Raw genomic sequence first — 71,091 nt, 5'->3', positions numbered from 1 at the left:
TTCTCAGCACCTTCTTCATCCATCCAGATCTGATGATATCCAACGAAGCAATCTACAAATGATTGCAACTCATGCTTGGCGCAATTATCGATCAGGATGTGTATGTTCGGCAAGGGGAAATCGTCCGGACTGGCCCGATTGATATCCCGGTAGTTGACCCAGACTCTGACTTTCCCGTCCTTCTTCGGCACCGGCACAATATTGGCTAACCACGTCGGATATTCTACTACCCTGAGGACCTTAGCTTTAACCTGTTTAGTGATTTCTTCCTTGATTTTCAGACTCATGTCGGGTTTAAACTTTCTAAGCTTCTGTTTTACCGGTGGACATGTCGGATCAGTTGGCAGTTTGTGGGCCACAATAGATGTGCTCAAACCAGTCATGTCATCATATGACCAGGCGAATATGTCCTCATAGTCCTTCAGAAATTCTGTGTATTCTTTCTTTTCTGACGGTGACAAATGAACGTTGATCCGAGTTTCTTTGATATTTTCTACATCTCCCAAGTTAACAATCTCGGTCTCGTCTAGGTTGGACTTAGGTCTGTTGTCAAAATTTTCAACCTCTTTAACAATCTCTTCTGGTATATCATCTGAATCTGAATCTATGTCCGTTTGTTGCGTTATCTCGTTGTATGTCATAGCCATTGGTTCATCAAGATAGGTAATAGTAATGTTGTATAAGTAAAGTAATGAGAGAAAATAATAAGAGTAAGATTTGTAAGGAAACTGAAATGCTTTGATAAACTTCATAACTGTTTTGAACTTGGAAGATCTTATTGCGAAAATTCAAAAATACGAAAGGAAAATAAACTAGTAAAAAATAAAAGGTAGTGCATGATGCTTTGTTCAGCCTTGCTACCCCGAGGCTTTTTAAGCTCTGGTGGTTCGGATGGTCCAATTGTTGAGGCGTGCTCCTCGGCTTACGGCCTACATGGAAGGGCCTTCCTCCCCCTCCTCCTCGAAAATGATACAACAATCCATGTCATCTTCTTCTAGGAATAAATTCCTCACTGCTGCCAGTGCTTCCTCTTCTTTCGACCCATAGATAACATCGGTCAGCTGGAAAGTCTGCTCCAAATGTGGTATTGGCTGCTCCAGTGCATAGTATGGGCCGCGGCATGGTGGCGACCAGTTGTTGAATTCCTTCTAAGTATACTCGTATCCCAGACCGAAAGTGGTGCCATGTTTCTTCAGTTTGATCGGCTTGGTGAATCCTTGGAGGTTCTTGCCAAGTCCCTTGCCAGGCTCATATCCGCTTCAGTTCAATATGCTTTCAATTTTGTTATCCCACCATTTGTCTTGTCAACAGTATTGACTCGCTCGATGTGGTGATAGGTTTCCCCCCATATCTCTATCCTTCCTCCAATTGCTGGGATGGTTTGGCGACTGTATATATGATTTCTACCGTCGCCGTGAATGATCACCTCTTGGTGGTTCCACTAAAATTTCACCGCCTGATGCAGTGTTGATGCTACGGCCCCAGAGACATGAATCCATGGTCGTCCCAACAACAATTTGTAAGATGTCGGCACGTCTATAACCTGAAAATCAACGTCGAACCAAGTAGGACCCATTTGCAAACACAAGCTGATTTCCCCAATGGTGGATCTTTGGGAACCATCAAAAGCTTTGACATTGATGGACCCATCCTTGATCTCATGCAGACCCTTTACCAATGTTTTGAGTGTTACAAACGGACAAATATTGAGGCTGGACCCTCCATCAATCAGGACTCTAGTGATAAAATGATCTTCGCATTGCACGGTGATGTGCAACGCTTTGTTGTGACTCAATCCTTCTGGTGGCAGCTCATCTTCATGAAAAGTGATCTTGTGACTTTTCAATACCTACCCTACCATGTTTACCATTTCTCCTCCGGTGATGTTGCTTGGTACATATGCCTTACTCAGCACCTTCAACAAGGCATTTTTATGTACGTCGGAACTTTGTAGCAAAGCTAGGATAGAAATCTATGCTGGTGTTTTGTTCAGCTGATCAATGACTGAGTATTCCTTGGCTTGTATATTTCTCCAGAAATCATCGGGCCCGGTTTCAGTTATGGTCGGCCGACCAGAGGCTTGCTTACTCGACTCAACTAAATGCTCCGGAGTATAAACCCTGCTGGTTCTTGTCATACTCTGTGCTGTAACTGTTTCCCCGAACTTATCTTTCCCTTTTCTTCTCGCCTCGGCTGTGTAATCCCAAGGTATGACATTTGTATGGAATGGTGTTACAGCCGACACTATTACTGGGATGGGCACCTTTACTCCGAACGGAGCATGTATTTTGAAGGGTAAAACCGCAACTTCAAACGGTGCGGGTGCATTTGCTAGAGACCCAAACTCGACCTCAATTGGTGTTGGCATCTTTGTGGGGCGTGATGCTTCAAACTCAAATGGTACAGACATGTTTACCTTGGCATCCCCAGAAAGCTAAGTCTGGACTACAATGGGATTGAGGGTGACTGTTGGCTTCTTTGGTTCGTCACCCTCTGTGATTAAACCGATCGATCCTTTGGGATCCCAATCATCCTCTATTTCAATCATGTGAACACCCCTACCCTTATGGTCCGGCAAAGGTCTATTGCGAACGTTCGGAATAGGCTCCTTTGCTACAATGATCTTGTTATCAATCAAAGTCTAGATCTTGTCTTTAAGAGAACGGCATTCACTAATGGTATGCCCTTTCATGCCGGAATGGTATGCACAGGATTTATTTGGATTGACCCATTCAGAAGGGATTTTAGGGGTTATAGCATGGATAAGGGTGACATAACCAGCAGCTTTGAGCCTTTCATATAACTGGTCAATTGGTTCAGCAATGGCGATATATTGTTTGGGGGGTCTGCGGTCAAAATTTGGTCGAGGTCTAGGAAAGTTTTAGCGTGTAGGAGGTGATTGATAGTGGGATGGCTGAGCATTGCAGGCTTGGTAGACATGTGCGGTTGGGAATATCTGGGTGAAGTAGGTTAATATGTGGGAGGTGGGGGTGATTGGTAAGTAGGTGGTGGAGTTTGGTAAAAGGGTGAGGGTGCTTGGTAATTCGGGGTAGACTGATATGTGAGTGGAGGTAGAGGATAGGCATGGTATTTGATAGGGGATTTGGCTCTTTGTGCAACCATCACGGCACCTGGGTCCCTTTTCTTGGACGTACCACCAGACTGTAAAGCCTTATTGGTAGCTTGCAAAGCTTCAAAGTTTGTAACCATACCACTTTTGATGTCTTCCTCGATCCTTTCCCTTAGCTTGATGATGTAGGAAAATTTCTGGCCCTCAATCAACATCATCCTTTCATAGTAATGCGGGTCTTGAGCCCAGACCAAAAACTTGTTCATTTGTTCTTCTTCTAAAGCAGGTCTGACCTTAGCAGCTTCTGATCTCCAGGGAGTGGCATACTCGTAGAATGCTTCCGTGGGCTTCTTCTTTAAGTTCTAAATGTAGAACACATATGGTGCATTTTCTGTGTTAAACCTAATCCTGTCCATAAGTCATATGCCATACTCACCCAGTTCGGCCATTTCTTAGGGTCTTGGCTAATGTACCAAGACAGAGCATCTCCCTTCAGACTCCTCATAAAAAGCTTCATGCAAATCCTTTTGTCCTTCCCTACTCCAACCAACTTGTCGCAGTATGTTCTCAAGTGGACTCTTGGATCCCCTGTACCATCAAACATCTCGAACTTAGGAGTTTTGTACCCCTCGGGAAGTTCGACATCCGGTTGTATGCAAAATCTTCGTAGTTCAACCCTTCAATCCCCTTACTTCCTTCGACACCCTGAATTCGACTAGTCAATTTCTTGAGTTCTGCAGCCAGGTTCCTAATGAGTGAGTCTTTATCATCAGACTCGGGTGTGCTTGAGACAGGTTGGGTGGAGTGTGTCATGGTTTCCACATATATGGGGGTGTTATGGTGGAAATGGTCATTTGTGGAATTTCGAGATTCTGGGATGAGCAGTGGAGTATTGCTGGATGTGTGGCATGCATTGCAGTGGTGGTGAGGAGCGGGATGGTTTTGTGGTTTTGGGATATTTTGTGGAGGCGTGGGGTTCTGAGCGTTTGGAAAATTGATAACCGGAGTGGTGAGGGAAAATGACAAGTTTGCTAGATTCCGGACCTGATCAAGTTCCTCCTGAAATTTCAATAGTTTCTGCTCGAGTTGGGACGTACTTTCTTTGGAGACCTGAGCACCATGAGTGACCTCTACCCGTTCAGTTGAGTTTTCCTTTCTGGTGTTATTCAAATCTTCCATCTTTTCTTTGTTCCTGCTTCTGATAGGACTAGGAGGAGGAGTGGGTGGAGGGCCCTTTGATCTTGTGGAATATGATGACGATGCTAGAGTGCACGAACTAACCTTTGGGGAGGGGAGTAAATAAAAAAAAAGGTAACAAGTCAGTGGGGATTATAAGAAATTATTGTGATATTTAAACACATAGTGCAAGAATGTAAATCGCGTCCTAATTTGGGAGCCTAGTTGTGCCCGAGGTAGGCCTAGCAACAAATTGATTTGGAGAACTTGGAATGCTAAATGCCTCATTTTATTGATAAAAAGTAGACGAATCCCAAAATGACACTAAATAACAAGGAATAAAATATCACTAGTGGCCATTGGCCTTATTACATTTCATAAAGTAAAAGAAAACTCCTATCTATTTGGTCCCAGAAGGACCTTCCCCAGACTCGGCATCTTTGGCTCCATCGAACAGCTTCACCAGCTCGCAAAGTACCAGCAGCAGGTAGGCTTTGGCCAGGCGTCCACCCTCGTTTCCTTCAACATTCTGGCAGTCCTCGATCCTCTTCAGAAACTTCCTTTCCAGCTCTACTAAACCTCGTTCCAGGTATCCTAATCGCTTGTTGGCACTGACAGCCATGTTTTTCCACTCTTCAATCAGTTTTTGGTGGGCTTATTGAATCTCACGGTGCTTGCTTTCACATTCCCGAATCCTCTTGCGCAGTTGGTTGTATTTGACATGTGCTTCATCCCTTTCATCGATAATTCTGTGACCTCGAACAAACCCGAGTTGGCCCAGACCATTGTGATTATCATCCAGCCAGCCTGAATAGTATGGGGTGTAGCCAGCATGGTATCTCTATGGTTCGATAGTATCTCTTCCCATGATGATCTTGCAATGCCACATATGCTGAGCTTGGCACTTATAAGGACTGTCATCAGCTTGGAAGTCAGCTCGGAAGTGACTCATCTTGTCGACCCTTGGTATAACCTGCTTCCTACCAGCCTGTCTCATAACTCGGAGAGGGACATAAGGGTAGGTTCCTTTCAAACCGATCAATATCAGAAATGGAGAGTCGTCCCTGGATCGAGCGATGAACTCTTCAGTAGGGAACCACTCGAACATCCATTGTATTTGATCCTCAGTTAGATTTCCAAATAGTTCCACCTACCCATTGGTATCTTTTGGCTGAGCAAACATGTTAGGCATGTAGTTCATTCGCCTTGGTTGATGGAAGGCTATATGATCGTCCCAGTCTCTATGCTGAATCTCTTGCTGATATTCACCCCTTTGAAGATGCTCCATAAGCTAGAGATGGAGTAGCAAGTTGCAACCCTCGAAGTGTTGGGCTCCTTGTTGACACTTTTCCAAGGCTCGGTATATCTCTGCGATGATCATGGGCACTATGCTAATGGTTGTCCACCAATTCCCTCCATCAAAGTTTTGGTGACCATGGCTAGCCTGGTGTGGATCCTTGCTTTCTTCATTGGAAACACTATCATCCCCAAGAAGAAGAACATGAAGACAAAGACCCTTCGGTGAATATGCTCCAACGATGTAAGGGCGAACTCATCCGGATAAGTATGGTAGGATTTGATGTGACCATACCTCTCGTACAAATAAGGGAATGTAGGACTCCTTCAAACATGTCAAGTCTAGTTTCTTCTTTAGGCCCATCATTTTGAGAAAACCTCTGCCCTTGCGATTTTTCGGCATTAACAAACCTGGGGTCTCCCATGGTATACCATCCAATCCTCCTATTTCCTCTAGCAGGGGTGTCATCTCAACCTTTCCGAAGCGAAACATAGACCTATCACAATCCCAGAATAGAGTAGCATCTTCTATGATTTTGTTGTTGGGTTGGACCTCCTGGAAGGAAGGTAGATTTCCTAGGTATTTCCGGACAAGAGTCTGATCACTGGAATGAAGATCCTCCCACCAACTTAGCAACCTTAGGTGGATGTTTGTGACCATGCCGAATTTGGGGACTTCGTGCCTCATGTTTCTGCAAGACAAAAGGGTTAGGCCCTTACCCCCACCAGACTCAACTATTAAATACCAATAATTGGTATAAAAGCATTTAGTTCTCCAAATAAATGCACAAAATGTGATAGTGTCCATTTGGGTTTTGGGAAACCCAATGGACTTTGGACAAGGCTATCTTAAAGAGTCATTATGCGGACAACATAACTGACTCGGCTAGGTTTGACCATGGTGCATACACAATTAAACAGAGTAAAGTTTCTATGGGGGTTTTAGACGGGTACCCTTGAGTGGACAACTCAAGAGGGAAAGGCACGGAATCGTTGACTACACCGTTGATCGACTGGTTTTACCGCAAATACGCCTTTGCCGGATTTAAAGGGTGATAATATCGGAAGAGCACAACCACTCATTATAAGCGTTGCTATGGTATTTGTTTAGCACGAGTGGAATATGATGTTGAAAACATGCTTATGCAATAATTAAAACAAGTTGTCACGTATTTGCACGTTCATAAAGTAATAATTACAATAATTTAAAATGGTAATAAAGGAGTGCAGTAAAGAAATAAGGGAAAGAAACAAGAGACAAGTCAGTTTTTGCAGTAGGAGAGGGAATTAAATTCTTAAAGGTGTTAAACAAATAAAGGCATATAAGAAATGTAAAGTCACAATAATAGCTTGAAATGGTAAAAGCCTAAAAAAAGTCCCCAGCAGAGTCGCCACGCTGTCGTGCCCCCTTTTTCTCGCGAAAATCGGGTTTGTGACATTTGGGAGGACAACTCGTTCCCTTTCGGAAATTGGGTTTGAATTGAAGAGTCGCCACCTAATGATTAAAGTGCATTAGGACACTAGGAGAGGTTTGTTTTGAGTAACCAGAGATTGTGTAAGGGCTTGAAATTATCCCAAGGGGAAAGTGTTAGGCACCCCTCAGGATCCACTAGTGTGGTTCCCGGTCAAACTATTGTTGTGACTTAAGTGCAAATAACACATAGGCAAATAAAGGCTTCAAATAAGAGGGAATTTTCACGTAATGGTTACAAATGAACAAAAGTAAGAAAAAGGAACTAAAAGAGTTGAATTTCTTAAAAGAAATGGTTAAAAAACTTAAAAAGAAACAAAGAAAACAGAGGAAAGGGGGTCCTAGGTTTATTAATAATATGGATCACCCCACACAACATCCGATAATCACTCCTCAGTGAGGGGCTACACGTGATGTTATTGTGTGGTCATCATATCCATATCTACCTTTCCCACCCCGTTAAGGTATTAAAGCGCAGATCGGTCTCGTTTACTTATTGCAGCTATTACCCGCCCCAATCCTATCAGCCCCGGAGGTACTTGGGACTACTATTCCTAAAAAGGAGGAGAAGTCGAGTTTATTTGTGGTTTCAAAGGTAAAAATACTAAGGTGACAAGCAAAAACATATATATAGCAAGTATGGGGAAACACATAAACAAATAAGGCTCAAAAAGACCTCCTTGAATCAAAGAAAATCATATAGTTTAGCATGTCTTACACGTACTGATTAGGGTCTGATTAAACTTAAAAGTTGTGGCAGACTGATTTATTGCATATTTCAGATAAGAAGCCCGAATTAGGCCTGCCTACTGGTTGTAGTTAATAAAATCTGATTCAATTCATAAATTTTCCTATGTCTTGCCTAAGTGATAGATGAAACCTATAGGCATGATATCTACTGATTTCAGAAAAAAAGAGGTATACTGATTTTAGAAAAGGTTGTCAGTTATTCAAGAAAGACGAGTTTTGACAAAAGATCATAAATTCTGCATACATTAGACATTGTTGTTACTGGTTTTAGACTTATAACCGAGTGAAACGTTTCAGACTTGGTTGATAGTTCCTATAGGCATGCTTTCTATGTGTTGCTGATTTAAAAAAAATCTTTTGGACATAATAAGAATGCAAAAATCCTATAGTCATGACATCTAATTGTAGTTGAGTTTCAGAACCTATAGACATATTCTTTACATGCATATGCAAAAGTCACGATATCTACATGAAAGTTCAGGGTCCCTATAGTTATGGTATCTAAATGAGAATGCTGAAGTTCCTATAGACGTGGTAACTAAATGAGAATGTAGAAAATCTTATAGACGTGGCGACTAAATGCAGAAATCTTATAGGCATGGTAGCTATATGAAAAATGCAGAAATCTTATAGGCATGGTAGCTATATGAAAAAATGCAAAAATCTTATAGGCATGGTAGCTATATGAAAAAATGCAGAATCTTATAGGCAAGTTATCTACCCCATTTTACATTCATGGTTACCCTTCTATTTTCACTAACCATCCACAAAAGTTATTACAAGTTATTACAGTCTAAATAAAATAAAGAAAAATACATTAGAAATTGAAAATTACAACTAAGGAGAGCCTGATTCAGACTTCTTGTCTGAAGTATGAAGTAAACCAACTCCAAAGATCATGTTTCAAAGCCTTTCTCCTACTTGGGTGTGTCAGAGTTCCCTAAGAGTTTCATAAGAACTCGGGCAGTGCTTACAACCAAATGTATTACCATATTAAACCAAAGTGCAGTGTGGAAGGGCCAGCCCTCAGGTGTCCAAGTTCAAAGGGAACTCAAGGTCCCAAAGCAAGGCTCACAAGAGGGGGGCAGAACTTAGGAACTAAGAGAGAGTGTAAGTGCAGAATTCTGAAAGGAGGAAAGGGAAAAGGAAACAACACACATGGGGATATAGGGAATGGGGAGTTGTAAAAGGTAAAAGGCAGGCTAGTGGGCATAACCCAACAATAGGAGATGATGACACACCCATAAGCCTACTGAAACACATTGTTTAGAGGTTAGGATCCCCTAAGGGATCAAGTTCGATCCATAGACAATAACTTGTATATTGCCATGTTTTAAACTGTAACTCAAAGCACATAAAGGGAAATAGGGAATAGGGATTTATAGCAGAAACAAGCAAAAGGGAATCAACATGCTAGTTTAAGTATTTAACTCTACATAAGTAGTAAAGTAGGCATAGATGCAGAAAGCTGTAAGTAAACACATTGTTGGGATGCTGAAATTTGAAATTAGGACATACCAGTTTCAAAGAAACAAGTAGAGAAAAATGCAGTAGTCTGGTAAAAACCTCAGTGCAGACAAGAAGAGAGAGTTCTATTATGTGAGTAAAAGTTCAGAAGAGATTGTGAATTGTGTCGTCTGCCGTGTGTGTTTGTGAAAAGGGTCGTGCCCTTTATAGTGTAAAACCCAAGTAAAAATATGGTAAGAAATAATTGAAGAGCTGATTGTCAATCAATTACACAAGACTCCCTTTAGTTAAGGGATTCAGATTCAAACGGGTATAAACCAATTAATGAAAGAAATTAATCAAACACTTTGTGCAAAGTAGGCAATTAGGGGTGAGTACATGAAAGTTATTTAAGGACATGGTTTTTGAAATACACGGTTTGTGCAAATAAGGTAAGCAAATTAATTAACAAACAGCAAATCAAAAGAGTCTGAGATTTTGCATGAATGAACCGAGTCAGAAGATGGGAAAGATTTTTAACTTAAGGGAAATCAACAAACAATGGAAAGGGAATCAATTAGACCCATATTCAGAGGGAAGTAGGAACTAATCACAAATTCAAAAGCTACTTTAAAGGGAAGTCTATCATATATAAGGAGCATAATAAAATGTTATGCATGAAGGAAGACTGTAGTGTCATTGTAAAGTCAGTAGAAAATCCAGTATAGAAAAGTTTAGCAAAAGATCAGAGTCATATGAAAGCAAGGAATGAGTTTGAAAGAGTTAGGAGTTTTGAAATAAACCCTAAGTTCAATCAAATCACATAATCATCTTGGCGGAACCCCCAAAATCTAGGGTTTCCACATTGAATCAAGTACATTGATGAAAAGGCAAGTAGTTGAAACAGACTTAGAGATTTCAGAGTTGAAAGCTCTTGCATGCTTCTTTCATCAACAGAAACTCATGAGAAAAACACGATAGCAAAGTAACATGTGGAACACAGTAGAAGCACTCAAAAGAAAAACACTGATAGGAACAGTAAAAGAAACATGCTTAAGACATTTTTCAAAAGAAACTTAAACAGGGCTTAATAGAAGGAAAATAAGGAAACTTAAGAACTTAGCAGGAAAATACAGTAGGAGAAACATGCTAGAACATAGTAGAAGACAAAAAATATAAGAACACGGTAGAAAACATATGAGAGCATAGTATGGAAAACATGGTAGAAGAACATACAAGCATGGAGTATATAAAACTCAGTAAAAGAACATACAAGAACGGAGTGTAAAAACTCAATAGAAGAACATACAAGAACGGAGTGTAAAAACTTAGTAGAAGAACATACAAGGTAAAAGAAAACATAAGAACACAGTAGAGGCAAATAAACACAAAAGACAAAGGAGAGAAAGTCAGAGAAACACTTAAACATTTTCAGAAAACCCTAGATCGGAAACGAAGCAGTTTTGAAAGTAACTTTTGAAGGAAAAGTTAGGGAAATCATTTGAAAACTCAAGGAGAGCACAGGTACACAACGGATCTAGGGAAATCGGAGAAAACCTTGAAAGGTTAGGATTTCAAAAGAACCCTAGAAGTGAGATAGGCTTTGAAAGGTCACCGATCTGAGTCGGAGAGGACAGAATCAAGCTCAAACCACCATGGTACGCCGGATTAAAGCCGGAGATGGCCATGGAACCTTGGATCGACAGAGGTCTGGGTGCAAACCTTCAAGGTCAAGCCTTGAATATTCATGTATCAGGCGCGTGGGAGCAAGAGAAGGTGAGTATAAGACTCCCATAGCCTGAGAAGCCATGGATTCTGGTGGGTTTCAAGGTGGAGGTGGTGGTAAGAGGCGGTTAGGGTTTGGGAATGTTCGAGAGAGTTTGAGAGAGTTTGAGAGTTCAGAGGCGGATGGTAGGTGAGAAATGAGAAGGTTAGGGTGGTCGTTTGGGTTAAAAAGGGTAAGAGTGAATAGGGGTCGTTGATCTCAGAGATCAACGGCCAGGATGAGAGGGGTCTGGGTCGGGTAGGATTTAATCGGGTCAGGGGCGGGTTTAAATTAAAATTGGGTTGAGGAATTGAGATTGGGAATTGGGTTCATTTGGGGCTCAAATAAGGCTAAAATTGAAATAAACGGGGCTAACATTTAAATAGCCATTTTTCCCTTATTTATTTTATAAAAATAGTAAAATAATTTTTGGAAATAAATTAAAGGTACTAAATTGATTAATAATATGTAAATATTAAATTAAAAATACTATAATCAAATTTGTAATTATAAACATAATTAAATCTTAAAATAGGCTAATATTGCAATATATGTAATTTAACTTTAAAATACTAAATAAATCTGTAAAAAATGTGCAAAAATTAAATTAGCTATATTTTGGTATAAATATGATAATTCAATAAAGTAGTTACCAAAAATGATAATTTGGTAAATAATTATTGGTTTGTTTCTGATAAAATAAGGCGATAAATTGATTTAAAAATCTTTTAAAAATTAGAAAAATAATAAAACACTTGGACATGCTTATATATGCATACATATGCTATTTTGAAAGTATTTTGCATATGAAAAATATATAGGGAAAAAACTGGGTATCAACAATCATCGCTCTTGAATTAGGAATTCGTAGCCTCAAAACTGCCTGATGTTTTCGCTTCTTGTGAGTGACTAGAATCCAACCCTCATCGTCTTTGTATTTGGAGTTATTGTCTAGCTCTAGTGAACCTTCAAGAGTTTTCCTTGGAAGATCAACTTCAACAGGCTCGAAACTTCCAAATTGTAAAAAGGCAGTGCTTGACACGTTATGCAACTTTGAACATTTCTTTTCCTTGAGCGCAATACTTGCATGATTTGCTTCTGATGTTTCATCCATGTCTATGATGAATTTTTCCTTCACTTACAAGAGCCATAATTTTCTCCTTCAAGATGAAGCATTTCTCTGTAGGGTGGCTAATGACGCGATGAAACTTGAAATATTTTGGATCGCCAACTTTGCTAATTTCCTATGGCCTTTTTGATTCAGGGAGATCGATGACTTTCTCATCCAACAGTTCATCAAGGATTGTGGGTACATCTGAATCTGGAAATGGATAAACCTTCGCCTCTAATTCCTTTAAGGTGGGACGACGCTTCTCCTCTTTGGGATATTGACTCGGGGTCTTATCCACCTTAACTTTTTGCTTAGTAGTGACCTTCACAGAAGTTACTTTCACCACCATTGATTCTTTGGTTTGGTTCTTTGATGCAACATTTTTCTTGAACTCCTTTTGATCAGCAAATGGAGATGTCTTTCCATGACTTGCGATGCTTAACTCCATGTCGTGCGCTCGTGTTGCAAGTTCTTCAAAAGTTCGCGGTTTGATCCCTTGTAGGATGTACAGAAGGCCCCAGTGCATTCCTTGAATGCAAATCTCCACAGCAGATATTTCTGAAAGGCGATCTTTGCAGTCCAAACTTAACTCCCTCCAACGATTAATGTAATCCACCATGGGCTCGTCCTTCCTTTGCTTGGTGCCTATCAACTCTATCATGCTTACAGTTCTTCGGGTACTGTAAAAACGGTTGAGGAATTCCTTCTCAAGTTGCTCTCAACTATCAATAGACTCGGGCTCCAAGTCAATATACCGATCAAATGTGTTTCCTTTCAGAGAACGAACAAATTATTTTACCAAAAGGTCACCATGCGTTCCTGCATTGCTACAAGTCTCGACAAAGTGGGCAATATGTTGCCTTGGGTTCCCTTTGCCATCAAATTGATGTAGCTTTGGTGGTTGATAATTGGTTGGCATGGTTAAACAATCAATTCTCTTAGTATAAGGCTTAGAGTAGTACAACGAACTTTGCGATGGTCCGCCATATTGAGCTCTGATGGTGCTTGTTATCATGTCTTGCAATTGTTGGACAGATAACGCCGCAACTAAAGCAGATTGCTTTTCCTTTTGAATGTTTAACTTTGCAAATGATTCCTCAACAACAGTTTTCTGGGAGGTGAAGACAGGTGAACGATAAGGGACATGGCTCGACTCTCCAAGTGCATAGGCCTCCAATTTGTTCATGAGTTGAGCGATTTGAAGGTCTTTATCTTCAACAGATTTCTTCAAGACCTCTATAGTCTGTTCCATCATGGCAAACTTTTCGTCCACGTGAGTTGCGCCAGTCATCAAGGCGTTGACTTTTGTTGAAATTGAAGAATCCACCAAATGCTCAAATCCGCCAAGGTTTGAGGCTGTTTGAGAAAGTTGATCAAACATCGAGAATGGGGTGTTGCCCCCAGAGATTGCGGTTGCGAACGTCATATGAGATCTACTTTTCTTTGCCATCTCCAAGGAGGCAAAGTATTCGGATCCATCCAAGCCGCTAGTTTTGAACTTGCTTCGAGTGATTGGGCCAACATGACCGAGCTCAGCGGATGCGGCAACAGTAGCATCTTTGCATGAAACATCGCACTTGCGGAAGGCCATTGTAGCATTAGATATGAAGCTTGTAGTTTTCAACTTGCAAGAATGAGAGATGAAGGGCAGAATTGGCCCCACCGGGTGTACCAAAATTTGTTCGGAACAAATTTTTGTAATACGAAAAATAAACTGCAACAAAAATAATATGAAGAAAAAGTGATTTTATTGATAAATATTTGTGAGTACAATTCTATGTATCCCTTGATTCTCCTCTCTAATTCTCCGTAATTCGAGGGCTTGAGAAGCGTCTTTCTTGAATGTAGGATGATGTGGACCTCCTTGTGATGTATTTAATCGCCAAGAACGACGAGCAGCACTTTATTGTTACGGGTTGATCTCTGGGAAGAACTCCGTTGATCACTCCTTTGTTGAAGAACTAAGCACTTGATGATTGATCTATCTGTTTGTGGATGCATTCACCAATTGCGGAGTGTTCTTCTCCAACTCTGAATGTCCCTTGAGAGTTATGTAACCCTCTTGCTTGATTCTGATTGTAGAGGATGGACAGTCCAACTACATAAGAACTCTCTTGCTTGATTCTGATTGGCCCATGTCATTTTGGCCACTTGGTGACTTGTGGCTGGTTCTTGCTTTTTTACTTGGATTTCCACGTCATTTAACACGTGGCGTCTCCTTATTGGCCTGAAGTTTGATTGGATACGCCATGTCACATGGCATAAGTCTGGGCCTTAAGATGAAATGGACTTTGGGCCTGAAAATAATAAAATAGACTAATTTAACTTGTAAAGCCCAAATTAATCATTTAACCCAATTGAATTTAATCCAAATTTTGTATGGATTAAACCCAATAAATTTATATATCTATAGTGTGCCAAAGCAAATTGATCACTTATTATGGACCGGAGGGAGTATATAACTAACATAATTCGTTGTTGCCAGGGGTCATATGATTCATCTGAAGCCAAACCTTTAGACACGAAATATAAATTTATATATAAAAATTTATTAAAATTACAATAAATAGTAGATATAAATCTAATAAAATTGTCGCCTCGAGTACCTTTTCCTCGAGGTTTTCTCTAATACATCACTTGATTGCTGACACGTGGCGCATATTAAATCTATGGACCAGATTTCTCCAATGCACAAACTTGAGATGACCTTCCCTTCTTTCTCCTCACCCTTTACATTTACTGTGACTAAAGCCACCCGATTCTATAACAAAGAAGTGACCAACACTAATTTTCCGGCAATTCCAACTTTTACGGCTGCTTCCGATACTGTTGAAGAAGACGCCCAGGCCACTTTAGCTGCCATTTCTCTAAATTCGGTGAGCTCTTGGGTTCCTGTAAATACAAGTAGTTTTTTTTATTTTTGTTTTTATTTCATATAATATTCCAGGGGCAAATCTTTCTAGAATGAAAAAGATTTAATATTTCAACGTCAATATGCTGAGCTGTAATGTTTCAGAAGCTACGAAATGGGTGCAAAAATTCTAAATCGTAATTTTCTGTATTTTATTTTAGTTTTTCAATAATTTCGCTAGTTTTCCTAGGACACTATCATTTGTGTTTTCCGGCAAGCCGAGCAAAGCTGTTTGAAATCAAAAGCTTGTGTTTTATGTCACTGCTTTATTTTAAGAATTGCGATGACATTGCTTATTGGAATATGGAGAGGAAGGAGAAAGAGGGGTAGTCTGTAGTTCATGGTTGTGTGAACTTTGAGTATTGGAAAAATCTGGTCCATAAATTATATAGGCGCTACGTGTGAGAAATCGAGTGATGTGTTGGATAAAACTTGAGGGAAAGGTACTGGAGGGAATCCTTCCCCAGGGTGGGATGGAATCTTAGGGACAATTTGAGTTGTGCAATTCTCAAACTTCAAATTTTAGAATTGAGATTGATGAATTGGGTAGTCTAATAAGGAAATTCCACACATAATTGTGTAGCAACTGCTGGACTGAGTCTCGGATGTTGGGGTTGGGCATGTTTGGGGACCTAAGCCTCGGCGTTGGGCATGCTTGGGGATATAAGCCTTGCGACTCAAGCACCCACATGTGTTCCTCGGGCATTTTCTAAGTGTCTCGACCTGGGGCGAGCTTGAGCTATTCCAAAAATATTTCCTAAACGCTGGTGAGTATTAGTTAGTATGAATATCAATCAAAACACACGGGAAATCTTATTATTTTGTGAAAGTTAGGGCTCTTAAAATGCAAACTTAGCCATCACTTTTGCCTTTGCAGCTATGCTTGATATCCAGAACAGCACTTGTTGAAGTAAACCGTGATAAAAATATTGAAATTCGTAATAATGAAAGGGGGCTTACTGCTATGACTGATTTCATATGAAGTAAAAGAGTAGTAAGCAATAAATATTGGATGATGGAGCTTGTTAAAACACAGAGATCAGATTCCATTGATAAAACTGAACTTATTATTCAACGTCACAAGTATATATTGCACAAGTATAAGAAAGCTGATATTTACAAGCTTCCAACAAGCTCAAAGACATTGGTAGGAGCTATTGGAGAGGTTTATCATTAAATATATAATTCACACAAGGGCAGAAACACATATAGAACCAAAAAAAAAAAAAAAAAAAAAAAAAGAGAACAGGACCCTCACTGCTGTATCAAATATCATTCTTGAGAAGGATGATAAGGAGTAGCAATCAAGTATAACTCACTCTTTCTTGCTGCAGTTATAGCAGTAAACTCAGTCATGTCCAAATCTTCAGGTTTGACACCATCAGGGAGTTTCCAGTCACAATGATAGAGCAATTTAGCTAGTGGAAGGTGGACATTTATTAAACCAAATGAAATTCCAGGACACATTCTCCTTCCGGAACCAAAAGGGAGATACTCAAAGTTATTTCCCATGAAATCCACAGAGCCATGCTCAAATCTCTCTGGCTTAAACTGTTCCGCGTCTTCCCAATACTTTGGATCCCTCCCAATTGCCCAAGCATTAACCATGACTCTTGTTTTTAATGGGATAGTGTATCCATTGATGTTTGTTTCCTCCCTACACTCTCTTGGAAGCAAGAGAGGGAGCGGAGGGTGAAGTCTCAAGGTTTCTTTAACAACTTGTTTTAGGTATTTCAACTCCTCAATGTTATCCTCGTCGATGGTTTCTTTTCCTTTGAATACTTCTCTTACCTCAGCTTGTGCCTTTGCATACACTTTTGGGTTCCTCATCATTTCTGTCATGGCCCATATTGTTGTTGTTGATGAAGTTTCTGTTCCGGCAGAGAACAGGTCCTAAATTTATTAAAAATTAATAAAGAACGAGTTAATTAAATATATCAAATAAGGCAGTACATATCAATAGTTCAAGGCATTCTTTAGTAAGTTATTTTATTGTCTAGAAAGTCAAATAGCTAGTTCACTTGTTACATGTGTTCATGTCCTGAAAGGCCTAGGAATATTTGAAGCCTTAGGTTCAATCTCCTCTATATTAGGTGAATAGTTGATTCATCTTGTTATGTGGTTATTATATTGTGCAATAATATTTTAAACATCTAAGTAACTAACAATATATGTGAATTATTGTAGGTAGCTTGTAATTCCATTAACAAAAGAAACCTTGTTGCTAGGAGAAATTCGTTTTGCATAACGATTTGACTTGGTTAAAAAAAACCATTAAAGAGGAAACTGTCCCTATATTCTTTATTATCAAGTCTCAAACTCGGGACCTCTCCTTAAGTGTGAAATGATCTCGTTCATTTTATCACAATACTTGTTGGTGACTAGCTTGTAATTCCATAGAAGTTCTGTTTACTAGGATGGAAATGTTTAGCTTGGTTATTTATAAACAAAAGAAAAGAAAAGAAAACCCATGATTTTCTTGGTAATAAGAATAATTTGAAGTTTTTCCCTACAAGTAAGAATACTTACAATCATAACTGCTTTGATGTTGTCATTGGTGATTGGGATTTGAAGTTCCCCACTTTCCTTTAGTCTTAGTAGAACATCAACTAGATCTTCACCTCCTAATGCACCATTGCCTGCTTTACCATTTGCAAGATTCTTTATATGCTCATTGATAACATCCTCAACAATAGCATCTACTCTTTTGTGAGTATTCAAAATTCTACCCTTCATTCCACTTAGCAAATGAAGGATCTTGATTGAAGGGAAAATGTCGGCCACACTAAAGCCACCTGATAATTCTGTCAATTCCCTTACTATTAGAATGAACTTTTTTTGGTCTTTTAACAATTCTCCAAATGCTGCTTTGCAGGTCATGGAGCTCTCGTACCATAAGATCCTTTCAGTAACATTTATTGGCTCGTCCGTTGGCGATGACCGGATAATTTGTATGAGACGAGAAGCCTCGTCACGCCTAATAGAAGTAAAGGACCGAACGTTCTTGGCAGAGAGCAGTTCCAAGACAGCGACTTTGCGCATTTGTCTCCAGTAATCACCGTAAGCACTAAATGCAATGTCTGTGCTCTTGTAAAATATTATCTCGAGGGCCAATAGTTTAGGCCTCGATGCAAAAGCGAGGTCATGAGTTTTTAGTACCTCTCGCGCCATGTCGAGAGAAGAAACCACGACCGTAGAAATTTCACCTAGTTGAAGGTGCATGAGATCAGGTCCATATTTTTTGGCCAAGTTTGCAAGTGCATGGTGGGGATGTCCACCTTCCAATGCCAAGTGATGGACACTTCCTAAAATAGGCAATTTCCATGGACCTGGAGGCAGTTTCTTGCTTAAGTTTTTTGATTTTTTCCATTTACTTAGTACTAGAAAGAGGAATGATAGGAAAAGGAATAAGAAAGTTAAGTTGAATGGAAACTGAAACTCCATTAGCAAGCAAAAGAGGTGTATTTGTTGGTTACTTCTGTACTTTTCTAGGCTTTCTTTTGGCCTAATATATAATCCCAATATTAGAGAAAATGATACCGTTAGACCTCTCTATAACAACATCACTATATAACAACCGTTCACTATAAAAACCAAGTTTTTTATGGAACGAATTTCATACTTTGTTATAATATATGTTTTTTATAACTCTGCTATAACATCCAAAAAACGTCTGGAACAAATGAGGCTGTTATAGAGAAGTTTGACTGTACCAGAATGAATATAGGATTTTTTTCACTTTTAGCCTGCGCCAAACTATTTATATTTGGTAGCCGAAAAAATGTATAAAATTTGTATAATTTCTGTATATAACATACATAATGTATATATATACAAAAATATAGTATATATTTTTTCGGCTATTATTTTGAGAGCGGTTATATAGTGTCATTTTCCTATGAATATAATAGTACTATGAATATACGTGCAAGTCATTACCTCTTTTGGTATAAAGTTAAGGAAAGTTGAATTCGAGATAAAGACCTTTATTTAGACTTACATTTGTTTAACAACGTTTGATGAAAGCAATAAACCAGCTGTTGGTTGTATTAATATTGAATTAACACCTGATTATTATCAATAGAATAACGACGAAGTCTTTAATTCAATGTCAAAGCATGATGCAATAACCATTAAACTACAGCAGGCAATCATATGGAAAATCTTATGCGAATCTACAGTTCCGAACTTTCAATTGTGACTAAGATTGCATTCAGGATAATTAATTACATCTTCATCTTTCACTATCTATACGTATTAGTTACTCCTATTACATTAATATACGTAGGATTTTTTGTACACAATCAGTATTGACTCTATTGTCACACTTCAGCTGGTAACTGAGTTTGAATTTGGAGCGAAGGTTTTAACTAATGCTTTACTATTTAATGCAAATTGAGGATTTATATAATGCTTTACTTTTTAATGCAAATTGAGGTTTTAACTAAATAATGCTTTACTCTTAATTGCAAATTGATGTTTATCTTGCCGTATTTTTCAAGCAGTATCGACATATTGTATGCACACGAATGACATAATATTTTTTCGGTGGAACAAAGTACAAACTTTGGTTTTATTTGAAACAAACAAGGAAAAATTCCAAAATTTCGAGCTATTATCATGTTAATCTCTTCGCCAACACCATAGGATATTTCAAAAACTAGCGTCATGGCTGATATTACAAATGTCTAATTTTGAAATAAAAGACAACAAAGCAAATTTAAAAAGATAAAGGAAGCATGCGGATCGTGAGAAAAGATGGGCAAAATCCAAATTTGATCGCTCGATCGAAACTAATTACATGCTCTAGTTAAAATTAAATGTATAAAATATTTTTATATTTTTATATAACATATATACAAAAATATATATTTTATTGACTAGTATTATTTTTGGAAGCGGCTAAAAATATATATTTCTCAAAAAAAATTATAAGGCACGCGAGAGAAGAGTTATGTAACTTCAATGAAATAAGTCATAATTGTGTGACCTTTCATGAAATTTACTCGCATTAAACAATGTTTACTTTCTTGTTTCGATTAGAAGCATTATAGACTTCTTTTAATTGGAAATCAAGTTCTCATTTTATTGTTGATTTAGGAACAATGTGCTTCATTCATATATGAAGAGTACTTACTAATTCCTTTTTAATCCATATTCTAAAGCTTCACTCATTTATATAATATTTGATTGAGTTACCATTTAATTGGAGTTAACCATTGGCTTTCTTGTTAAACTTTGTTTACTCAAGCCTAATTACCAATTAATTAATGAAGAATCTATTATCAATAAGGAAAGGAAAGTTGACTTCAGAATTTCAGATAGAGACCTTATCTGGGATTTTAGTTAGTTTGGGAAGAAATCAAGAGTTGAAACTTGAAAGAAGAATTATTTTATTGAAAAAGATCACGAGTTAATCAAGATTTAATGAAGAATTATTTTATTGCCAAAGGACTTGGAAACCTCTGAAATCATTAAGAATAGGGAAATTTTCGTTCCTATACCATATAGGAAATTATATTACCAAATATGTTCATAGTATGCATATTACCCTTCATGCTAGTAGTATTTCTACATAATATATACAATGCATTAAATAAGGAATCATTATAGCTGTAGGATTCCTTATTTAGGCGCGCTAAAAAAGGGGAATTAAATATTTTCTAGATCTTCCAACGCAAATCACGCATAGTAATCACTATCGTCGTCTTCGTTACAAATTTTCCGTACTCTGTTTTTTGCGCTAAACTCTGTTTCAACATTTTTTCTGATTTCACAAATCAAAAATGACTAAATCTTCTACAATTCTTCTACATCAAACGCAATTATGTCTAAATTTCAGTAATACAAAGTAAAGAAAAAGAGAGCAGCAATTCCACCATTGACAGCCATTAAAAAACTTTGAAGCTTTGAATTCAAATTTGGATTTTCAAAAATCATTATTTGTTTGGATTGGGTGTTGTTACAAATAATTGGGAATATGGTTTGGAGTTTATATCTCAATTTTGAGGGGTTTTGGTGAAGATTAGACTTGGTTTTGGCTGAATTTCGGATTGAAACTCGAAGAAGAAGAAGAAGAAGAAGAAGAAGAAGAAGACATGACATACATTATATTGCAGAAATTGTAGAAAAATTGCATTCTGTTGTTTATTTATTTTTCTTTTATTCATTTAACTATTGTATGAAAGTTGAACAACATTGTATAAAAATTATATTTAAGTGGTATTATTGTAGTTGTATATAACTTAGTAGAAATAATGTACGAAAATTGTAGATAATTTGTAGATAAGTTGTATAATATATAATTAATTGTATGAAAATTATTTTTACTATGTATAAATCAGATACAAAATATACAAAAGACATATTGTATAAATTTTGTATAAAATTGCATGTAAGTGTTATGTTATTGTAGTTGTATTTCACTAGGTGGAAATAATATGTGAAAGTTATAGAAAATTGTAGATAAGTTGTATTCCTCTATAACTGGAGATGTTGGCATATTAAGTAACTTTAGTGTTCCAGATGAACATGCATAAAAATAAAGATAAATTCTATTATGAACAGTTTGTAGAAAATTTGTAGCTAATTTGTAGAAACATTGAAATTCTGTATTTTCATATTATTTTTTCAAATGATATACAGTTTTCTTGTAGAATAAATGTAGAAAATAAGCCAGTCTTATTTGACTCATTCCTCACATTCAACCTATTCTACAAATTCACATCTCTTTAAATATAATACAATCATACTTTCTTGAATTTAAAGGTATAGCAATATATATAACTTAAAAAACATCGTCTCCTCTGCACAAGTTAGCTCCAAAATAGACGAAGTGGAATAACAAGCTCTCATCAAAACTTTTTACACAAAAACGCAAAGCTCAAATTTTATGTTATTATAGTTATATTTAACTGGGTGGAAAGTGTGAAAGTTGTAGAAAATTGTAGATAAATTGTATTCCTCTATAACGGGAGATGTTGACATATCAAGTAACTTTAGTGTTCCAGACGAACATGCATGAAAATAAAGATAAATTCTGTTATGAACAGTTTGTAGAAATTTTGTAGATAATTTGTAGAAATATTGAAATTCTGTATTTTCATATTAATTTTTCAAATGATATGTAGTTTTATTGTAGATTAAATGTATAAAACAAGCCATTGTGAGTCTTATTTGACTCATTCCTTACATTCAACATATTCTACAAATTCACGTCTCTTTAAATACAATACAACCATACTTTCTTGAATTTAAAGGTATAGCAATATATATAACTTAAAAAACATCTTCTCCTCTGCATAAGTTAGCTCCAAAACAGACGAAGCGGAATAACAAGCTCCCATCAAAACTTTTAACACAAAAACACAAAAGCTCAAAAATAAATAAACAACAGTGTACAATTTTTCTACAATTTATCTACAATTGCTACAATATAATGTATGTGATGTCTTCTTCTTCTTCTTCTTCGAGTTTCAATCTGAAATTCAGCCAAAACCAAGTCTAATCTTCACCAAAACCCCTCAAAATTGAGATATAAACTCCAAACCATATTCTCAATTATTTACAACAACACCCAATCCAAACAAACAATGATTTTTGAAAACCCAAATTTAAATTCAAAGCTTTTTAATGGCTATCAATGGTGGAATTGCTGCTCTCTTGTCTCTTTGAAGGTTTGTTCTTCTTTGTTGAGAAAATTTGAAGCTGAAGGTAACTGTGCGTATGAACTTTGAAGATTTGACTTCAATTTTGACTGGTTATAGAAGAAAAAGCTTGAATTTGGATGTAATGGAAGGGTGTTACATATGTTTCTCTGGTTTTAGAAGAGGGAATAATGAGTTTGAAATATGGGTGTGGGGAGATACGTGGGTGAGGGTGTGGGTTTGGGAGAGAGTAACGTGGGGGGGGGGGAGATTTGGAGGAATATACGGTAGCGTTAATTAAGGAGTGATATACGGTACATTAATTGTATAATTAAACACATTATAGTATAGAATTGGTAATTAGGTATACTAAATGTAATTAAATCAAACCTTAAACATTAAGGGTAATATAGTTTCCTATATAGAATAGGAATGTAAAAATTCCTTAAGAATATCTTGTCGACCACTTGTAGGCTGTTGTTGACATACACAAAGCCCAGATGTACAAATAGGCCCAACTAAGCCCAAAAGATAGTATTTCAGCTTTGTACATTTCAGCTTTGTATTACTTAGTGAGATAGATAGCCTCATTTACATTTTGCTTTACATAGCCATTTTATGTAAGTATATATACGGTAGACTATTCTAGAAAGGACAAGTTTGGGATTTCTAATAAGACACCAGATATTTTCTTATCATCTTCTCTCTCTTGTTCTCTGAAGTTTTGGGCGTTTCCACCATGGAAATTCCCCTTTAGCTTCCGCAAATTCTTATGTTAACATGGTATCAGAGCGAGACACGAGTTCATGTACTCGATTGTTTTCATTCACTCGTACTTGTACAGTTCAATCTTCACAATTCTAGGTTTTCTGAAACCCTAAGTTTGATTTGGGGTTTTTTTTCGATTGAGAAGAAATTCAACCTTAGCCATGGTTTTTCGAAGGTATAATGATGAATTGCTGGTGATCTTACTCTGATTTCAATCAGTGTTCCGTCTTCTGCTTCAGAATTCATTTGAAGACCTTGTTTTTTTCCGGGTAGTGAAAAAGGACAATATTTTCTTCTCTAATCTCAAATTGCATGCCTCAATTCCTAGTAGATTTCTATTGTATTTGAGTATTTTGGATACAAAATGGGTGATGAGCGTGTGAATTCATCTAATCAATCTGATGGCTTTACTATATTCACTTTAGATCCCTCACATCCTCTCCATATTCATCCCTCAGACAGTCCTGGCACTCAGTTAGTATCTCCGCCATTTGATGGTATTGGATTTGTTGCCTGGCGTAAAAGCATGTTAGTTTCCCTCTCTGCCAAAAATAAATTGGCTCTAATTGATGGTCGTCAGTCTAAACCTCCTGATAACTCACCTTATTACTCCTACTGGGAAAGGTGTAACGATATGGTGGTCGCTTGGATCACCAATTCTCTTTCTAAAGATATTGCAACTAGTGTCCTAGGTTATGACACTTCGAAAGAGATTTGGTTGGACTTAAATGAAAGATTTGGTCAGTCTAACAGTTCCAAGTTCATTCAGATACAAGGGAAATTGGAACCATTTCCCAGGGAACCTTAGACATAGCCTCTTATTTTACAAAGTTTCGTAGTCTTTGGGATGAGCTTCATACTGCTTATGTAGGTCCTACATGTTCATGTGGTGCTTTACCCAAGTTCCATGATAAAATGAAATTGTTCTGGTTCCTGGCTGGACTAAATGAGTCATATAATACTGTCAAAAGCAATATTCTCATGATATCACCACTCCCATCAGTTAGTAAGGCCTATTCCATGTTACAACACGATGAGAGACAAAGGGAAACATCCCCAGCTCCAAGTTTCTCCAGTGATTCTGTCTCTTTTCTGCATCATCCACTCCTTTAACCCATTCACAAAATCATGGTGGGCAAAGACCTTTCAATCAGAAGATTCATTTTGAGTCAAAGAAACTGGGACAACCCATGATGTGCAGATATTGCAAAAAACCAGGTCATACCATTGAAAAATGTTACAAACTCCATGGTTTTCCTTCTGACTTCAAGTTCACCAAAAGCAAGAGATCAGTTTCTTGTGTCCAAGCTGAGGGTACTAATTCTACTCCATTGACCTCATTTATGGAACAACCTTCACTTGTCAACCACGGATTCACTACAGAACAATATCAGTACCTTCTCACTCTCCTGAAGCAGTCACACATTTCTTCTGGTATCTCAATTGATTCTCACTCTGGAGACAATCATGCTAATGCCCATTTTGCAGGTTTGTTTTGCAGTTCTGTAGTTAGGTCTATGGATTTTCATGCTTGTGCATCTTCACAATTAACTGTTGACACTTAGATTCTAGACTCAGAGGCTACTAATCACATGACACCTCACAAATATCTTCTTCACAATCTTCAACCATTAACTAGACCTTGCTTAATCACTCTACCAAATGGTTATAAAGTAAAAGTTATATCTACTGGATCTTTATAACTTATATCTGATATTGTCTTACACAATGTTCTGTTTGTCCCATCATTTCAGTTCAACTTAATTTTAATATATCAGCTTTTTTTACAGCTTCATTGCATTGCAGTTCTAACTACTTCCCATTGCTTCTTACAGGGCCCTTCTCTGAAGAGGCCACTGGGAATTGATAAGGCTAACAATGGATTGTATTTTCTTCATCTTGATGATAGCCCTTTAGTTTCCTCCTTCCCAATTGATGTTTCATGTACTGTTTCATCTTCTATTCCTAATGTTTCTCCTATTTTCAATTCTGTCAATCCCCTTCGCATTAGTCCCTTATGTAATCCATCTGTTGATATTAATAAAATAGATTTGTTTTGGCATCAAAGAATGGGTCACATGCCTTACAACAGAATAAAATCTATTCCTTTTATTTCTTCACAAATCTCTTCTAAACAATCATTTCTATGTCCTATATATCCTATGGAAAGACAATAAAGGTTTCCATTCCCTGATAGCACTACTCAATCTACTGCTCCTTTCTAATTGGTCCACATTGACATTTAGGGACCCTATAACACTACTACATATAATGGTTTTAGATATTTCATTACCTTAGTGGATGATTACTCTAGGGTAACCTGGACACACTTACTTTCTAGTAATAGTAATGCTCTATTTGTACTCAAAGCTTTCACCTCTATGGTGCAGAATCATTTCCACACTTCAGTTCAGACCTTCAGGTTTGATAATGCTTTTGAACTAGGCTCTAGTCTAGAGTCCAGATCCTTCTTTTCTTCTCAAGGAATTCTGCACCAGACCATTATTCCCCACACACCACAACAGAATAGTGTTGTGGAAAGGAAACATAAACACCTCTTAGAAACCTCCAGAGCATTATTATTTCAATCCAACTTGCCTACTAAATTCTGGGGTGAATGTGTTCTTACAGCCACATATCTCATCAATAGGTTCCCTTCTACTTTCCTTAACAACATATCCCCTTTTTGAGAAACTACATGGACATTCACCTTCTTATGATCATCTTAGATCATTTGGATGCCTTTGTTTTGCTACATCTCCTAAACATAGTAGAGACAAATTTCAATCTAGAGCAATACCTTCCATTTTCCTTGGCTATCCTTGTGGGAAGAAAGGATACAAATTACTTAATATGTCCTATCAATCTATCTTCTACTCTAGAGATGTTGTTTTTCGTGAACATGTTTTTTCCTTCTCCACCAATTCTTCTACCATTTCCCTTCATTCACCTCCCAGCTTTATTGATGTTACTCATCACCACACTCCACCTGTCCCTTCTCATTCTGTTTTTCCTCCTATTCCTCTTAATTCTACATCCTCCCATGTTTCTGTTCCTCCTGATGATTCCTCTCCTTCTCCTCCTACTATTGTTCCAGACTCTTTACCATTTTCCATTTCTGCCCCATCTCCTTCCAATCCTCCTTCATCTGATCCTCCTCTTAGAAGATCCCTTAGGGTACCACATCCACCTCCTCATCTAGCAGACTATGTCTGTTCTGCCCCTGTATCTACTGTTCCTCATATGTCCTCCACAGAATTGCACTTGCATGAGCCTCAGTACTATCAATAGGTTGTTTCTAATCCTACTTAGCACGAGGCCATGCTAAAAGAATTTCAAGCATTAGAGGCTAATAACACTTGGGATATTGTACCTCCTCCCCTTAACAAAAAGGTTATCCCTTGCAAATGGGTGTACAAAATAAAACAGAAATCGGATGGTTCTGTTGAGAGGTACAAGGCACGGTTAGTCATTAGGGGTGATACTCAGAAGGAGAAAATTGATTACAATAAAACATTCTCCCCGGTTGTCAAATTTACTACTATCAAGTGCCTTCTTTCCCTTGCCATAAAGAGGAACTGGACTGTCTATCAACTTGATATAAATAATGTCTTCCTCCATGGTGACCTCCATGAGGAAGTTTACATGAATATACCACTAGGTTGCAGGTTTCTTCTACTGGTTCTTCTTCTTTCCCTTTGGTATGCAAGCTCAAAAAATCTTTGTATGGCCTCAAGCAAGCATCCAGACAATGGTTTTCTAAATTGTTTTGGCTTTGTCTACAAAAGGATACATTTCTAGTATGAATGACTACTCCCTGTTTACAAAGTCTACTTCTACTTCTGTTACTGTACTAGTTGTTTATGTTGATGATATCTTACTAGCTGGGGATGATGTTGTTGAATTGGATAGTGTTAAGCTATTTCTTGATCAAAAATTCAAAATAAAGGATTTGGGACAATCCATTATTTCCTTGGTTTGGATGGCACTCAATATCCTGAAGGATACATCATCAGCCAACAGAAGTTTACACAGGACTTGCTGGCAGAATTTCACTGCCATAATTTTTCCTCTGTTATGACTCCTCTTGATACTTCTGTCAAGTTTTTTACTGATATGGGTGACCCATTAACTGATCCTAGCACCTATCTGAGAATTATTGGCAAACTCAACTTTCTCCAACACACAAGGCCAGATATATTTTTTTGTGTTCAACATTTAAGTCAGTTCCTTCAAGCTCCTCAAGTTCCTCATATGCTTGCTGCACTCCATGCCCTGAGGTATCTGCCCAATGCTTCTACTTTAGGGATTCTTTTTTCTTCCTCTTTTGATACCTCTATCAAAGCCTACTCTGACTCTGATTGGGCTGCTTGTGCTAAGTCAATGAGGTTTGTTTCTGGTTTTTATATTACACTTGGTGGTCCACCAATCTCCTGGAAAAGCAAGAAGCAACCCACTATTTCACTATCTTCTGCTTAAGCAGAATACAAGGCTCTCAGAAAAGTTGTTGTCGAGGTGTCTTGGTTGGTCAGGATACTAAATGATCTTGGTTTACATGTTTCTGCTCCTATTCCCATCTTTTGCGACAGTCTTGCTGCTTTACATATTGCCAAGAATCCGGTCTTCTATGAAAGGACAAAGCATATCGAAATTGACTGCCACTATGTACGTGAGAATCTCAATTCACGGCTGATATCTCTGCATTTTGTTCCCAGTTCTGCCCAGCTTGCTGATATTATACCAAGTCGCTTCCTGGGCCCTTTCATCTTTCTTTACTTGGCAAGCTTGGTGTGCTATCACCCCCAAGCTTGGGGGGGGGGGTGTTGACATACACATAGGCCCAGACGTACAAACGGGCCCAACTAAGCCCAATAGATAGTATTTCAACTTTGTATTACTTAGTGAGATAGATAGCCTCATTTACATTTTGCTTTACATAGCCATTTTATGTAAGTATATATACGGTGGACTATTCTATAAAGGACAAGTTTGGTATTTCTAATAAGACACCAGATATTTTCTTATCATCTTCTCTCTTGTTCTCTGAAGTTTTGGGCGTTTCCACCATGGAAATTCCCCTTTAGCTTCCGCAAATTCTTATGTTAACAGCTGTAGCATATGCATATGATTTAGAAACTTAGCCTGCGACAGAGATTCTTAATTTTTAAATGTTCAATACAGAATATTACTCTCAAACGGAATTTCAGAAAAGAAGAAAATTGATAATATTGAGGAATAACGTTCATGGCTAACATGAATTGCATATCAAAGTTGAAACTGTAGATAATTACAATGTAAGAATTGAAGAAACAGATCACAATCCGACCTTAGCTCAGTTGGTAGAGCGGAGGACTGTAGTCGGGATAAAATTGCCCACAGCTAATCCTTAGGTCACTGGTTCGAATCCGGTAGGTCGGACTTTTTGTTAAATACTAATTTTACTTTTCCATCAACATAAAGTGAAAAACCATTTTTCTTTTCTTTCTCGTGTGCTTTATTAATCCATATCCTTTTCTTCCCTCTTTTATTTTTCACACAATACTGTCCAATAACAACTGCACATTCAATTATATATTCTTCTGTAAGTAGTTTTATGCTAAGATGCAATGACAATTCAATTACTCCATATGTACGTATACCATGTAACTTTATCCGCTACTTACAAATTTGTCTAGATTGTGTAATTTCACTTAATTCAATTGTATATGGCTTTCCAAGTGTAAGAAGAGGATAAGAATTGCATGTTCTAATTACACTCAAAAACTGAGTTTTCAAAATTTTCTTTTATATTTATGTTCAAATATAAATCTTAAACCTGCTCCTATTTTGTTAGGAGGATGACTTATTAAAACCACTTCCAATTTGACTAGTTTTATTTTTTTATTCAATTTTTCAATTCATTTTGTATAAATAAAAAGGGTTATGATACTATTTATACATATAAACATGCTTTTTCTCAAAAGAAAATAATTCAGATAATTCCTTTTCATATATAAATTAATTTATGAGTAGGTAATTACAGTCCACCACTTAAAATGTGTACTTCTAATAACCACTAAAGTCAAGCAAAAGTTAGAAGCCAATATAACTAACAAACAAACAAAATCCGAACCTTTTGGTCGTTAAGAATATGGTAATCAGTACGGCGGCGTCAACATCATTTCACTCCAACCGTTTAAACCACCATCACCACCGGCGGCGTCGCCCTCTTCCCTTTTTCCGTCAGCCGCTGCCGCCTTTCTCCTTAGCAAAAACTTCCTAATATTCTCCATTCTTCAAAAAAAAAAAAAAAAAAAATTAAAATATCCATTCATGGACTCGTAAAAAAAATTCTAAATACAATGGCTTCCATCAACCAACAAGGTACGTAAAAACATCAACATTTTTTTTAACGTACTTATTTTTCCGAAAAAAATATAAAAATTTGATTGGTACTATTATATATTGTGAAGATAATAATTTTCCAAGCAACTGTAAGAAAATAAGAAAGGCTTTTAAAAAGTATTAAATTCAACTAGCTTGGGATTGAGACGTTGTTATTATTGTAACAATAAAAGATTATTATATATTGTGTACGTAATGCATGGTATTTGAATTTACGTGACTCAGGTGAGATAATGGATCTGGAAATGGGGCTATCTTCGGCCCCAAAGCCAATTTCTAACATAAATTATACCGGCGAGCCATCACCGTCGCCGTCGCCACGTGCACCGGCACTCGTGGTGTCACATTCAAGCAAATCTCTGATACCATCAAATTCAGGGAAGGCTTTGGTTGTGTCAAATTCAGGGAAAGCATTACTTTTATCAAATTCAGGGAAAAGGATAGATCCTACAGGGAAAAAAAAGTATGTGAAGCAGGTGACGGGGCGACACAACGACACGGAGCTACACCTCGCGGCTCAGCGCGGGGACGTGGGTGCAGTGAGGGAGATATTGGAGGAAATCGATGCACAAATGTTGAAAACAATGAGCGGAGCTGAGTTTGATGCAGAGGTGGCGGCGATAAGGGAGGCAATGGTGAATGAGGTGAATGAATTAGGGGAAACGGCATTGTTCACCGCTGCTGAGCGGGGATATATTGATGTGGTTAAGGAATTGCTTCCTTATAGTACAAAGGAAGGGATCACGACCAAGAATCGCTCTGGTTTTGATCCCTTGCATATTGCTGCTAGCCAAGGTCACCAAGGTAATGAACATTTGTATATTCCTTGGAAGAATTTTCCTTAAAGAGTATTGGATTGCTTGATGTTGTTACTAGTATGTGAAAACTGCGTGGTCATCTCATCGAAACGCTTCTCTTTATATGGTCTGAGACAATTCTCAGCTCATAGTAATTAGTTTTTGAGATCAAATTAGGCTCAATGTCCATTCTAGTGATTGTGTTTATATTAGTTGGTTTTTAAGTTTCAATGCATTATTTTTAACATGCAGGGGAGCCTTGGAACAACGGTAAAGTTGTCTCCATGTGACCTCAGGGGCGGATCCACCCCTCTAAGAAGGGGTGGCATGGCACCTGGTAAGATGATAAAATTTTTATATACTTATGTTGAAATTTTTTTAAATTAGGTTAATTATCTGATTCTGCCACCCGCAACCGTAAACTAGACAAAGGGTGCCATGGCTAGTATATCTTTTTGAAAACTTTTCTCGTGTATAAAATTCAAGTTGAATTTATCTTGAATCTTGTCTGACTTTCTCTTTTCTTTGTGCTTTTATTTCCTTTTGTCCCAGTCATTTCCCTTTTCGGCTACCACCGAATTTTCTATTTTTCATTTTTTAAATATTTTCTTTTCTCCATACTATTATTTGTATGTGATCTCTAGCAAGAACACTCAAAAAAGAGACTCTTAAACTTTAAAATTATATATAAAATAAGCAACCCTCTTAATTAAATTTATAAGTTTTCTTTTTTCAAATCCGAAAAACTTTGGTCTTAATGAGAATTTTGGATCGAGATAAAAAAATATGAATTTTTTTTATTACATCATAAAAATTTGTGTTATGCGATGGTTGTTAGATATAATTTAAATCACTTTACTATAATTTCGTAAGCATTGCTTAAAAGGTATATTATTTATGATGTTGATTTATCATAAATTATAGTTTATCTAATTTATGCTTATGGGGTATAATTTATCTATGAAAAATATTCTTTTTAGTTTTCTTATTCTGATTGATGTAATTCTCTTTTTGAAGATATTATCTTACTTGTGTAAATTAATTTTTAATATACAGAAAAGGTGTAATTTTTCGGTGAAAATATTGATTTTACTTATGTTGTTATAATAAAGGTGTGATCCTATTTTAAAATTCTAATCACGCTTGCTTTTTTATATTAGATATAATTTTTAAATTTTCAAATAAAAAATTACCTATTAAGTTGACCCAAATCAACTCAAAAAAAATCGATTAAACGTTCCTAACAAATTTCGTATTAGTCACTACAAAGTATACATTAAAGAAAATTATGGCACGCGCCAACTTCAAATCCTAGATCCGCCAGTGACCTATATGTCATGGGTTCGAGCCGTGAAAACAGTCACTAATGCTTGCATTAGATTAGGCTATCTAAATCACACCCTTTGGGTGCGACACTTCCTCGGATCCTACATGAATGTGGGATGCCTTGTGCACTGGACTGCCATGCATTATTTTGGCTTGATTGGTATTATCCTAGAAATGATATTTTAGCTCGTATTTTTCTTTCCAAGTACTTGAGAAGGATGAAGATAGTCCATCGAAGCCTGAGAAGAACCTAACTACTGAAAAATGTGATGTGCAGCTATTGTTAAGTTACTATTGGAGCATGAGCCAGAGTTGAGCAAGACAGTTGGCCAATCGAATGCAACTCCTCTTGTATCTGCAGCCACAAAAGGACATACGTCAGTTGTCCATGAATTGCTTTCCAAGGATTCTAGCTTGCTAGAAATATCAAGATCCAATGGTAAAAATGCGTTACATTTGTCTGCCCGCCAAGGCCATGTGGACATTGTTAAAGCGTTGCTGGAAAAGGATCCGCAACTGGCAAGAAGAACCGATAAGAAAGGACAGACTGCTTTACACATGGCTGTAAAAGGTGTTAGCAGTGAAGTAGTGAAGTTGCTTCTGCAAGCAGATCCAGCCATTGTAATGCTGCCTGATAAGTTTGGCAATACTGCATTGCATATTGCCACACGGAAAAAGCGTTCAGAGGTAAGTGCTGTTGCTTTAGTGTCTGCATCTTGTTTTCCTTAGTCTGGAAACAGTGGCGGATTAGAGTATAGTATATGGGTTTTCGGGAACCCAATAACTTTTGCGTAGACCCTATATTTCTATATTAAAAAAATCCACTAAATATCTATATATATCTAACTCTGATTTGAGATTACAACAGGAATTCATAAACTTTAAATCCTGGATCCGCCTCTGTCCAGAAATTATTGCATTGTGTAGCTTCTTCTGATGGCATAATCTGCTATTTTAATCGAACTTTTATATCAATGCAGATAGTGCACGAGCTTTTGCTGCTCGACGACACAAATGTGAATGCACTGACAAGAGATCATAAAACAGCTCTGGACATAGCTGAAGGGCTTCCTATGTCTGAAGAATCGACAGAACTAAAAGAGTGTTTGACTCGTTATGGTGCTTTGAGAGCCAACGAATTGAATCAGCCTCGCGATGAGCTTAGAAAGACAGTGACAGAAATTAAGAAAAATGTACACTCCCAGCTTGAACAAGCGCGAAAGACTAACAAAAACATGACTGGTATTGCAAAGGAACTTCAGAAGCTGCACAGAGAAGGAATTAACAATGCTACCAATTCTGTAACTATTGTAGCCTCTCTTTTTGCAACAGTAGCTTTTGCTGCTATATTCACAGTTCCTGGTGGTGATCTTGATTCTGGATATGCTGTGGCGTCTAACACCCCATCATTTAAGATCTTCTATATCACGAATGCTCTTGCACTCTTCACGTCGTTGGCTGTTGTGGTTGTACAAATCACAGTAGTCAGGGGTGAGACAAAATCTGATATAAGGGTTATTGGAGTTATTAACAAGTTAATGTGGTTGGCCGCAGTTTTCACTACTCTGGCTTTTGTATCTGCCTCTTATGTAGTTATTGGAAGGCGTAATATATGGGCTGCAATTCTTGTTACAGTTTTTGCAGGAATTATAATGGCAGGGGTTTTAGGCGCCATGACTTATTTTGTTGTGAAGTCTAAAAGGACTCGCAAAAACAGGAAGAGGGATAAGTTTGCAAGGACTAGAACCAACTCATGGCATCACTCCGAATTATCCGATTCAGAAATTAATCCAATGTTTGCACTCTGATTCAAGCTAGTGGTTTCAGAGTGTGTTTGTTATCTCGAAAAAGATACAAAAGAACAGTAATCTGTTGCAGGAGGTGTGTGCTGGAAATACTGAAGCTTCACCTTAGCATGTGGTAAATGAATACATCTCTGAAAAATTGGCCTGTTTTCTTGCACTGGGGGTGAAATATTAATGGTAGATGAAGAGAAGAGAAAGCAATCACAGAAAAATTGACTGTGGCTCTGATGATTCTTGAGTACAAACACTACTGCAGAAGGTTTTTGTTTGTGTTAGAAGTGCATATTATTTGAATTTCTACTAAAAGAAAATATACATTGTCCCGTATTCTTTTTTTCATTTCTCTTAAAAAAAATTCGTCGATAAAATTTTGACTGATTCGTTTATTGGTGTATTTCTTTCCATTTGATCGCAGACTGTCATCTTTTGTAGGAAAAATGCTGTAAATCTTTTCTTGAATTTTTGATAGAACATGGCAATTGTGGAAAACAGAAAATTGGAAAAATAACTGAATAATAATTCTACAAGAATCTGACAAATTTTCAGCAGAAAGAGCAGCACAAGTACTTTATAAGCTAGAGCCGCAAAAAAAAAAAAAAAAAAATATATATATATATATATATATATCCAAAAAAGAAGCTTAATTACCTTCATCTTGTGTACATGAGAATGTTTTTCCCTTATGATTTAGTATGCACTTAGATAATTTCAAAATAATTCCTCGTAATGCTGCTGGCACAAAAACCATCAAGAATGTGCCATATAAGCTATACAAAGTAAAAGTAAAGCTATGAAATGGCCATATGACCTATACAAAGGACTCCGAGCAAGTGACCTATACGAAGGCAGACTCAGAAGAGTAAGCTGGTCCATTACGACACTTGGAGGGGCTGTGTCCATGTCTTTGACTTCATCATGTATTATGCACTTCGTGTGGGGCCTGGGAACACAGCATGGGATATGTGGCAAGTGATTGCTAGCGGAGCACAGGCTGGAGTTAAGGATGCTGCCTACTGATGGGCGTTTTCAGCATTGTCTGCTTATGGGAATGGGCGTGCGCGACGAGTGGGGTGACATAGTCGCAGGTGCACTTGTCAACTAGCGCGGCCAGCGCCATGGGGGGCATCCATGCACTAGGCTCTGGGCGGCTTGTCAAGGAGCCATGGGGCCCAACCAGGATCATGGGGCTCATGGGGCATGGCTTGAAAACCGCCCATGACATTTTGTTTGCTCTATAGCCTGTCCTAGGTACTAGAACACCAGTACCATCGAACTTTCAGCACCGTTTGTCAACTGAAGGGAATTTGTAGATTCACCAATAGTCTCTACAAGAGCAAAAACCATTCTTGAAGTGGTGGAAACGATGGCGGTCCCTAATTACTATTTCTCTTTCAAAACTAGCAGAAATCAGCTTCATAGCTGCATGGCAATCCGCACAAATGCGAAGATTTTTCACCACACGAATGATAGTGTTTTTATCAGTTGCAATTAGTCCAAAAGCAACAGCCATTTTCTCACTATGGAAAAACAAAGCCTTTTCCTTTTCCTCCTCTTCGACGTCAAAAAATACCTCACTAGTGCTCGCGACATGGCCAGCCCTCTTAAGTCGTCTGTAGATTTCATCTATCATATCATAAATTTCTCTGGCTTGAGGGTGTCTTTTTTCTTGGACACCAAATTCATGTATTACCCCATTAACCTCAATGGAGCTTATCCCTCGCGACTTACCAATGCCTTTTACTTTCATCAATTTTCGGACTTTTGAGACATCTTCCCACCTTCCAGCATTGGCATATATGTTGGACATAATTGCTAGGTAGCCCCCATCCTCAAGGTCAAGTTGGATTAAGTGTTCTATGGCCTTTTCAGCAAGCTCAACATTTCCATGTATCTTGCATGCACCTAGTAAGGCGCCCCAGGCACCCGTGTGTGGCTCATATGGCATAGATTGTATCAAATTATATGCCTCGTCTAACAAACCAGCTCGACCGAGGAGATCAACCATACAACCATAATGCTCCAACTTTGGTGTTAAACCAAACTCCTGAAACATACCATAAAAGCACTTCCTTCCCTCATCAACCAACCCTGCATGCACACAAGCACAAAGAACCCCCAAAATTGTTGCATCATTAGGCCTTTCAGATTCATCTTTCATACGGTAAAAGAAATTCAATGCAGTTCTACTCTGCCCGTTCATCGAGGACCCCATGATCATTGCACTCCAAGCTACAGTATCACGTTCGGGCATCTTATCGAAGACGCATGCAGCACTCTCTAAATCCCCACACTTGCAATACATATCTACCAATGCCGTTCCAATTACAGCATTTAACTCAGTATACCTCCTATCGATATATGAGTGCAACCATTTCCCAGTATCCAGAGCTCCAGCTTGTGCACAAGCAGAGAGCAAGCTCGCCAGGGTAACATCATCAGGCGACAAATTCACTCTTTCCATTTGATGGAAGAATCTCATAGCTTCATTAACCCTCCCATCACGTACGAGGCCTCCAATTACTGTATTCCAAGATACCAAATCCCTACAAGGCATTTCATGGAACAATCTCAAGAGACATTCAACTTCGCCATTCTTGGCAAGGCAACCTAAAATTGTATTGTACATGAGTAAATCCTTAACAGGCGCTCTATCAAAATACATTTTCGCTAGCTCCAAGTCCCCGACTTTGACATACCCAAGAATTATGGTATGCCAAATTACAAGATCCTTACATGGTATCTTTTCGAACAAATCCCGAGCTTTTTCCATGTCGTTAAATTTGTTGACATAACTAGATAACATGGCATACCATGTTACTTCATCTTTAACCGGCAATTCCTCAAAAACTTTTTTAGTCATGCTCATATCCCCCATAGCAGTATAAAATTCGATCAAACTAGTACCCACAAAGATATCAAGATGGACTCCAATTTTAAACAGCTGGCCATGAAGACTTAGTCCTTTGGCAAACTCCAGTAAATCCGAACAAGCGCGAATTACAAAAGGGTATGTGAATTTATCAGGTTGGACATTGTGTGCCCGCATTTGATCGAAATAATAAAGGGTACATTTGGGTGAATGATTTTGTTGGAAGCCTCTGATGAGGGTATTCCAGACAAAGGAATTTGGCTCAGACATTTGATCGAACAGCTGGGCTGCATATGACATGAGTCCAAGAGAAGCACATCGGGTGATGAAGTTGCCGACGGCGAAACTGCTGTGGTGAAGGCCGGTGCGGAGGAGGTATACATGGAGAGACTTTAGATGATTCAATGTGGTGAGGTTGTGTGAAGACTTTAGCAGAGAGAGGGCGATATCTTTCTGTTGCCATAGCCCATTCCAAGAATCATTCATTGGCGGGACCAAAGGGAGTATTTTCAGGCTCTTGCTCTCAGCCGTTAGCTGTTACCTCGGTTAATTGCCAAAATCAACTTAGCAACTTGTATTAGCCTAAGCAATTTTTAACTCGAGAGCGTCATAATCTAAGTACAAAGGTCTGCTATTTAAGAATTAGTCCATACGTCCTAAATTTTAGTTTTTCAGATTAATTAATATCTAGATTATCCTGAAATTAAGATTGTTAGTTTAAATTTTCAGGAAAAAACAAATACTCCTACTAGCTAATCTTTAAATAGCAACCCTAATAATGGTTGTTTGTGCACTTTCCCCTTAAGTAGTCGTTTGGACATATATTCCAAGTGTTTTTTTAGTATTTGGAATTTGAATAGAGCTTGATTTGAAAGTACATGGTCACTTTTCAAAAAGGTAAAATATAGAAAATGTTGTCCTCCTTAACCAAAAATAAAAATATACAAGCTGTTTACAAATAAGTTAGTATCGTTTATATGGATCCTTATTAACCATGCAGGACAATAATTAATTTTTTTTCATTTGGTTTAAAGTGACATGCCATATAATATAATTCGTATAAAGGAGGCACTATTTAGCATAGTGGAAGAGGCGTCAAATGAATTTTTTTATTCCCTCAGGGCCTTATTCTTTAAATGAAATAACAATATGAATTGATTGCGAGTACAAAACTGTTTTTATACACTTAATATGAGACCAAAAATCAATAATGACAGACCTCTTTTTTCACAAAGCTAGAAGTGATTAATGTATAATGGGCTTAATAACATGCTTTCAACTTTCTAGATCAACAAACTTTGTGAAGACAAATCTCTACAAGTAATTGATATCTGAGATGGGCATTTTCCAAAAGTTCCATGCGTTAAAATCTTCCTGCACAGAATGAAAATCCAGAACATTGTGACAAAAATGCTTACATAATAAACCACACATTAATCTCTAAGGTAATCAGTAAATGAAAAGGTGATTTGCAATGGAAAAAAGAAAGAAAAAGATTAACTATACACGTAATATTGTTCTTGCTAACTTGAATTTGTAGACGCTAAAACAAATGAAGAAAATGCAGAAATAATAAAAGGACTGATTGCCATGCATTTGTTGCAACATTGGACTATGTTAAGTATGTTATCAGCGAATTTATTCGATAATAACAGCATGGATCTTAACTCTGCATCGTACTGCTAAATTGTACTATCGATTGTCTTATCTTCTAAAACTAGAATTACGTGCAAACTAACAAAGATGATATTACAAGAAAAGACAGAAGTTTTTCTTACCTGCTCAACCTTGGATGTTGGTGGGAACATGTCATCAACAAGAGTGTGCAATGAAGTATAGGATTTCACATCAATTTGATGATTAATTGATACCTCCCCCTGTAAAGTCCCGCTTCAACATATTAGGCATACAGTGTCGAGTAAATCGATAAATCTTGTAGTCAGAAAACAAAGCATATTGCAGGGATTGCCAACCTTTGGGTTGATTATAAAAATTTTGCCTTTGGGAATTCCAATTTTTCTGTAACTGAATTCATCAGTGTCCCTATTCCCAAAGCCTGCGTAAAATGGGTTGTAATCTTGTGGGAAAAGTGCTTTGATGTCCTGAAAAGTAGAAGACAGCATTAGAATGGGCAACCACCGGAAGATTCAATAGAATTGGAGTCCGCCCAAAGAACTGTCAACTCTTGGTGCATACCTCTAAGCATGCAATCTTGAATTCATGAGGAGCTCTTCTTATAACTGTCATACCAAGTAGCGTGATAAGCAGAAAAACAGATGAGCCTATGTTGTGGAGCTAATTATTGCTCACAAGCATTCTTTTGTGCTCAACGGTCAAAACATATCGAACTGAGAGAAACATGTACTCAAAATATTCATTATCTTACCAGAAAATACACCTAAAATATGCTTAGTATATACTCTAGTAAATTTTCAATAGAGTATATGTTAGATAACTACCAAGTACAGATAGAAAGCAACTTAGCTCCAACAAAGCTCCTCTTTAATTAGTTACATATTTGGGTATGGGTGTGTTCTTGGTGGCTATTTTACTGCCAGGCTGAAGAAGGTAGGGAAATGGATGTAAAAATCAGAGTGTGGAGAAGAAGGGGGGAAAAAATTTAAAAAAAAAAGTTTCAAGGGGTTCAGGCACCCAAATTTGAGTGAAATACATGCACCTCGCCATATCAGCACGAGGTGTGCATGAGATACATTTATGCCAAGAAAATGTGTTTATCTGGTCATTGGCTAAGTTGGAGTGTCAAACCCACCGTTGATGCCAACTTTAAGTGTCTGTTTATATATTTTGCCTTTTTTCTTTTTGTGGCAAAGCAGCATATATGCTTTTTAAAAAGCATATGTGCTCTTCAAATGTAATCGTCTGCAGCAAAAGTCAGTAAATTATACCGTAAAGAAAGACAAAGATTTTGAAATACATTCATCATAGCCAAACACCAAGAAACATGTCCAACTGTTATGCACTGATCAAGCACTTTGATTCAGACTACAAACATGAGGAGACAGTAGAAGGATGCGGCCTACCTTCTCTGTACAATGATGGAAATAAACCGTCGGGAGAAATCACAACAGGTCCGCTGGGTAGAGTTTTTCCATCCTACAGAGCATTTAACATTTGTAGTCAGAGAGTCTGTTGGACAATCAGACCCACAACACAAGGACAAGATGAACAGAGTCACATCCAAGAAACTCAAGGTGGCACATATAGTTGAACGACAAGTACCAGGAGCAAAATGGTTCTCTAAGCCTCTCCTTTTCCTCCGAGAAAACGAAAACGCGCACAGAAGGAGAGACAATGAATAGCAGGAGAAAAAGCATAAGCAATGAGAAGACAAGGCCAAGTTGTGGGGTTATGAGTCAAGCTAATCGGAACACTGTGAGACCAACTAGATATTTGAAAATGTGTAAAGGGAAAATTCAACCAACTGTTTCCCCTGGGATTCCAAAGAGAATGTTACTACAATTCAGAAGCCTAGAACTGGTATGGTTGATGTCTCATGAATGCATATGCTAGTACCTGTTTGAGATTAAATAGGAAATTCTTGGTCAGATATGCTTGAACAATTGCACGCGCACTGAGAAAGAGTAGCTGATACCCATTTTCCTGCAGTTAAGAAGCTAATGCATATCAACACAAGTATCCGTGAGAAGCTATTAAGGGAATTTGGGTCAATATTAGTGAAAATACAAGTGAGAAGTCATTGTTGATTGCTAAAGTCCCACATCGGTTGTGGGCAAAATGTTTATGGAAACTTCACCTATAAAAGGAGGCCTAATGTTTAGGATTGAAATACACCTCTCATTTGCTTTCTTATCTTCTTAAGGCATTTGTATCTTCTCTCTTTAGTATTATTTCACTTGTATTTTTGGAGTGGAATAAAAATATTGGTTGTGTCCGAGGAAGTAGGCAAAATTGGCCGAACCTCGTAAATTCTGGGGTTCTTTTTATTGTTGCTTTATTGTCTTATTTATTATTTGGTGGCTGTCATAATTTTTGGTATAGTAGTTGTCACTCATTCACACTATATACATTTGGCTTCCGCAACAATTGGTATCAGAGCCAAGGTACTGTCTAAGTATGCTCTGTGGTTGCAGCATAGTCTGATCTTCCACATCAGAAAAGATTTATCTTGGTAACTGAGTCAAGGTTCTGTCTGAGTATGCTCTGTGGTTGCAGCTTAGTCTGATCTTCCACACCAGAAAGGAAATAATCTTGATTTGTGTCGTCAGCTATTAAATAATATTTGTGTCAAAGATGGGAGACAATAAACAAGAAGAATCTACATCAAGTGTCAACAATACGTCATCATTGGCATCTTCGCTTATGACAAGAATTGTGTCAAATGCGAAATTTGCGGTCGAAATATTTGACGGGTCCGGACATTTTGGGATGTGGCAAGGCGAGGTTCTAGATGTCCTTTTTCAACAAGGGCTAGATCTGGCCATTGAAGAAAAGAAACCAGATGTTATTGGAGAAGAAGATTGGAGAATTATCAACCGTGTTGCTTGCGGTACCATTCGATCCTACCTTGCTAGAGAGCAGAAATATCCATACACAAAGGAAACTTCTGCAAGTAAATTATGGAAAGCACTGGAGGATAAATTTTTGAAGAAAAACAGTCAAAATAAATTGTACATGAAGAAGAGACTGTTTCACTTCACCTATGTTCCTGGTACCACGATGAATGAACATATCACCAGTTTCAATAAGTTGGTCACAGATTTGCAAAATATGGATACAACTTATGATGATGGTGACTTGGCCTTAATGTTGTTGGCGTCACTTCCTGATGAGTACGAGCACCTTGAAACTACTCTACTCCATGGAAATGACGAAATTTCTCTCAGAGAAGTTTGTTCAGCTTTGTACAGCTATGAACAAAGAAAGCGAGAAAAACAGAAGGGCGGAGAAGGAGAAGCACTGTTTGTGAGGGGTCGTCCTCAAAATCAAACGAGGACAAAGAAGGGAAGATCCAAGTCAAGATCCAGACCCAGCAAAGATGAATGTGCCTTTTGTCGAGAAAAAGGGCACTGGAAGAAAGACTGTCCGAAGTTGAAGAATAAGGCCAAACATAACAATGGAAAGGCCATTATGGATTCAAATGTAGCTGATTGTGATGATTCAGACTTCTCATTAGTTACAACAGAGTCATCAACATCATCAGACATATGGTTGATGGACTCGGCTTGTAGCTATCATATGTGTCCCAACAGGGACTGGTTCGTGGAATTTCAAGAAGGAGAATATGGAGTCATCCACACAGCGGATAACAGCCCTCTTACCTCATATGGCATTGGTTCAATACGATTAAGGAACCATGATGGAATGATCAGAACATTAACAGATGTTCGATATGTACCGGATTTGAAGAAGAATCTCATCTCTGTGGGAGCCCTAGAATCAAAAGGGTTCAAAATCATTGCAGAAAATGGAGTGATGAGAGTATGCTCCGGTGCACTAGTGGTAATGAAGGCTAATCGGAAGAATAATAATATGTACCGCTATCGTGGCAGTACAGTTATTGGGACAGCGACAGTAACATCCAGTGACGACAAAGAGGCAGAAGCAACCAAGCTATGGCACATGCGCTTGGGACATGCTGGAGGAAAATCCTTGAAAACTCTATCAGATCAAGGATTGTTAAAAGGAGTAAAGGCTTGCAACTTGGAGTTTTGTGAGCATTGTGTCAAAGGGAAACAGACAAGGGTTAAATTTGGTACAGCGATCCATAATACTAAAGGCATTTTGGATTATGTACACTCTGATGTTTGGGGTCCTTCCAAAACACCTTCATTGGGTGGGAAACACTATTTTGTAACCTTTGTTGATGATTTTTCTCGAAGAGTGTGGGTGTATACAATGAAAAACAAAGATGAAGTGCTGGGAATTTTTCTCAAATGGAAGACGATGGTGGAGAATCAAACAGGCAGGAAGATCAAGTGTATTCGCACGGACAATGGAGGTGAATACAAAAATGATCATTTCAATAAGGTCTGTGAAAATGATGGCATCGTCCGACACTTTACTGTTAGACATACACCACAACAGAATGGAGTGGCAGAACGTATGAACCGGACCTTGCTGGAGAAGGTACGGTGTGAAAATGATGGCATCGTCCGACACTTCACTGTCAGACATACACCACAACAGAATGGAGTGGCAGAACGTATGAACCGGACCTTGCTGGAGAAGGTACGGTGTATGTTGTCCAATGCTGGCTTGGGCAAAGAATTTTGGGCTGAGGCAGTTACATATGCATGCCACCTCATTAATCGTCTGCCATCTGCTGCTATTGATGGCAAGACACCATTTGAAAAATGGTATGGAAAGCCTGCTGTAGATTATGACTCTTTGCACGTGTTTGGCTCAACTGCATATTATCATGTGACAGAGTCAAAATTGGATCCAAGGGCAAAGAAGGCTATTTTTATGGGAATTACTTCTGGAGTCAAAGGATATCGCTTATGGTGTCCTATGACAAAGAAAGTAATATTCAGCAGGGATGTTACCTTTGATGAATCTGCTATGGTAAATAAGGTAACAGAAGATACCAAACAAAATGAGGGTGCTTCTAAGCAGGTGGAGTTTGAGGGAAAATTTATTTTTCCTACACAAGAAGCAGAGGAGGAAACAAATGAAGATTATCCTCTGGAAAGAAGAGCCAGTAGAGAGGGAGATTCCAACTCAGGAACCTCAACAACAACTTGAATCAATAGCAACCAGCAGGCCAAAAAGGACAATAACAAAACCTGTTCGTCTCATAGAGACAGTTGCTTGTGCAACCTCAATTGTAGCTGATGATGTTCCTACCACTTATAAAGATGCTGTCCAAAGTTCAGAAGAAGATAAGTGGAGGATTGCCATGAATGATGAAATACAGTCCCTTCATCAGAATCATACATGGAGATTGGCCAATCTCCCGAAGGGAAAGAAAGCAATTGGGTGCAAATGGGTATTTGCAAAGAAAGAAGGATTTCCTAACCAAGAAGATGTTCGCTACAAAGCAAGATTGGTGGCCAAAGGATATGCTCAAAAGGAGGGAATTGATTACAATGAAGTATTTTCTCCAGTTGTAAAACATTCCTCCATTAGAATTATGTTGGCTTTGGTAGCACAGTTGGATTTGGAACTAGTTCAGATGGATGTAAAAACTGTGTTTTTACATGGAAACTTGGAGGAGGAAATCTACATGACTCAGCCAGAAGGATTCAAAGTTGCTGGAAAGGAAAATATGGTGTGCAAACTTGAAAAATCGTTGTACGGATTGAAACAATCTTCTAGACAATGGTACAAAAGATTTGACAAGTTTATGTTGCGGCAAGGGTACAAGAGAAGCAAGTACGATCATTGTGTGTATTTGCGCAAGCTTAAAGATGGTTCTTTTGTATATCTTCTCCTGTATGTTGATGATATATTGATAGCTTCCAAGAATTCAGAAGAAATTGATAAGTTGAAGATTCAACTGAAGAAGGAGTTCGAGATGAAGGATTTGGGTGAGGCAAAGAAAATTCTTGGCATGGAGATAATAAGAGATAGACGTTCAAAGAAACTCTGTTTATCTCAGAAAGAATATTTGAAAAGAGTACTACAACGTTTTGGCATAGATGAAAATACTAAGCGAGTTAGTACTCCACTTGCTCCCCATTTTAAGCTAAGTACTACTATGTCGCCAAAAGATGAAGCTGAACAAGAGTATATGTCAAAGGTACCATACGCAAATATTGTTGGTAGCTTGATGTATGCAATGGTTTGCACAAGGCCTGACATTTCACAAGTTGTTGGAGTTATTAGCAGATATATGCACAATCCAGGGAAGGAGCATTGGCAAGCTGTGAAGTGGATTCTACGGTATATTCATAATACTGTAGATGTCGGGTTAGTTTTTGAGCAGGAAGACAATCAGTCTGTAGTTGGATATTGTGACTCAGATTTTGCGGGTGATCTGGACAAACGAAGATCAACTACTGGTTATGTGTTTACTTTTGCAAAGGCACCAGTTAGTTGGAAGTCTACTTTGCAGTCAACAGTTGCTTTGTCTACAACAGAGGCAGAGTACATGGCTATTACAGAGGCTGTGAAGGAGGCAATTTGGCTTCAAGGATTGCTAAAGGAGCTTGGTGTTGAACAAAAAGGTATCACAATTTTTTGTGATAGTCAAAGTGCTATTCAATTAGCGAAGAACCAAGTTTATCATGCAAGGACGAAGCACATTGATGTTCGGTATCATTTCGTACGAGAAATCATAGAAGAAGGTGGAGTCACGGTGAAGAAAATTCATACTACAGAGAATCCTGCTGATATGCTGACAAAGGTGGTGACTGCGGTCAAGTTTCAACATTGTTTGGATTTGATCAACATTGTTGAACACTGAAGATTGAAGATGAAGACACAACCAAAATTTGTTATTGAGAGAGAATTGAAAATGTGGAATTTTGCCAAGGTGGAGATTTGTTGAAGTTTGGCAAAATGCCAAAGTCCCACATTGTTTATGGAAACTTCACCTATAAAAGGAGGCCTAATGTTTAGGATTGAAATACACCTCTCATTTGCTTTCTTATCTTCTTAAGGCATTTGTATCTTCTCTCTTTAGTATTATTTCACTTGTATTTTTGGAGTGGAATAAAATATTGGTTGTGTCCGAGGAAGTAGGCAAAATTGGCCGAACCTCGTAAATTCTGGTGTTCCTTTTATTGTTGCTTTATTGTCTTATTTATTATTTGGTGGCTGTCATAATTTTTGGTATAGTAATTGTGACTCATTCAAACTATATACATTTGGCTTCCGCAACAGTCATAAATGTTCAGCCTCATTTGTGTCAAACACTCATGCTATCACATATTAATGCAATAAGAAAATGGAAGAATGCAAAACAAGAGAAGGTAATAAACAACAACTATAACTAACCATACTTCCTACATCTTACTCTTTGACCCAACGTTCGTAATGAAGAATATGCAGTATGTTTAAATCAACTAAACCACGACACAACAGGTGAAACTCGAACAGATCTTACGTTAAGTGAAAGATAAATATGTGTAGAACTGTGTGACCACCTCTAAAAGCTTAAACTGTTGAGAGTGAACACTTTTATCTACGTATTTTAGATCTGCTAGATGTCCCCTCACATCCGAAAATAATTCTTTTATTGCGATAAGCAGGTGAAAATGTTTTTGTTGATGAGTAATGGTGAGCACAATAGTTTTTCTTTTTTCTTCTTCAAGTGCTTTAAGCAATTAATGATCTCATGAAAGTTTTATATTCCTTTCTTTGAATATGTTTAGTTACACTCAAGTCAAGTCTTATCTCTCTAGCGGAACTTTTGATTAAATGTCATAGGTATAACACTATAGCCTTTTGCAAGACCATCTGTCAGAAGTCATAGGCAGAACACTACAGTCTCTTTCATTTTGCAAGACCATCATTCTTGAATTGCTACATTCACATTGGTCACACTCTCCAATTCTAAAAGCATTGAATCAGTTCCAAATGATAAAGACAAGGTTTATCCATCTCTTGTCAAGTGACCTCATGAAAATAATACCGATACACAAAGTCTTCCTTAGCAGATGCAACTGAACTAGCTGTGAAGTATGATCTACAATTAATTTGACCTTTAGACAGTATGGGTAGTAAAGGTCAAAACATTAGAAGAATCATATTTAGACACATATGGTGATAAGTTGGCAAAAATTATAGCATAAAGCAGATTCCGCGACACGGTTTACACAGAAATTTGGAGAGGAATTCCCAAGAACTGCTTATTTCCTTGAGGAATGGCGTCTCTCAGAGGCATACTGCATGGGACTTGATACATATCATAAAATGTACGTAAAGAAAAGTAGAGACAGTGGTTATCGTGATATGGTGGTGTTGATGAATAATCTTAAGCTGATTCTTAATGTGAATGTTGTCTGAAATGGATAAGAAAACTCATCTCCCTGTAAGTAAAATCAAATGCACTAACTTTTGCATAACAAAAGAACTTATTCTGAAAACCAGATTCTTAGTCCTCAAATAAAGCCACATTCAACTTCGGCATATAATTATCTACTTGGAAAGTGTGGTCGATAAGCTATTTGGAAAATATATTGCTATATATGTGTCCTTGTATATGTATACACACAAATACACACACATAAATACATAGTACCCCTGTTTTATAGAAATAACGAAATATATAGATGTGAAATCTCAAATATGGATCAGAGAAAAGAAGTACCTTGATTGCAGAGAAAAGTCTGGCAGTTCCAAAATGTGTCCAGTCCTTCCCAACCAAAGGCATAAACTGACCAAGAACATCGGACCTGGACATGAAACATGTACCTCAAAAATATGTTACTATCATATATCCACATCCATATTCAATTTTAACAGGAACATAATATGTGGATTATTATTTTTTACTTCTTAAGAAAGAACAGTATTCAACCAATGCCTGAAGTTCTGCTAAACTAGTACAAAGCACAATTCATATGCTGTCGAAAACTCTGAACAAGAATCATTCGATCGTTATGCTGCAGTTCAAGAAAATAAAAGTTAACAACTCCTTCCTGATTAATGTGACAGAGCTCCTATTTTTACACATAAAATCTTTAATGCATTCAGAGGGGTTTATAAGTCATGTATGCAAAAGACAATCTCCTAGATGCATGTAAAAGCTAGTATGAATCTTAAAGGTCAAAATTTTGGTGCAAAATCTTACTTGGTAATAGTCCCATCAACATCAGAAATTACAATTTGTGCATTCCACTTCCACAAATATATATGGGATTCGACCTGTTTCAGAAAGTTGCTTGAGCAACCAAAATAAGAGTGCAAAAAATACAGTAGACCACATCATAAGAACTAAATATTTTGAGTCAAGAAAGACGACAAACCTTTTGCTCTCCCAGGACTCGGGTTGAGAAAATGAAGGTTACCATATTCTGCCCCTCCTTCAGGTTCAAAGACGTGATTTGACCGGAAGTGGGAATATTTGTTCTCACAAGTTGCTCCTGAGGAGATTCCTTGCCTCCTTGTGTGATATCTGTTGGTTCTATAGGCTGGTACATTGAGCTAGATGCAGAATCAACAAAGACCTCTTCATTTGATAAATTACAGTTACTGTCCTCAAGTGTCTTAACCCTTCTAAATGGATTTGGCCAGAGAGTCCATCGCCGCCCAGAAGCAACCGAAGAGATCCCACTATTATCCTCTCCTGATTTTGAGATCTCCTCCCGTTCCACAGGTATGATTTCAGCACATTCAATAGGCAATTCCATATCACATTCGGCCATGCCAAGAATGATAGGAGCAGCTCTATCCCACGAAAAATAGTTTCCTCGAATTCTGACAACTAAATTCTTGTTCTTGATTATGGATTCTGAAGAACTTCTGAATTCATCCTCAGATATGCGATTAGCATCAAAGGTTTCTCTTGCAGCACTAGAACCCATTCCAGCATAAAGCAAGTTGCCACAAAGAGATATCTCTACTCCTGTAGCTATTACTAAAAACGAGTGAAATTTATGAGAAGTTGCAATAAATCAAAGACTAAATGTGAAGCTCACCCTACTTTTGCGTGAATCAGATTTTTGTACCTTTGAGAAAAGCTTCTATAAGACGCTTCGAATTTTCACATTGAGAACATTCATCTAGTTCTTGCTGGACACTTTTTATTTCTTCAGCTGCTAAAAATACATCATGCTGTTCCTCTGGATGTTTATCACTAACAGCCTGATGGTCTATTGAGCCATCAGAACCATTACAATCCATCACTGACTCACATTTCTGAAGGGTTTTACATTGAAGCTTTAAATCTGGTGAAGGAGAACTGCAGGGACGGTCAGTACTAGGATTTAACAAACTGTTGTTTCCCAGTTTCCCAGGACACTTCTTCTCTAAATCGTCAACCCCTTCCAGAATCTTCACTGGAGAAACATTATCCTTCTTATTGCCAAATGATGTAACCTCCACATGGCCATTTTCCTGGTTCTTCACATCCAAATTTACTCTAAATTGACCATCTACATCAGAAACATTTAGCTGGTGCTCAACCGTATTGCTCTCGTTCTTCACATTGCACGCATCTGCAGGAGCATCGTTTGGGGTCTCCTGATCACTCGAATAATCATCAGCCCATGTAGCTTCACCTGTGATGAACTCTGAGTTACCATCAAATAAATCTGTCCCCTGACCAGGGCCTAGATTAAACCTAGGCGTGTTTAATTTGACATCTTCCACATTCCTTTCCGATGATGAGATGGGTGCTGTCAAGATATGGCCATCCACACTCACCATCACAACTTCAGAACCGGGGTCCTGCGATTCTAACACCTCATCTACATTATCCAAATTCTCATATCTGCTGGAACCAAATTCCACTAGCTCATTACCCAATGTCACACCTTCATCTCGCGATGGTAAATCAGCTTCATTAGAATCATTATTATCATGTGTGGACAGAGCACCATCCGTTATACTTTCTCCGTTGTTAACTCTATCAAGATCACTAGCATTCACTTCCCCTTTTTGACAATCAAAATCCTTTGAATCCCCATTTGTTTCGCTCTCATTACCAGTAGAAACCTCTCTGATAAAATATGCTTCACCTGAATTATCAAGGTACATGTGAAAATCAGCTTCTACGCCATTAACTTCAATTCGGACAACTTTTTCTGCCCCTTTAAGGACACCCTGAAATTTCCCGAATCGAACATGCCAAGGGGTGCTCCTAAAAGTCCCATCCTGCTGCTTCACAACAATTATGTCAACAGCTCCACCAAAAGGATGAAATGGAGTGGCAACTGAGTACACACCTTGTGTTATAAAGCTGCTAACTTTACCAACAACATTCATTTGCTTCACCCTAACAATGTAATTTTTTCCTTAAATCAAAAAGAGCCTTAGGACGGTCCAATTAATATTGATCCCAGAATTCAGCGTGGAAAACACAACTTCCAAACTTAACAAGAACATCTGCATGCAACAAATAGAAGCAAAATTATGTGTGATCATACATGTTACGGCAAATTACAGGTCATATTAAAACCTCCAAATGACATAACTTAACATCTATAAGCTTCATAATACAAAGCACAAATGAGAATTCATTCTCTAGAAATGCATGGGAATCAAGGTTTCTTGAAAATACAACCAAAATTAATAGAATAACTAGAATCTAGAAACTTACAGATTGAAGAATGTGACAAAAATATAACCCAGAAAATCTTCAAACTCCAACTATAAGTGGATCAATTCGAAATTGATCTCACCGCTGAAAGGGGTTGGAGAAGGAAGAATTAAAACAATACCCGAAAATACTTTTTCTCTTGACTTTTTGGTTTTCTTATTTTTTTTACATATATATAAATAAGTCTTTTTTTCTTTTTGGATGGACACACATATAAGTCGATATATGAAATGTCACGTCAAAGATTTTATGCAAAAGCTTTGAAGTTTGTATTGATAATGAGAATTGGATGAAATTTTTGGAAAACCAACCAACCACAATCATAACTTCCTACTTACCTAAAAATATAAAGACTCGCAATTCCAAATTCAGAAAGATTTCTGCTTGTTGTCAGAATGATTAAATAGCTCATCTTTTGAAGGATTATTATTCCTCAAATGCTCTTTATATTCACGTTGAAATTAAGTTCAAACAAGCCTTTTCATGGTAAAATAGTACTTTGGAAACGGTTGTCCAGGCCAACAAAATTTATAATATGGTTTTAAGGATACATAATTCGCTTAGCATATATTGAGAGAAAACGTAAATTGATAATAGAATTAACTGCAAATATAAATGGAGCAAACAAAACAAAATGTATAGCTTTAATCCTTAAGCTAGACTGCCCTCGAATTAAGTGTATATTTCGCCGGAAAGTATAAACACAGTAGCAAGAATATTAAGAGCTTAAGAATAAGAGAGTATATTGCTTTTGTGACGTGAATATGATCCTTACAAAATGATTAGAACCCCATTTATATAGTAGAGAATCCTACTTATGGTACAACTCTAAATACATAAGGAAATATCATGATTGGCTAAATGTCCGGTCTTGACTTGATACGTGCCGAGATTTTCGCCACGATCCCTGCCCGGTCACGGATATCTCGATCTGTTATTCGACTTGGCAGACTTCCTTCAACCTCGCTTGATCTCTACCCCGTCTGGGTCTCGATCTTGATCAGTCATTGATTCATGAGCTTAGCAATCCATCTCTGTGCCATGGTCTGATACAACGCGAGGCCGAGCCCTGGTCTGCCACCCTGGTTTTGATTAGTCACACAAAATTAGAGAAGCCCGATTTTGACTGTATACAAATAGTCCCCTCATTTTTTGGAGTGTAATGACAAGAAACGAATTGAGTCTTTGAACTTCCCCTCGATTTATCATGACGTAAGCATCGTGACGCAAGCGGCAGAGCTGACCGAAACGTCCCGTCGGTGCAGTTTTCTAGGCATTTAATGCGCGTCAGTTGACGGTCGGCCACTACCAGCCTTGAACCGTCGTTGTGATACCAATAAATAGCCACATTCTCCATTCTTTCAAACTTTACTTTCAATCTTCTTCATTCTAATCTTCACAGTTCTTTGCCTTCCCCAGATCTTTGAGTTTTCAGTTCTCTGAGTCTTCTCACTTGTTTCATCGCAAAATATCCAAGCGTAACTCCTCCGTCTTATTCTTCTCTATTTATAAGAATGGCTAAGACCTCAAAAATTATCCCACACAAGGAAACCACTTCTTCATCAAGGCCTGCGGGCGCCATAGCCGCGGCGGAACCTCCCTTACAGGACTTCGTTTCGATAAAGTGCCCCACTGCTGCCGATTTTAATATGGAGAATACACCCTCAACACCGAGTCAATGCGAACCAATGTCGAAATACATATTCACAATTATCGAAGGTCTTCTCGAGAAGGTGAAAGAGGAGTGCAACTGGGTAGGCAAAGATGTAGTAGTTCCTACCCCCGAGGAATCTATCACCACTTATGTGGAAGGGTATCTAAGTGTCTATACTTACCCCTTCAAGATAGGTCCTTTAGACCCCATCATCGTTGCCTTTTTCAAGAGGTCCGACGTCACTCTTGGCCAAATCCATCTATCATTCTAGAGGATCGTGATCCTCCTCCGATTTTTTGTAAGCAAGATCGAGGGGCTTCCTTTTACCCTCGATCACCTTATGCGTCTCTACAACCCCCACTTTATCTTGGAGGTTTGATTAAGCTTTACCGCTAAGCCACCAAACCCTCGTTCTCGAGCATAGATGAGACCCGAGATCGAGGTTGGATGGGTCGATTTGTCCAAATAATGAACTCGGACCTGATCCCTACCGAGGACATGTCGTTCCCTAAAAAATGGAACATGAATCGTAAGTATTGTTTTGCCTTGGATATCTATCTTTGCCATTTTACTTCTCATCTTCTTTCCTCATCTAAGTTTTTGTGTTGTAGTTGTGGTCGTCGTGCCGGAAGTGATCCCCGACCTGAGGCAATGGGTCGAGGGCTTAGTGTTGCAAAAGTCTTATTTTGAGCGCACTTGGATGGAGTTATCAAAGGGTCACTGGAGGCCCGTAACCACGGTAATCTTCTTTTCTTAGAACGGTTTCCATTCGGGCTTCGCATTGGACTTACTCATCTTTTTCCTTGTGTAGGCCTCGGGAAGGATATAGCGTTGAGGCCCCCATCTGCTGAAGAGGAGGCACTTCTTTCATCATTTTCCCCAAAGCAGGGCAAACCAGAGGCTCCGAGCTCTCTGAGCCCAGAAAAGAAAAAATTGGCGAGGAGGCCCCGTAAACCTAAGAGGAACGTCATCTGCCTGAATATGGAGTCAGTCCAACAGCTGAGGGATGAGGCTAAAGAAGAAAAAGACTCTGGGCTGGTGACCGGCATGCAAACTGGCACTGAAATTCAAAGAACTATTGGGCCGGCGGGAACTCAAACTGCTTTACCTTATTTTGACGAAGATAATGAACCAGAAAAAGCTAAAGATGATTCAACTTGAGGTGAGAAGGCTACCGAGGAGGCGGTCGAGGCTAGTGTAGAAACCACGCTCGAGGCTTCACGAAATGAAGCCAGAGCCCCAAAAGATTTACTTGGGGCAATAGAGATTGGAGATTCCCCCCCCCCCGTTGCCTTCATTCTCTAGTTCGACGATCAAGGATGCTCAGGCAATGGAGACTTGCCACGGTAAAGGAGTCCATGAAGTAGAAGACCCTTTTTGTGGCTACTTTATTGAGATGGAAGATGTCACCGGTCTGGGTGACTTGGATGTACTGAGGAAGAGCTAGAGTGAGGCTTCCTCAAACTTTAAACTAACCAATCAATTCCTGGTCCCCAATGTCGATCCCGGGCGTAAGCGGTCACTTGTCATCTCGGCCCCGAAGGATGCTCGGGTTTTTTTGCCCTCGTAGGGGTGGATAGATATCTTCGATGCTTGGTCACTAAAGAGGACCAAGCTAAAATGTATGAAGTGGAAGTTGCTTGCTTGTTCAACGAGGCCCCGCATGCTCTGAATCGGGTAAGTTTAAGGGTCATTCTATTACCTTCCTTTTAAAACTTTTGAATTGTAGATGATATTAACACTTTCTTCCTAACTTGCAGGCTTCGGTGCTGCATCACAAGGCCTTCCTTCAAATCTGAGAGGAGCGCAAGGCTGAGGTTCAAGGCCTCACTGAGAAATGTGATACCTACAAGCTTCTCAGTGAGAAGCTTTAGACAGATTTGGTGACGGCTCGAGATGAGCATGCTAAAATGGCCAAGCAGGTATTCCGAGTGTTTCATGATAGTGAAGATGAGTTGGAAATAACAACTAACTATCTAATTCTGTAGATTCGACAGAGGCTCGAACAAATCAAGGGCCTTCAAAAGCAAATAGATGAAGTATGAGCCGGGGCTGACACGTTCAAGGGGTGCATGGATATCTTAGCTTCACAAAAGGAGGTCGTCCATGTAGAGCTGGAGTTGGCTGAGTCTCAGCTTTGGGATGCAAGGGAGAAAGCATTGGTTCAGGCAAAGAAGGTCGAAGAGCTTCAGTCCTATTGAACTTGGCCAAAGAGCTCGAGGTGGCCAAATCTGAGGCGACCGCGACCAATATTAAGGCTTAGGCTAGTGCGACCCAATACAAGGCTGATGTTGAAGCCAACTTAGCGCAGGCCAAGAGCATGGTGGATCATACGAAGTGGCAAGCTCAAAGGGAGGCCCTTGAGGGGGCCCTCAATCAAAGCTTTGATAAATCTGTTGAAATCGAGATTGCCAGGGTAGAGGAAACAAAGCTCAGAAGCTAGTTTTTCCCGAGGAAGACTCCGAGAACTTGAGCAAATCTGGTGGTGGAGAAGATTCTGAGGGTGAAAAGACATCTACCGATAAGGATTGTGCTACTTAGGCTTTGTGCTTTTTGTAATTTTTTGCTCTTATTTTGAGGCTGATCGGTCCTTGTAAAGAACTCTTAATCGGGGCATATGGCCCTTGTAAAAAGATTATGATGAATAAGCAAAACCTTTTACCTTCTATGGCTTCTGAATCTGTTATCTTTTTGTTATTTCATGTAAGGGTCAAAATGCTTTAGCATAAGATTATGAGGTTGTGTTTGAGGATCCAAGGTTTGGGATGGTGAGGACCGATAATTAGCATTGCCCTCCGCCGTTTTAAATTGATGGACCTCGAATGATTGTTGAGTTTATGTAGCCCTTAAGCTTAATGGTCGAGTGAGGACCTGCTCGAGCTCTCAATAAGGTATCCCTTAGGATTTCTAGCTAGTGAGAATAATTTCTCGTACTCGAAGTGAAAGTAGCCCTTATGCCTTTGTAAATTTTTATTTGGCCGATCTGGCCTTTGTAAAACTATCGTTTAAATACATATATAAGGCTTTCCACCCTTTTCGACCTTCAAAACTTTTTCCCTTTGTTTTATCATTCGTGTTCACAAAGGTTGTAATGCCTTAGCATGAGATATGAGGTTGTGTTTGAGGGTTCAAACAAAACCTTGCTTTTATTGCCTTTCTGAGTTAAGGCATTATCGGGGTTCCATGTTACCAAAGTTTTTTCCCATAAATATCTTAAGTTTAAGATTTTGCTGAGTGTAGCCTTTAGAACCAGTTGTGAAAGAATTTTTTCTTTTTCGAAGGCCTGTTTTTATTACAAATTTCGGAGTCTCCGAATCGTGTTAAATCGGTTGTAGCCTTTGAGTTCGGGTGTAGCCCAGTGAGCTCGCTTTCCCGAGTTATCCAGGCTTGCTTAAGATAATAGTCCCTGAGTGAGTACGACCATGGCCTTTAAAATTCGAGGGTTGTCTAAGAGATCTTATGCCCTTGACGTTCAATGGATCGATTTGTTCGAGTTTTTATGGACAACAATCCCCGAGTATTGGAGTGACTATCTGAACTCTGGTTGCAATCGACCCTTGGGCTCATTTTTGTAATAGATCGAAAGTATGAGGTTGTAAATTGGAAATTTTTCCAAGACATTAAATAGTTGCAAGGAAAGTACTTCTCTTTATTTTTGTCAAAAATAATCACACATGTGTACATGTTTTATGTCAGGGCTCGGGCAATCTATGTGGGCACGGTTTGTTTTGACCGTTTGGCCCTTACAATAAATCCTACCTATTGTGACCCCTTCATTTTGAAATAAATTCCTTGCTAGAATAATTTAATATCCGAGGGTAATCCCCCCAGTATTTGTATACGGTCAAAATTGGGCTTCCCTAATTTTGTGTGACTAATCAAAACCAGGGTGGCAGACCAGGGCTCGGCCTCACATTGTATTAGACCATGGCACAGAGATGGATTGCTAAGCTCATGAATCAATGATCGATCAAGATCGAGACCAGCCATGATCGAGACCAAGGCGGGGTAGAGACCGAGCGAGGTCAAAGGAAGTCTGCTAAGTCGAATAACATAAAGCCAAAATATCCGTGACCGAGCAAGGATCATGGCAGAAATCTCGGCACGTATCAAGTCAAGACCGAACATTTAGCAATCATGAGATTTTCTTTTGTATTTAGAAGTGTACCATAAGTATAATTTCTCTACTATATAAAGGGGGTTCTAATCGTTTTGTAAGGACCATATTCACGTCACAAAAGCAATGTATTCTCTTATTCTTAAGCTCTTAATACTCTTGCTACTATGTTCATACTTTACGGAAAAATATACACTTAATTCAAGGGTAGTCTAGCTCAAGGATTAAAGCTATATATTTTGTTTGGTTTGCTCCATTTATATTTGCAGTTAATTCTATTATCAATTTACGTTTTCTCTCAATTTGTGCTAAGTGAATCACATATCCTTAAAACCACAGTATAAATTCGATTGGTATCCGTTTTTAGGGTAAATAGTTTGGCTCCCACCGTGGCGCTAAGGATAATAGTGATTGCCTAGTACAAATATTTGTAACACACACTATTTTACGCTTGTTCTTTGAAGTGTCTTTGATTATAAGATCAAAAGATGTCAAACTCTCAGTCAACCCCTCAACACATTGACAATGATCTCAGCCACCACGGTGAGAAAGAGAACATTGCACCAGGAAACGTTGCACCCCATGCTGGCCTCGATGGAGTTCCGGCTGCAGACCCAATCGATGTCGGTTCACATATAGCCATAAATGGAAATGTGGTCGTCGATCCCAAAAGAAGCATACGTAGGGGTACCCAATCAGCTACTCAGAATGCACATGGCAGCGAAAATGGTGGGATTAACCTGTTGGTAATCTTCGAAATGCTACAGGCCCAGCATGCAGCAATAAGTCAGCTCCAAAATCAGAATCACACACTGAGCAGGGTCGAACTCGAGCCGTCCCAAGAAGTTGTGCACAGGGTCGAATCAACTTTGAGAAAATTGAATGAAAAGGAATCAGAGACCAATCCCACTATCCTAAAAATGCTCGAAGAGTTGATGAAGCGAATTGAGATAGGGGAAAAGAAGATCGAGGAAATGATAAGAAGGTGGAAACCTATAACTCTAGGGTCGACCGAATCCCGGGGGCACCACCAATATTGAAAGGACTAGATTCTAAAAAGTTTGGTATATCCAAGATTCCTGAGTATAACGGGACGACTAATCCAAATGAACACGTCACCTCGTACACGTGTACCATCAAAGGAAATGACTTGGAAGATGACAAAATTGAATCTGTATTGCTGAAGAAATTCGGGGAGACTCTATCAAAGGGTGCCATGATATGGTATCATAACTTACCGCCTAATTCTATTAATTTGTTTGCTATGCTTGCAGATTCTTTTTTAAAGGTGCACGCCGAAGCCATTAAGGTTGCAACAAGAAAGTTGAACCTTTTCAAGATAAGGCAGAAAGATAACAAAATGCTCATGGAATTCGTATCTCAGTTCCAAACGGAGAGAATGGATTTGCCTCCGGTCACCGATGACTGGGCTATTCAAGCTTTCACTTAAGGTCTCAACACTCGAAGTCCCACAGTTTCACAGCAGTTGAAGCAAAATTTGATCGAGTATCCAGCTGTTACTCGGGCCGATGTACCTAATCGATATTAGTCAAAGATCAAGGTCGAGGATGATCAATTAGGGACTCCTTCCAGGTCCGTTTATCCTAACAGGACCGTGGATAGAATCAAGAGGGATATCGACCGAGAGACAAGGTTGAATAGAGATCGATATCAACCGTAAAACAGGGACCGTAGAGGCAGTGGGTCTGGACGAAACTTTGCACGGAATAAGAGGAGAAACGATCGAGGTCAAAGTTCACGGGGACTCATGAGTAAGGATGGTTTCAACAGGGATGTCGGGCCCAAAAGAGCTCCATGATTGTCGGAATATATCAATGTAGATACAGTCAGATCTGAGCCAGTGCGGCCACAGTCCATTTTGTGCGGCCAGCACTGACCCCACAGGGGTATTTTTATCCAGTTTTTCCAGCCTAGTATAAATAGAACATTTTACTATTTTTTTAAGGGGGCGATCAGATCTGAGAATAGAAGAACAGCTGCGCTTGGTGTTGTAACCATTTTTGGCATATTTATTTCCCATTAACAATAGATTGATGTAGTTTCTTCTTAATAATTAATTAATATGTGTAGTTCTTCATCTATTTCTTCAGTTTCTTCTTTAATTATGTGTAGCTAAACCCATTAGTTAGGGTTGTGGCTCAACCCTAGTGTGAGTAATTGGTGGGTGTTGCCATCTAGGGTTAGATTGACTATGAGCGTTTGTTATTTGGGCTGATTTTATGATTTAATTTAGAATTGGTGGTTGCAAACATTGATTCAAGCTTTGTGGGTTTAACTCTTCTTGAGAAAGAGAGTCTATGACCTCAAAATTGACCCAACAAGGAATTGGGATGGACTCATGAGAAATGATAATCCCAATTAACGGGTTAAATCTCGAGAGAGTAATCACCCTACTTGAACCCTGGTTGCTTGGTCTAATTTGCCAACCCAATTGGTCTCGAGAGAGTCAATTGGGTAAAATCACTCTCTCTACCGAGAGGTGTGAGAGTGGGTAAAATTGTGCAACGGTTATAGCATAAGCCCCAAATAAGTCAATCGAACCTAAGTAACATCTACCCGTCAATTAGTCACCAAGGTAATGCCACGACCCTAGTGCTCTTCCTTCCTATTAATTACAACTTAGCAATATTCTCCTAGCATAATCTAGCTTTAATCCGTAGTTTTATAATAGTAGTTATAAAAAAAAAAACTCAAAAGATGTTTGAAGTGGCATTAGAAGCACAACCGCAACTCTAGGCTAGACAGAAAATACAACACCACTACTAGCTCCCTGTGAAAATTCGATCCCGGACCTCTATTCGGGTAAAAGCTATTGCGATCTGCTCTTCCTACCATAGTGTAGTGTCGTGTCGGCAGCGATCAGTGACCTAACATCCCACCATTCTAATTTGAAGTGAATTTATTTACCCCCTAAAATATTACAACCAGATTCAGTCCAAACTGTGTTTTCCACGCGCTGGCAGGTTGCTTTTTTACATTTGTTTTCCATTTTCCTTCTTTTTTCAGTTTCAATAGAACCTTCATCCCATACCTTCCCTCCCCCAAAACCCCCAAAAAAAAATCATTTTATCATTTCGTTCACTTCTTCCTTCTATCATCTCTTTCTCCCTTTCTACGCTAAACATCACAGACCTACGACCTCTCTCCTGCGAAATCCTCTTCCTTGGGGTTTTTTTGGAGGTGGGAAATCCAAGAACTTAGTCCATATTTATCAAATTTTTATTGATTTTAGCGGATTTGAACAGTTTTGGGTTAATTAATTTCAATGCAAACGACACTTTCTTTGGTAGGTACTATAGTTTTCGAAAGAAAACCCAATTGGATAAGCTCCAATTTCAACTAAATATGACTTATATTATGCAAGCCTTGAAAGTTATGGAAGTTTATTTCAATGGGCATAGAGGCATCCCTGCTATAAGCCCAATGATGATATTTACGTTGTTCGATAAATTGAATCAAAACAGAGATTTTGTTGGAATCCAATCGAGTTTTAGTAACATGGTCCTTGATTCATTGATGGCGAAGAAGGTCTTTCCAGGTGGGTTTCTTGGTAAGGGACAATATGAATTTTAGTGGTGACGACGATTTTCCGACTGAACACCGACCAGATCTTGATCAGACACTAATGATTTGGTTGGCCATTGAAGACCACGAACATGGGAAGACAATTAAGGAGAAGAGAAAAAGAAAGAAAACAGTGAAGAATAAGAAATGAAAAAATGAAAAAGATATCAAGAATAATTAATTAAGTCTAATTCGTTGACAACATCTATCACAAAGATGACACTTGTATAGTTAAGTTAGCTTTTAACTTTTTTTCTTTCTTTTCACGCGCATGTAAGAGTTTGATAACACATTCTTTGCCAAGTCAGCTCTTAGGGAGGAAATAAATTCACTTCAAACTAGAATAGTGGGGTGTTAGATCACCTGGAAAGTTTAAGTGTGTAAATGATTTTTCCAAACAAGTTTAATGGGCAATTTATGCCTTTTCTCTAAAAAAAAAAAAGAAGAGATGAACATGCAAAAGAATGGGATTAACTTAGTGGGTGTTTGGACATAAGAATTGTAAAATTTTTAAAAAGGGTAAAAAAAAATTGAAGTAAAAATGGTATTTGAAATTTAGAGTTGTGTTTGGACATGAATAGAATTTTGGGTTGTTTTTGAAGTTTTGTGACTGATTTGAGTGAAAACTTTGAAAAATAGCTTTTTGGAGTTTTTCAAATTTTCAAAAATTTCCAAAATGCATCTTCAAGTGAAAATTGAAAATTTTATGAACAAACACTAATTTAAAAAAAAAAAAAACTTTTTAGAAATAAAGATTTTTTTTATGTCCAAACGGGCTCTTATACATTAGTATAATCTCAATAGGGTTTCATATTGTTAACAAGTTCTCTTTAAAATACCCTTGAGTCTCATTTGGACTTTGAAAAAAATCTCGAGATGTGAAACTACAAGACAACTTGCACTTAACTATGGACAACTGGACATAATTCTAGAAGGTAAAATACAGCAAGTTGATACAGGTTTATGTTACCAACAATATTTAATATTTCTAACATGTGTTAAATTAGGTGCTAACTAAAAAGGATAGAACTAAATCCAATTTTAAACTTACCATTTCCTGCTGGGAATAATCAAAATTTAGTAACATATTACTTAGTTGTTTCAAATCTCAAGGTATACAGATTCAACTGTGATGTAAATTGTTAGCTTACATTTCATAACTCTTTCTTATTCTCGTTTATATGATATGATATGATATCATTTTTTTTTTAAGTTTCCACCGAAAAATAACACCTTTTTATATTTAAAAATAATTTAATTTTAACTCTCATCGGTAGCTGGCATGCCTTTGTAGTTTTTCAAATATCTCATATTTACAATGTGGTTTGACCTTATTAGGATAATAACTTAAATTTCCTTTTTTATAAAATGCCAAAATACTTAATCTCCTTATAACACATTGGTGGGTAACTTCAGAATTAAGACTATTGTTTACTTTCCTTCAAACTAGATCCAGATCTAAGGCCTGAAAGGTTAATTCCGTCATTTCCGAATATCTTCCTGTAAATCTTACTCTATTCATTTCTTTTCGTTCTCCCCTTACCACTGCCAAACTCCCCTCACATCTCTCTTCCTCCTATCCTCGCCGGCGTTGCCGTTTTCCTCCGCCACAGATCACCCATTAATCCACCCCTCGCCGGCGTTACCACTTCAAAATGACGAAATTACTCCTTCTCCTCCCGCTTCTCCTCCTTTGTCTTGTCTCATTTACCACTGGCGAGATAAAAAACCTCAAAATCTCCTCCGATCCACGTGCTATGATCCTCTTCGAGCGGTTCGGATTCACACATACGGGTCAAGCCGCAATCTCAGTCTCCTCTGTCTCCGTTATCTCCACCTTAGCTACGCCCGACCCGTCGCGTCTCGGATTCTTCCTCTTATCAGAAGAATCCCTAATTCAAGTCCTCCTTGAGCTCCAACAAAACCCTAATTTCTGCGTTCTCAAATCCAATTTCATCAATAACCTCTTCACTTTCCGCGATCTCTCGCCTCCACCAAATTCCTCATTCAACCGATCTTACCCCGTTACTTCCCCCAATGAATATTCCCTCTTTTTTGCCAATTGTGCCCCTGAATCAAAAGTGTCCATGGACGTCCGTACAGAACTGTATAACCTTGATAATCAAGTGAAAGATTATCTTTCAGCTGGGCTAACTCAGCTTCCCACGTTGTACTTTCTATTTTCGTTTGTTTATTTTGGATTTTTAGGGTTATGGTTGTATGTGTGTTTCAATAATAAGAAATCTGTGCATCGGATTCATATGCTTATGGCTGCTTTAGTTGTAATGAAGGCTTTGAACTTGGTTTTCGCGGCGGAGGATAAGCATTATGTTAAGGTTACTGGAACTGCACATGGTTGGGATGTGTTGTTTTACATTTTTCAATCGATTCGTGTTGTTCTGTTGTTCACAGTGATCGTTTTGATTGGTACTGGGTGGTCGTTTTTGAAGCCGTTTTTGCAAGAGAGGGAGAAGAAGGTGTTGATGATTGTGATCCCTCTTCAGGTTTTGGCCAATGTGGCTTCGATTGTGATTGGGGAAACGGGTCCGTTTATTAGGGATTGGGTTACTTGGAATCAGGTGTTTTTGATTGTTGATATTGTTTGTTGCTGTGCTATTATCTTCCCTATTGTTTGGTCGATTAGGTCGCTGAGGGAGACATCGAAAACTGATGGAAAGGCTGCTAAGAATTTGGCGAAATTGACTTTGTTTAGGCAGTTTTACATTGTGGTGATCGGATACTTGTACTTCACGAGAATTGTTGTGTTTGCGTTGAGGACGATTGCGGCTTATAAGTACCAATGGGTGGCAAATGCTGCCGAGGAGATAGCCAGTCTGGCGTTCTACATGGTGATGTTTTACATGTTTAGGCCAGTGGAGAAGAATGAGTACTTTGTTCTTGATGACGAGGAAGAAGAGGCTGCAGAGTTGGCTCTTCGGGATGAGGAATTTGAGCTGTGAAGTTGAGATCTCGTGGAAGGTCTCCTCCTGTCATTTTATACGGTTTGCAGCCTAACACTGTGAGTTCACTGAAGTGATAGTTAGGTTTGCTGGGATGATATATCATTTACTGTTCTTTTACTTTTTCACTTTTATTAAACAATATTTTGGGTTATTGTAGTAGCACTGGTATCATGGAACAGTTGTTTCATTTTTGGATATTGTAAGTTCTTTCGATGAAATTACTATGTAAACCTCATTTTCATGATACAGTGGTTTATCATGGTTTCCTCCTTGTTGGTCCTTTTTCTATTCTTTCGTCCATCTAAAATTGTGTAGTTGAATATGAAATTGTTAAAATGTGTTGTTTTCCATTGAGAAATTTTGTATAGTTGTGAGTGTAGATTGTTTAGTTGACGATAATGACTGCTTGGTGTATGCCTTTTTCTGTGTTCTATTGTTTGCGTCATGCTTTTACATCACTCCTGACTGGCCAAACTTTGTCCACTTATATGACTGTTAGGATGCCAAATAATCCACCTTCCTATGAGTGATATAATATCTGTTGACCAATGTCTTCTCAGTTCATTTTAGGAGTTACTGCCTATTGGCATATTGAGGATCAGAACCAGAACTGAGAGAAATGGTCTTGTTCACTTCTCGTCTGTCTATGTGGACAACACCAAAGATATGTCAAAATTGTTCATTGATCGTGATTTTTATAGTTCTTGTGCTTGGTACTTGTGTTGCTTTGCTGAGGTGTTGAGCACATGATATCTTGTGGTTGTCCTAGTTATTAAGATAGTTATGGGCTATGCATCGGGTTAAAGGTTGTAGGATCTGTTTGGTAGACTCACTGACCTTTTTCCATATCAATGCTTTCCTATTTCAAGTGTTGGTGTTGAAAATGTTCTGTAGTAAAATAATTAAAACAGCTTGTGGCGCAATGTGCTATTACTTGTAAGTTAATTTCCACTTGACTTTAAACTCGAATTGGTCCCATGGATAATTACATACTGCTGATACCTTCCGTTACTCTCTTGTCACTTCCACCTCAAGTAATGACTCGACAATACTACTACATGCTCATAACATTTCTCATTAATGTCCCAGAAGAATGATTTAGAACGTGTTTTACCTTATAAAGCATTTTACATGAAACAATGAGAAGTAATAGACAATGACATAGGCCAAAAAAGCTTATTGTCAAAGAATCAATGAAAGCCTGAAAGGCAATAGATCAGGGATGGTATGTTGGTGGGAATTCTTACAATACTTTTTCTCTATTACTGAGATCTGAGATCCCTTCCAGATATAAGGCTTAAGGAACCACGGTACAATAGGGTACGTTAGTTGACGCGCTGCTATTCATCAGGACAATTCTGCCTTCACGTGAGAAACCATTTAACTGACATTGAAGGCTTTTTTTTCCTACACTAGAAAGCTGGCTAAATTGAACAATCATGACTCGGAAGCAAAAGTGGTAATGTAATTAGGTATTTACTGCATTTTATGTTAGACACAATCGGGGATCATCCATCATATGTGAGGGCAGATGTACCTCCTTTTTGCTATCTTTATCTGTTATCTTTATCAAAATACAAATGTCATTAAATATCTAGTGATAGTCTATAGGATGGAACAGATACAGAAAACAGAAAGCACCAATACAATCTTGTTTACGCTGCGACAACTTTGGTCTTTTGTTCAATAGATCATCTAGATGCTCTTTCATACATAGACCTTAATGATAGATAAGATTACATGGAACTTCTGGCTTGACTTTCGTTTTTCTTGTTCGTTCCCATACTTTTCCTATGCTGATAGGGTTAGTCTACTACTCGTCAGGGAACTCATAATACTGTGTGTAGGGAAGTTATGAAGCAGCTACATTTGCCTTCATCTTACAAATTTATGAATCCCTTAGTAGTTACAGAGGAACTTAAAAATAAACAAAATAGTAGTACTTGTCTAACTTGCAGAAAGATGCTCTTGCTGTCTGTTAGAACTCTTGTATGCTAGCTGTGGTTTATCTTTGAATTCGCGGGGAGGGGGTGGGAGGGGGTAGGTTCTTGAATTTTCTAGGTGAAGGCTCACAACCTTGAGTTGAAATCTTCATCGGCTATTGTGCTGCTGAAAATGGGTAAGTTTAGCATCAAACTTGTTTTTACTTCCTCACAGCTAGTAAATTTACCCTTCTGTTGCTCTGCTGATTTTGTGACAAGTTTTTAGTTCTTTTACAGATGGACATAAACACTCTTTTTCTTTTGAAATTCAGGTAGTACCGTTTTCCCATTAATTGTTTTGGTGATATAACAGTCCTCGAACATAACCAATGAAAATGTGGCGCTATTCTCAGAGGTCTAATTGCTGGCTAGGGCTGTCACAATCCACTTATTCTTGCGCAACTGTCAAGTATTTCAGGGCTCTGCTTTGATCCAATTGTAGTAGCAGCTATAGCGTAGTAACCACTTCCTAAACAAAAATGCTAACTTCTGACAGTAGAGGGCTTCTTTATTGTTTGCAATTTTTTTTTAACTTTGATGGATGAGGGATTTATCATCTGACTTTTATATTAGGCATGCCTTGCTTTTTAACTCAAGGCAAATGATTGGTTACACATAGGAAGTATGGGTTCCGTGAACAGAAAACAATGAAATTTTAACCAGATATCTTTGTTTGGTGGTCCAAGATAATCTTGATAGATAAGTAAAACATGGAGGCATATCAAAGATGAACATAATGGCGGGGTCCCAACTTGAAGGTGTTCCATCAGAGAAGACGTTCGCTATCAGCTCATACTCCTTTGATAATGATATTGAGGTTTCTGCCTTTTTGATTTGCAAGTTTTGTTCTTCTACTAGTTGATGCTTGCACACTGAAAGTGAAATCTGAGCAACAGCAGCAACAAGAAAGCCCACCTAATTGATATTTGACCTTTAAAATGTCTTGAGAAGTTCCTTTGCTATTTGATAATGAGGATTACCAGGTTTTGTCCAACAGCATTCTTATGAGTTGTGACGGATCATCAAATAAAGCAAACAAAAACGATTATCATAGTAGGGCGGTCCGGTGCACAAAGAATCCTTCGTGAGTCCGAGGAAAGGCTGCTTTCATAGCTCGAACACGTGATTTACAGTGACAACTTTACAATTGCTCTAAGACTTCCCTTCCATGGTTGTCATAGTGCAGCGAGCGAAATGAGATCAACCGAAAATGTGAAAACAATGTTGTGGAATACAAGTGTCGTGCTGTTAGTCGAAGCAGCATGAATGATCTATAACTCATGAGCAGCAAATGCCTGCTTTGGATTTTCCATTGCTGCATCTTTAGTCTATTTTCCTTTACTTTAAAGAGCTCTCGAGTCTAATTATTCTTGTGTATTTAGGTACAACTGAAGATTCATAACATATCCAATCTGATTAACAGGAGAGGTTAGGCGGACTCAGTGGCCAAAGGGGAAATGTTGTCGGCTTACTTTTTCTTCTATTGTCTTAGTAAAGTTGAGCGTACATACAACGATCCTTTTCAAACTTTACTTGTAGGAATACGCTGGTCTACTGGGTTTGTTGCTGTTGTTTGTTTTAGTGAAGTTTCCATCGAAATATTAACCTCGGGTCATGAAAATCAATTTAATTAATTATTAGATACATATTTTTTCTTTCTTGTCTTAATATTTCCCCCCTTCTTTCTCACTTTTTGTCTTTCGGAGAGGTTGTTGAGCACGTACAAATCCCTATCATATGAAAAGAAAATTTAAGTAGTTTGATGTGATGTAACATTGTTAAAGAGAAATATAATTTTGACACACGACAGCGACATATTTAGAATTTAGACATAGTAGGTCATAGAAATAAATATATAATTCCATTTAACTTGTTATTCACGTACATATATAAAATTCGGGTGAAAAAAAAATGAAAAATTGGAAAATGTTTGTTGCTCTAATATACGTTCTTAACTTTCTTTTGAATATGAAAATCATTTGCCATTCACTATCGTCAAATAGACAGTTTAAGAAATCACAAGAAAAAAAGAAATATATTTTAAGTTGTAATGCGCATGGAACTTCCATTCTAAAAGCTGCAGCTACTTTTGACTATTATCGCAGGGAGTGACAAACGTGCGGGTCGGATATGGTTCGGGTCGGAAAGGAGTAATAAAAAGGAAAATTATCCGACCCGATTCATATTAAATACGGATAAAAAAGGGGTTAACCGGCGGATAATATGGGTAACCATATTATTCATGACTTCTTGCATATGATCACTTTTGGGAGAATTCTTAATCTCCGTAACTTGAGGAACTCCCAATTTGAGGCTTTATAAATGTAAAAGTTAGACCCATTGGTTAATCCATTTTCTAAATGGATAATATGGTTCTTATCCATATTTGATCCGTTTTTAAAAAGTTCATTATCCAACCCATATATTAGTGGATAATATGGGTGGTTAACTATTTCCTTTGAACTATTTTGCCACTACTAATTATGGTCATTTACAATGGATAAGGGTGACAAACGGTCCGGTCCCGGTCCCAAACGGGCTTCGTGGGCCGGGCTTAAACGGACCCGGTCTTCATGGGCCGGGCTTCAACGGACCTGGGCTTCATGGGCTTTTGGGTGTAATCAAACCTAGACCGTGTACTAATGGTCCCGGGCTATGTGGGTCGGGCCCGGCCCTAAACAGGCCTAATATGTGGGGCTATTTATTTGTTTAAATTTTTTAACTTAAATTTTTTTAATTCAAATTTAAAACACAAAATATTATTAAAAGATATTCAAAGGAATGCGTTATAATTTTTATTATTATAACATTAAGAAAACATGGCCCAATCTTTCTTAGTTTCCATCCCCCTTCCCCCTCCAATGGTACGAGCACAACTAAGGTGATAATACCACCATTGAGAAGAAAAAGAAACTAATCAAGATGTGCCAAAATACAAGTTACATATTAATTTTACATGGTATCTCTTACAAATTTCATAAATCCATCAAGGTTCAGAGGAATTTCCGTTGGTGGTGGCGGAAAAGAAGCTTGTTCATCATCGCTTCCGGACGAAGCTGCTTCCTCCGCAAGTTCGCTAGCATTCTTCGTAAGCTTCGTCTACCTCTGGTTGTGATTCAGCAAATCCAAAATTTCTTCGTTCCGAACGGATCCAATCTCTGAAAAGTACTGATTTTTTCAAGCTCTCCCTCATAGACGCTCTATAATCATCGAGTTGTAGTCTTGCTTGACTGAAAGCTCTCTCTCATGCCACTGTTGAAGCTTGAATAGTTAAAATATCTCGGGCCATCCTTGAAAGGACCGAAAAGTGTTTTTCTTTGTCCTTCCACCATTCCAAAAGATTAAATGAGCCGTCGGGATTCACTTCCTCAAGTCCCTGTGACAAATAAACTTCAAGCTCATTTAGTTGTGAACAATCAGTAGTGGTACAACCTTGAGAACCCCTGAACTCGGTCCAAGCAGTAAGTGCTCTTACTCCTGTAGTTCTTTTAGATGATTGAGGACTAGAAGAAGAAGGAGTTGGAATATCTGGTCTAGCATTATCTAGTGCAATTTGATAAGCACTATAAATAGTTAGAGCATTTATTTTAATTGAGGCTTGTGCGTCCGAAAGTGTAGACAACTCCTCAGGTGAAAGTGCTAAACCATTATAAATAGATCGATACCAATATTGAGGACCACCTAATTTCATAGTAGGATTTAACAAGGCAACAATACCATAAATAGGGGAATATGAAAAAAATATTTTTTAAATTTCTTTCTCATGGAATATAGCTACTTCATAAATTTCTCTACTCTCTGAAAAATAAGCAAACAAATTTGCAAGATCTGCAAGATAAACTAAACAATTCGAAATAGTAGGATATTATTGCCCAGAAAATTCATTTGTAGCAACATGAAATCTTTCTAAAAAAATCTACAAGCATTTTAATATTAGCCCAATCCGCATTTGTAAAGTGCTCATCATCATCACTTACATGAGCATTAAACGTTGATTTTATGAGGTTTCTATATTCATATGCAACAACTAAACTTTCATACATGTAATTCCATCTAGTTGGACAAGGTTTATGAACCTTTCTTTCTCTTAGGCCAAATTCATCGCATCTTTTAAAATATTCTCTAAGTCTACTTCTATAGTTTGAATAAAAAAGCCAATTAAGAGCCATTTTAACCTTTTTAATTTCAACATTTAAAATTTTCATACCATCGCCCATAATTAAATGGTAAATATGACAAATACATCTAACATGAAAAATGTTACTAAATACAGGATTTAGTGTAGTGGTAAGCAAGGCTACATCATTAGTGTTACTAGTAGCATTATCCATTGAAATTGACATTATTTTATCACTAATGCAAAAATATCTACAAATATCCATAACCGTGCTAGAATTAAACTGCCCTGTGTGACATGAATTAATTATTCTATAAACAATAATGCGTTTTTGCATTATCCACTCCTCATCAATCCAATGACTTGTAACAGTAAGATAATCACTGTCATTACCACTTCTACCAATATCAGTAGCAATAGCAACACGAAAATTAATATGAGTAAATAAATAGCGTAAATATTGTTCATACTTATGTTTATATTTATAAATATCGCTCTTTACGGTTGTGCGAGGCCATTCTTTATAAGTATGATTAAAAAGTCTTCTAATATAATGCACAAAGTGGGGGTTAGACGGAAAACTATAGGGTAAGCAATAACAGTAACCATTTTTGCCAATTCTTCCCTATCTTTTCTTGGATTATAATATAAAATACCACCGGTAACAGTGTTAATTCCCGGTTAAAATTAATTTGATCCGGTACTAGGGTCAGGCTGACTAGTAATTGGACTTGCCCCCGGCCGCAACTTTCATTTGGAAAAATTTAGTTTTATCTTGAGGGTGTATCATTATGTGTCTCCTCAAACTTTCCGTCCCCCCACCCCCCAAACCAACATAGTTAAAGGCTAACTCTTTGCCACAAATTTTACACTTAGCTTTATTTTTTTTATTTAAATAAAAAATGTCCAAACAAGAGATGTTTCGACTCATTTAGAAGGTTGTCTAGAAAAAGTAGGGGTAGTAACAGGGGGGTCAACCGGGGCATCATTTGGATTAGTTGGGTTAACTTGAGCAACAAGACTAGTGGGTGTATCATCATCCGGTTGTATTTCATCTAAATCTATTTCCTGCTCATCTTCTTCATCTATAGTTGGATTACCATAAAGAGAATTCATATATTCATCATCTAAGCGTTCACTACCACCAACATTATGTACATATTGACTCTCAGTAAATTGTAATAAAATATAATCACTATCAAGAATAGGAGCAGGTGGAGGGCAGGTATGGGCTTTGGGTAGGGGAGGCCGGGGAATTAGAGGAGGAATAGATTGGCCACTAGATTCACCACTCTTGAATTTTTCCTTATTTTTACTAAACATTTTTTTAACGAAAAATCCATCTTAATTATAATTATACAAAGCAATTAAATAAAACAAACAAAACTATAACATTAAAACTAAAGAGTTGGAACAAGTTTACCGAATTGACGAACAACTTGTTGAAATTAATTATTGTTGAAGACTTGAATACTTCAATTCACCAACTTCACAATTTTTCACACAAGTTGCAACAACAAAGTAATCAATTTTAAAAGAAAATTAGAGAGAGATTGATCATTTGGTGAAGAAAAATGAAAGAATGAGGGGGTATTTATAGTTGAAAATAGGGAAAAAGTGTAATTATAAAAAGTTTGGGATTAAAACAAAGTTGGGTAGGGGGGGGGGAGGCTAAATGGCTACATATATTTTGGCAGCCATAACGGCTATTTTTTAAAGCACCAACGGTCAGATTTTGATTTGAGATTTTTTTTTAAAAAAATTAGATGTTGGGCCCGTTTAGGACTGTTTGGGACCGGTTGAACCGGCCCACTTAGGAGCCGGTCCCGGGCCCAAACGATCCCTGTCCTAACAAGCATTTTATCTGAACCGACCCACTTGGGCCTCAAACCCCTTGGTCCCGGGCTTAAACAGATAGGCCCGTTTAGGCCCACTACCCATATAGGCTCGCTGGCCTGGGCCTAACCGGCCCACTTGCCACCCTTAACCATGGATAATAATAAGCGGCTAAAGCCTCTCATATGTCAATATCTAGAAGAAGGGAGTTTTTTTTTTTTTGGATAGAAATGACATCAGGTAGCCATTTTAAAAGGCTGCTATCTAGTAATTAACCAATGCATTCCGTATTTTTGTCTTTCAGTTTAACCTTTTGAGATACAAATATCCTTAATTGTCTTGAAATTAAGATTTTCAGAGTAAAATTTCAGGATGAGATAAGTGATGATTAATTCTTAAATAATAGCCCTAAGAATGGTGATATGTGGGGTTTATCTCGGGTGTGTTCATTTGTGAGTTGTGAACTTGTGATATAATTCATGATATATATTGTTTATAAGAAAGAAAACTTATTTTTCTCAGCTTCCTTGGTCACGTTTTCCACATGTACTTAGCTGGATTAGATAAAACCCCACAATTTAAGGATAATGATTTTGTTTTGGCAATTAACTTGAATTAGTTTCTTTACTCGTAGAACAAGAAAGAAATACACGTGAAATGGATAAAGCAATATTGTTTAGGTTGGGATATCAGTCATTGGCTTTCCTCCTCCTTTCTTTTTTCTTTTTTCATTTTGGAATTTATCTTATATCCATAATACTGAATTTTTTCATAATTTACAATTTACATATTACTTGTCTTATTTTTCATGTGAGTAATTCCATTAATTATAGATAATTACTAATTTGCTTTATTTTTTCTTGACAAGGTCAATTCCTTGTTTTGTTAAAAAGTAAACTTCTATCTTGACCATCTTTCATCAATAATGAGTTATTTTCGTTTCGTACCTTTATCTTAAATTCGGGTTGAATTTAAATAATGTCCAATGGGACTGTAAATATTTTTTATTTCCACCAACTTACTTTATCTATACCTTTGTCAAGTTGTATAATATCCA

At 38.0% G+C, this 71,091-nt stretch overlaps 6 protein-coding genes, 1 long non-coding RNA gene and 1 other non-coding gene across 11 annotated transcripts; 5 read left to right on the top strand and 3 right to left on the bottom strand.

The window, feature by feature from the left end:
• Window positions 1-14,718: 14,718 nt before the first annotated feature.
• LOC138884379 (uncharacterized) lies at window positions 14,719-18,557 on the top strand. Its single transcript, XR_011404569.1, has 2 exons — window positions 14,719-14,961; window positions 17,872-18,557. It is a non-coding gene; the product is annotated as an uncharacterized lncRNA (long non-coding RNA).
• Window positions 16,215-18,440, bottom strand: LOC104217023 (premnaspirodiene oxygenase-like). Its single transcript, XM_009767178.2, has 2 exons — window positions 17,526-18,440; window positions 16,215-16,889 (listed from the first exon to the last, which is right to left on the bottom strand). Exons 1-2 carry the CDS (start codon window positions 18,438-18,440, stop codon window positions 16,269-16,271), a joined length of 1,536 nt encoding a protein of 511 aa, XP_009765480.1. The 3' UTR covers window positions 16,215-16,268.
• Window positions 18,558-23,774: 5,217 nt separating the features above from the next.
• Window positions 23,775-24,523, top strand: LOC138883743 (uncharacterized). Its single transcript, XM_070164451.1, has 2 exons — window positions 23,775-24,150; window positions 24,282-24,523. The coding sequence occupies exons 1-2, from the start codon at window positions 23,775-23,777 to the stop codon at window positions 24,521-24,523; spliced, it is 618 nt and encodes a 205-aa protein (XP_070020552.1).
• Window positions 24,524-28,731: 4,208 nt separating this feature from the next.
• Window positions 28,732-28,828, top strand: TRNAY-GUA (transfer RNA tyrosine (anticodon GUA)). The gene is made up of 2 exons: window positions 28,732-28,768; window positions 28,793-28,828. It is a non-coding gene; the product is annotated as a tRNA-Tyr (tRNA).
• A 743-nt stretch (window positions 28,829-29,571) lies between these two features.
• On the top strand, window positions 29,572-34,059 carry LOC104217022 (ankyrin repeat-containing protein ITN1-like). Its single transcript, XM_009767177.2, has 4 exons — window positions 29,572-29,773; window positions 30,020-30,598; window positions 32,195-32,604; window positions 32,898-34,059. The coding sequence occupies exons 1-4, from the start codon at window positions 29,752-29,754 to the stop codon at window positions 33,723-33,725; spliced, it is 1,839 nt and encodes a 612-aa protein (XP_009765479.1). The 5' UTR covers window positions 29,572-29,751; the 3' UTR covers window positions 33,726-34,059.
• A 975-nt stretch (window positions 34,060-35,034) lies between these two features.
• On the bottom strand, window positions 35,035-37,077 carry LOC104217021 (pentatricopeptide repeat-containing protein At1g08070, chloroplastic-like). Its single transcript, XM_009767176.2, has one exon. It carries the CDS (start codon window positions 37,075-37,077, stop codon window positions 35,035-35,037), a length of 2,043 nt encoding a protein of 680 aa, XP_009765478.1.
• A 600-nt stretch (window positions 37,078-37,677) lies between these two features.
• On the bottom strand, window positions 37,678-50,215 carry LOC104217020 (phosphatidate phosphatase PAH1-like). Of its 4 annotated transcripts, none has more exons than XM_070165535.1 (11): window positions 50,119-50,215; window positions 48,189-49,566; window positions 47,487-48,097; window positions 47,312-47,385; window positions 46,829-46,913; window positions 40,126-40,212; window positions 39,633-39,705; window positions 38,788-38,831; window positions 38,565-38,693; window positions 38,370-38,468; window positions 37,678-37,965 (listed from the first exon to the last, which is right to left on the bottom strand). In XM_070165535.1, exons 2-11 carry the CDS (start codon window positions 49,444-49,446, stop codon window positions 37,906-37,908), a joined length of 2,520 nt encoding a protein of 839 aa, XP_070021636.1. In that variant the 5' UTR covers window positions 49,447-49,566; window positions 50,119-50,215; the 3' UTR covers window positions 37,678-37,905. The 4 variants fall into 4 exon arrangements, with proteins under 4 accessions (XP_070021636.1, XP_070021635.1, XP_070021637.1 ...); XM_070165534.1 differs by lacking the exon at window positions 50,119-50,215 and adding an exon at window positions 49,781-49,999; XM_070165536.1 differs by lacking the exon at window positions 50,119-50,215 and adding an exon at window positions 49,781-49,999 and having other exon boundaries at window positions 47,487-48,091.
• A 10,361-nt stretch (window positions 50,216-60,576) lies between these two features.
• On the top strand, window positions 60,577-62,368 carry LOC104244725 (protein CANDIDATE G-PROTEIN COUPLED RECEPTOR 7-like). The gene has a single exon (XM_009800201.2). The coding sequence runs from the start codon at window positions 60,792-60,794 to the stop codon at window positions 62,094-62,096; it is 1,305 nt and encodes a 434-aa protein (XP_009798503.1). The 5' UTR covers window positions 60,577-60,791; the 3' UTR covers window positions 62,097-62,368.
• The last annotated feature ends 8,723 nt before the right edge of the window (window positions 62,369-71,091 follow it).

This window comes from Nicotiana sylvestris, chromosome 12, assembly GCF_000393655.2.
Source record: "Nicotiana sylvestris chromosome 12, ASM39365v2, whole genome shotgun sequence".
Classification (NCBI taxonomy): domain Eukaryota; kingdom Viridiplantae; phylum Streptophyta; class Magnoliopsida; order Solanales; family Solanaceae; genus Nicotiana; species Nicotiana sylvestris.
The sequence above is the reverse complement of the archived record's forward strand: the minus strand, read 5'-3'. Positions and strand labels throughout refer to the sequence as shown.

Bases quoted from the DNA above. Each gene is read 5' to 3' on its own strand.
- LOC104217023 (XM_009767178.2), bottom strand. From the start codon at position 18,440: ATGGAGTTTCAGTTTCCATTCAACTTAACTTTCTTATTCCTTTTCCTA. The intron at 16,890-17,525 runs GTAAGTATTCTT...TAATAAATTTAG, and splicing joins ACATCAAAGCAGTTATGATT to GACCTGTTCTCTGCCGGAAC.
- LOC104217020 (XM_070165535.1), bottom strand. From the start codon at position 49,446: ATGAATGTTGTTGGTAAAGTTAGCAGCTTTATAACACAAGGTGTGTAC. The intron at 39,706-40,125 runs GTACTAGCATAT...AATGCTCTGTAG, and splicing joins TCCTATTTAATCTCAAACAG to GATGGAAAAACTCTACCCAG. The intron at 37,966-38,369 runs GTAAGAAAAACT...CATTCTGTGCAG, and splicing joins CAACATCCAAGGTTGAGCAG to GAAGATTTTAACGCATGGAA.
- LOC138883743 (XM_070164451.1), top strand. From the start codon at position 23,775: ATGGGTGATGAGCGTGTGAATTCATCTAATCAATCTGATGGCTTTACT. The intron at 24,151-24,281 runs GTCAGTCTAACA...CTGCTTATGTAG, and splicing joins GGACTTAAATGAAAGATTTG to GTCCTACATGTTCATGTGGT.
- LOC104244725 (XM_009800201.2), top strand. From the start codon at position 60,792: ATGACGAAATTACTCCTTCTCCTCCCGCTTCTCCTCCTTTGTCTTGTC.
- LOC104217022 (XM_009767177.2), top strand. From the start codon at position 29,752: ATGGCTTCCATCAACCAACAAG. The intron at 29,774-30,019 runs GTACGTAAAAAC...TACGTGACTCAG, and splicing joins GGCTTCCATCAACCAACAAG to GTGAGATAATGGATCTGGAA. The intron at 32,605-32,897 runs GTAAGTGCTGTT...ATATCAATGCAG, and splicing joins CACGGAAAAAGCGTTCAGAG to ATAGTGCACGAGCTTTTGCT.
- LOC104217021 (XM_009767176.2), bottom strand. From the start codon at position 37,077: ATGAATGATTCTTGGAATGGGCTATGGCAACAGAAAGATATCGCCCTC.